This window comes from Dermacentor albipictus, chromosome 9 (assembly GCF_038994185.2).
Source record: "Dermacentor albipictus isolate Rhodes 1998 colony chromosome 9, USDA_Dalb.pri_finalv2, whole genome shotgun sequence".
Lineage (NCBI taxonomy): Eukaryota > Metazoa > Arthropoda > Arachnida > Ixodida > Ixodidae > Dermacentor > Dermacentor albipictus.
The window spans coordinates 124,944,270-125,016,358 of record NC_091829.1 but is presented as its reverse complement, the minus strand read 5'-3'; the positions used below and the strand labels follow the sequence as shown (position 1 = coordinate 125,016,358).

General features: G+C 45.9%; 1 protein-coding gene across 2 annotated transcripts; it reads left to right on the top strand.

The window, feature by feature from the left end:
- The first annotated feature begins 17,574 nt into the window (after positions 1 to 17,574).
- LOC139050120 (uncharacterized) lies at positions 17,575 to 70,934 on the top strand. Of its 2 annotated transcripts, XM_070526335.1 has the most exons (9): positions 17,575 to 17,935; positions 18,037 to 18,095; positions 58,910 to 59,200; positions 63,743 to 64,087; positions 65,076 to 65,197; positions 65,919 to 65,987; positions 67,058 to 67,129; positions 68,309 to 68,489; positions 70,629 to 70,934. In XM_070526335.1, the coding sequence occupies exons 4-7, from the start codon at positions 64,051 to 64,053 to the stop codon at positions 67,118 to 67,120; spliced, it is 291 nt and encodes a 96-aa protein (XP_070382436.1). In that variant the 5' UTR covers positions 17,575 to 17,935; positions 18,037 to 18,095; positions 58,910 to 59,200; positions 63,743 to 64,050; the 3' UTR covers positions 67,121 to 67,129; positions 68,309 to 68,489; positions 70,629 to 70,934. The 2 variants fall into 2 exon arrangements, with proteins under 2 accessions (XP_070382436.1, XP_070382435.1); XM_070526334.1 differs by lacking the exon at positions 67,058 to 67,129.
- The last annotated feature ends 1,155 nt before the right edge of the window (positions 70,935 to 72,089 follow it).

Sequence of the window (72,089 nt, the reverse complement as noted above, 5' to 3'; positions counted from 1 at the left end):
TTGAGACGGTGCAGCAGCCTGAGAGCGTAGGGGTTTCGCATAGGGTTTCCTGTAATAGTATTACCTGCAGCCTTTGGGGTTGAATTTTGAGGTACTGTTGCAGCGAATATTTGCGTTTCGCGTAGCTAGCGCAATTACACTGCCAAATTTCTAAAGTGTCCCGTGTCGTGTTAGCCATGATGGTTTTGGCAGGAATTTACTGGCGCTGAAGGGTGCGCAGTCGTGTCCATTTGTTGTGGCTGACTAGCTTTGGTTTTAATTTTTATGGCGACTTTGTTTTCGACAACCTCTACACGATTCACTAGGGTATGAATACTTTGTAGGTTCTCTCGCGTGAGGCGCAGAATTTCATCTAGGGTGTCTTGCGGTACATTACACTCTTCTTCCGTCTCTGGGAGCACAGGGGGTTTGCGATTCGCTGTGCTTTGTCTCCTGGGGTGGTGCTTGTTTGGGAGCTTTAAGGTTTTGAATCTCCTGTTTCGCGTCATTAAGCTGCGCTGTAAGCACTTGTATGGTCGCTCGGAGAACCGCTAGTTCCTGTCGTAGGGCTGTGACTATCTCGCTCTCATGCTCGGGCAATGAAGACTGCGTTACCTGTTTGATAGATGAGACATCCTGTTGCTGCTGCTGGTGGTGTTTCCCTCGCACTCGGTCGGCCCACGTCAGTTCGGTGTGGCCGGATGTAGCGCTCCCCCTGGAGCGGGAGCGGCTGCTGCGGAGGGCGCTGCGGCACTTGGGGGTCGGCGTGACTGAGCGACTCCATGTGGTCGCTACGGGAATTCCCGAGGTGGCACTCGAATCGCGGTGACTGGTGCCGTTCGGTCCTCGGGAAGCCTGTTTCACATGATGCGATTTTCGTCGCACCGGAAGTGCGATTTCCGTCGTTTGCGATGAAAATAGCAGTCGCAGTGCCGACCCCCCGATTTTCGGCTGCGACCAACCGGTTGGTCGCACAGTCGCACCCTCGCACCAATCGCTGCAATTTTCCGTCGAAATTGCGCGCAGAGCTGTAAACGGAGCTATTTCGCCGGTTTGTTTTCGAAAATGGCGTCTCGCACGAGAAGTGCAATGCGCGGAGACGTGGATCGTCGAATTCGGTACGTACGTGAAGGGAGAATAAAAACTTGTACCGCATATTCGATTCTCCCATTTATGTACGTTTGTTGACACGCTACGCAGCAAATAAAGCGCATTTTCACGTTTGCTTCGTGCGCCTTTGCGAGTTGTAAGTGCTAGGAGGTGTTCGATCCCCAGCAGACGACGAGGTCGTCGCAATTTTCTTTTGTTGAGTAGCATGCAACAATCGCGCTTACGGTGCAGCTTGAATTATTGCAACCTCGGCAATGGAAAATGACAAGACAGCAAAGTACCCGAAGTTTCAACATTGCGCTGAACGCGGTGCCATTCAGTTGCATTTTCTTGTCGGTTTTCAAGCGTGAATTTCCAGATGCATATTGAAAGCTTATCTTACCTCTTATTAAATTTGACAGAGCAAAAGTGTAGGCTATAGCAATGAATTTGCTGCGATAGCATTAAATCCGTGGCTTGAATAAAATATTACATGCACGTTAAGTTGCAGCTCTTCTCTGGTGAATTTTTTTGTCTTGCACAGAAACCAATAAACATTGACTATGTTGCGGACTTTGTATCCTTACTGCATCTGTATTAACACTTTCTTTGAAAGGTAATTAACTCTAGAGCTAGCAGATTAAGTAAATTTCTTCCTATAGTGGCACAGTGACAACGTACCCTGCGGCACAATCATGTAGAACTCCTGCAACAATGCGAAAAGTAGGCAAACGGCCTGTTCTTGTGGGGATAAAACAGCGTAAAACGACACGCTGAAGAAAAGTAAATCAAAACTGTGTAGTGAAGTCAGCCAGTTCAGCCGGTACAAGCAGTTCTTGCACGTTCACAGGTGATCAAGTGTGCAGAAACATTCAGGCCTTACATGTTTCTAGTAAGTTTCTAATACGTTTGTGATCACATATATTAGTGCATAAACCCATATAACAATATCCACTGCGATTACTATCTTTATAAGTAATGAAATACCATGCTACTTGCAAGAACATATATCACCCGAGGATTTTAGAACAAATTTTTGCATTTCAACTATACACAATATGTGGTTTATTCAATAAAGAACCACAAACTGGGCTTTTTTGCAATGACAAAATTATTCCAAACTTTACTTACACACAGGCAAGAAAAAAAATTATAGACAGAAATATTGTTTTCCTCAATTTGTTCACCTGCCACTATGGCTATAGCATTATGCTGCTAACACAAGGCGAGGAGTTGATTTGCCAGCCATGGAAGTCGCATTTCGATGGGAGTCATAGGTAAAAAAAAAAGCTCTTGCACTTAAATTTAGTTCATCACCTTCTATTGAACCCTTAAACTTCAAAATACTATTGCATAGGGGGGGCATGCTTACGCAAAATCTAACACCAATAGAAAGCAAAGGGCAGAATTGTAAAACAACCATCTTTCGTGATAATTCGAGTGTGTAAATATTCATTGCATCAATAAGTATTGTTCAACAGCACTACACAAATAAGCATGATCAGGTATAGCAAGTACTCTGTCAGGAAGCTGGTTCTGCAGATGTATAAATGTCAAAGCATGAATGCTCCTTCCACGTCACACACATAGCACAAAGAAAACCTTTTTCAAGAGTTCCACCTTCTGGCCGATATGAAGGGGCCATAAGAAGCAGAAAGTTTATTGCAGAAAATTGTGTAATACCGCTTATGAAAGAATGAACAGAGTGAAGAGGCTTTTAACAGCAGTACCTCATGCTACTCTAATAAGAGGAACGATAAGCAAAACATTTCTGGTAGAGCACTTAAACAGTAACTTTCGGAAAGACAGAAAATTCCAGGTGAGAGTGGGAGGTACATTTGGCCCACACACACTAACAACACGGGCATACTACAAGAAACACTACAGCCTAAGGTGTATTACAGTCTATGGGAAAGCTATCTTATACAGAAATCAAGAATGATGCAACAAGCCCTCGACAACACTGCAGACTTTATTGGCCAGTCTGGCCTCTCGCTTTCTGATAAATCAGCTCATATCGACGTCGAAAAAAAAAGACAGACTAGAATCAAGAACTACCCCCGATTGCACATTGTGATCCACATAGCTGGACAAATATGCCCGCATGTCAATATCCGCAAATCCACAGCTAGTGTAAGCCCATGACGGCAGAGCCAGCACGTGGGTGAAACAATTATACAATGCCTGGACGCAATTTCCACATTTGGTGAAAAGAATCATCTTAAAATCATGGGGGTGGACGAGTGGATACTATGGAAAATCGCAGATGCTCTGCTTGTGTCCAAGGTATGGTACGGTATGAATTACCAGCAGCACACAAAAAAGACAACTCATCGAATACAGGCATCGGGTAGTTATAACAGGCCTTTCCAACTTTACCATGCTTGAAGACCTCTATGAGAAAGAGCTAACGAACAAGTAAAGTTGCAGCCTGCAGCACAAATTCTTTGTCTAAAAAGCTCAGAACCTCTTCCCAAGATACTATGCCAGCTAGCATATGAGATGAAAAGATGACTACCCCTCCCTTCAAAAACCCAACGTCGGGAGTACCTGAACTTGAAACGCAACAGGCCCATACCAGGAAATTTGGGGGCAGACAATTAGGCCAGGAGACTATATGCTACTGCCAAACACCCAGACGAGGTTGCTAATCATGAAGATGCAAGCACACATAAGGCACATATAGTACACTGATCTGGCAATAGCAGTGTAACAGTAGTATGACACTACATAAAACTAAACCCCATATAAGTGAGTACTATTCAGGTCATCCTACACCTAGAAAAGCTAAACTGAAAGCAATCAAAGCAGCACTTGTAGTGTAGATTACACCCTGCACAACACCCTGCATGGATTCACCAGAAACTGTCTGGGCCTGCACATGGCACAAGATTGTCAGGAAAATCAGAAGATTGACACGTGACTTGTAAGGACGTGGCCAGAAATTAAATTACAGGATACATAGCCATGCACATATTCCAGGACACAAGCGGGCTTATAAGCCCAACATAATAACTGAAAACTAGATGAGTTTGTGAGTATTCATTATTAACTAAAGTGAAACAGATAGACAACAGACAAGAACGAAGCGCTCTGTGTGTTCACTTTGTTCTTGTCCATCGTATTTCTGTTGCAATATATTTAATGAATTCACAAGGCTGCACAGGAGAAGAATGATACCTCTGTCCAAGGGCCCGATTTGACATCTAAATCCACACGTGTGCACACACACACACAAATGTTGCAAGAGTGCATAGCATGAAGCAGTATCAACAAGAAGACACTAGATATGGATGAGGACTAACTTTCAACTGAGGTTCATTTGTAAAAATATGGCGAATCATTACAATTGCCAATCCTGCATGCCAGCACCTTTCAAGAAACACTGTTGCTATTCCAATAGACAGACTGACAGCTTGCTTATTTAAGCACATTCTTCCAGTTCCATATGCCATTGGGAAAAAAATGAGTTTTCTGGAAGGTAATCACATGCACACTTGCTCATCACAATGTTTTTTTTCCCTGGACTTGTATATCTATATGTATTTTCTCCCTTTCCTGCTTTTATGTTTGGTTTCATCAAGCACTAGTCTTTATCAGGTTTTATTGCTGTACTACTTTCTTGTAACCTTTATAGATCACAGCATTTTCACAATAAACCTTTTAATTAGAAGTTAGCGTACCCTGTTCTTACTGCTTCAAACTACACATTCTTGCTACATTGGCCAAATAAAAGATTTTATAAGGTACACAAAAGCATCATAAGGGCTATTAAAGTGACTTGTTGCAGACTAAAAAAAATGAATACCCTTGCTGAAAATGGCACCAGAGAACACAGAGGACGAACAAGAAAACCGAGATGATCTAACAACCAAAAGTTTAATGTACACACTGAGTAAATGCTCGCTGACAAGCAATAAACTGAACACACACAAAAAGGAGAAGCAAAAATTCATGTGCGTTTCCTGACAGGAAATTCATCCATTTCTAATTAAGGCTGTGCTGACAAGATTAACCCAGCATTTTTAGATCTACAGCTTCCGTAATTTCTCTAGGCAGTCGATCTGCACGGAATGCTAGCTTCTTCCTCTACAATGCACGCTCAGATGTGGAGAGTGCCTCTGTTACACTTTCAGAGATGGATGCGTTTCTTGTTGGGATCTGTATGGACACACATCAGATCTTGCTTCTGCTTTTTGTGTAAATTCGATTTATTGCTTGTCGACCAGCATTTACTCGCCATGTTCAATAAACTTTCATTTGTTAATACACCTCATAATTGTCTTGGTCTCTAGCAGAAAGGTGTTAATTCTTTTTACTGTGAAGCTGTATATGCCTAGGCGAAATACTCGTGGTCGGATCACAAAAACCCTAGTGTGGGGGTGTGAGCCATTGTTTAAGGGGGTGCGAGCCATTGCATTCGTCTTGAATGATGGACGGAGAAATTTCTTGTTGGGTAGACATATAAATGCTTATGCATTTCAAACATACATTTATCTACGCATTATTGCAGGGAAGAGACACAGAGGGGGACGGGGTTAATACAAGATCATGATGTCATTATTATCTCGCAGCTAAGGTGTGGTGGGCCATTCACTAGACCGATAGTGACGTTGTTTCTCTCTAGCAGCAGAGCGCGGGCGCAGCAGTCTCTCTCCGACTTCCCTATAGGTTCAAACATGTGTCCCTGTATTGAATTAAATGAAATGTGCAGCTCGGGTGTGTCACTTGGTAACTACTGTGCACAACTGAGTCATAAACATTATGATTAACGCATTACAAAACACAAGCGCGTAACATAATTCAGAGACTTTGATGGACCCGCTGGATTAACACAATGAACCACTCATTGCACTTTCCATGATGGTGACCTTGCAAAGTGCGATGTGTGGCATTCCAAATAAACAATGTGATAAACCTAAACCAAACATGTGCATAACCTCATTAAGAAACACAGACATAACCAATAGTATAGAAAGACTTTAATAAACCATTGGAATTAACCCAGTGATAAACACCCGGGCCGCAAGTTTCAGCTTCGCTGGTTTACCTATCTGTACAGGGTGCATGGGCAGTAAGTTTTCTGTTATTGTTTGTTAGGTATTCTATAATGTTGTGGCAGTAAAACATGTTGGGCTAGTTGATTCAATCTATTGGTACTGCTTTTTTTGCTGGTTTCTTTCTTAATGTGGTGCCCTTCTTCCGTTTGTAAAAACTTTTTTATTCCCCCTGGCATAATACTCCAACCTTGCAGCCTGCGAGGTATATAAATAAATAGGTACATAAGCACGTCATTCATTCATCTGCATACACCTCGCACCATTCCTTGCTCAACAAACGTCACTGTGTTGATGTCTCGCAGCGTGCATCTACATTAACTGCCATTTGCCTTTCGGTATGGTTTGTGAATAGTGTAATGCATAAGGATTACATGACATTATGGTTGTGACCTAAGCGGTGCATAAGCAAACCTTGCAAAAGACGACATGTTGGATTGTTGAAAATAAGACAAATTGTATATATCGCAGTTACTTTACCAGCATTTAATTGACCACTTGACAAAACTTCACTGCGCATAGATTCCAACATGTACACTGAATCTGCAGTTTTTTTCCAAATTAATGTAGTTGTTACTGCGTCGCCACATTGTAGATTTGAAAACAAAGTTAAATAAATTTGTTTGTTGCAATATAACAGTATGTGTAGACCACTGTGATTGTAACACCAGAACTTGATACAAACATGCACACTATAGGATGTAGGCAAATGCTCAGGACAAACTCCAGAATGTTTGCATCCTGATACTTATGAAAGTGAACGGTTTCATTCCATGGCTGTCAATGAGAGGGAGAGAGAAAACCTAATTGTGTTCGTGGAACAAAAACGCATTGATAAGCTTAGACATATAGTCATTGCTTAACACTTTCGAAATTAATAATTATAGCTTGCTATCGACATTGAAGCAGCCTTTCGACAGCAATAAAAGGAATCAGTTTTTCCAGCTCTGAACATTGAATTGCAGGAAATGCAAGCAGGCATGAAATTCTGCCAATATAATCGGTTTAGGAATACCAAATTCGAATAAACACTGAGACTTGCATTTGTACTTTCTCTGGCTGAGCAATCTAGTTTTGAAATGACTCCCATAAGCATGTCGTAACAATGTTTATCTAATACAGGTTGAATGCATGACTAGCTTAAGAATGATTGCTATAAATTACAGTGAAGAAACTATAATATCTAATAACATTATTTGATGCGTCGGCTTTTGCGCCTATAGAAATATTTAGAGAGGGCTCCCATACATATATTCGCAGCGCAAGCACGGCGATGGACGAACCAGGCTAGCGCTAAGGTTGAATTTCACAACACAATTTTCATTCCACGTCGTAATCATACAGATCATTTGAGGCTTCGTTCAGTGGCACACGCGGGCTTTCGGGTTGGTAGTTGTTGTTGCGTTTGGCGCAAGAATATGGCTAGTAGCAGGCACCACGTATGCGCACGCATGATTCCTCCAGAAGCTGACGCCGTGCACGGGTAGCGCGATGATCTTGTTGGGCTGACAGGACAACTTCGTGGCAGCCGAATTCCGAATACTGCATATGCGGTGAGGGTAGCAATATGAACTGGTCGATAGGTCATCTTGTAGATTGCTGTAGCGCAGGCAGAACGAAACGGTCACAGAAGGCAGATGAGACAACACACGGCGCGGAACCACCTGCGAACAGCTGTTTACGTGCGCCATGTCGCACTGCACTACAGAAACCGCCGTCGCGCACTCCACGACAAATCTTAACGAACGTTTTTAAATTAGTAAACGCACATATTATTTGCTTCTAATCAAGAAAAGTCAATAATATTATACTGTAAACGTTTTATTCATTACAATAAAGGAATTCTGCAGCGTGTGCCACGAAACCTGGCAGTAAGCAACCCTGGGCGTCGCACCAGTCGCACTGTTGAAATCGCAATCATGTGAAATGAGCCCTAAAAAATGGCCAGGCTTAGCTTGGTTAAGCCAAGAATGCGTTGCATATTGCGCCACCGCGCAATATGCGGCCGCGCGCGACCGCGCCAGTTGGGGCCCAGCTTTTCCTCCGTGACGTCACGCGCCGGCGCAGCGCCCCTAGCGGGAGGAGCGGGAGTCAGGTGGTGGCTGCGGCCGCGCGCGACCGCGCGAGTTGGGGCCCAGCTTTTGCTCCTTGACGTCACGCGCCGGCGCAGCGCCCCTAGCGGGAGGAGCGGGATTCAGGTGGTGGCTGCGGCCGCGCGCGACCGCGCGAGTTGGGGCCCAGCTTTTGCTCCTTGACGTCACGCGCCGGCGCAGCGCCCCTAGCGGGAGGAGCGGGAGTCAGGTGGTGGCTGCTGCCACGCGCGACCGCGCGAGTTGGGGCGCAGCTTATCCTCCGGCTGTCGTGACGTCACGTCACGTGGTTGCGCTAAAGGTCAATGGTGGCTGCCCGGCCGCGTTCAAGGGCTGAACTGAGTGATTGCAATATGCAACGCATAAAATCGCATTGCGACGCGTGCGACAGCACCAATTTTCGTAGTTGCAGTCGTAGCATGTGAAACAGCCTGGAGCGGTTGCGGCCGCGTTGGTTGCGTCTGCGACGGCGTCTCTGTCGCACGATGTAAGGGACTTCAAACTTGCGTTTGCCGTCCTTCTTGGCGGTGGGGTGCGGTCCGCCGCACAGGGTGCAGTGAGGAGTACACTGGTGATCTTCTGGTGATGTTTTGAGGCCATACTTCCGGCACCACGTGGTGCTGGGGTTAGGACAGACACCCGCGCAGTGCCCGATGTTGCCACAGTTGTAGCAAATTTCCGTGTGTCTGCGAAAGAGCGTGCATCGAACAATGCTTGCTCCGCAGTAGATGTAACTTGGTACTTGCATTCCTTGGAAAAGGATTACGACGGCTGTGGTGGTCTTGATTATCTTCACCTCCAAGGCGTTGGGGTTGCGTTTCGTGACGATCAGTTCTCGGAGTTGGGAGCCGTTGAGCTCGAGGTCAATGCCTCGGACTACGCCTTTGCAGGTATTATCGGGTGGGGCCACGTATACCGCGACCCGATACGTAGTGTCTTTCATGCGAATCTGTTGCGTTACGTTCGCTGGGGGTGCAGATGTTGAAGATATCCTGAGTTGATGATGATATGTAGTGTTTATTGACGCAAGGGCCAAGTGTGACCGCAGAGAGCCAAGACAATGGTGATGGGCACTGAAAGGACTAATGGCTGATGTGACGTGGCTGTAGCGAGGCCTAAAACTGAGAGCTATAAGTTGAATAAAATACACAAGGAGTAAAAATGTGAAAATGGATAAAGTAGGGTATGTTATAAGTATAGGATGTACAACAACGGTTTAATAGCGTTAGATGAATAAAAATGAACAGGTTATTGTTGTTGACGAATAGCAGAACAGCCTCAGCGAGTCCCTCGAGTACAAGGGCCTGGAGGCATCTGCTATAACATAGGTTCACATCGCAACCATGGCCTCTCGCAAGAGGCCGTGTTACGAATTTCTTGGACAGAAAACGTGGAGCGTGTCAACGTCGTTTAGAAAGGCTAAGCTAGGCTGCATGTGAAATAGCGGTTCTCTGCCTAGAAACAGTGCCAGGTGAAGTGGTAGACACTGATTGTATGCTAAAGGGAAGTGTTTTTCCCTCTCGACTTGTATTTCTCGGCATTCTAGGAAGACATGTTGAACACTGAGTGTCTCCCCACATCTACTACACATTAGACGTTCACCGTCGCTCAACAAAAAGCTATGTGTACCGTAAGTGTGCCCTATTCTGAGACGACAGAATAGGACATCACTTCGTCTGGACTTGGTCAGTGATGGCCAGTATCCTAAATGTGGCTTAACTATGTGGAGTTTATTAAGGGTTTCAGCATCCCATGTATGCTGCCAGTAGGTTCTGAGCTTTTTCCGTAAGTATGGCTTTAGGTCTGAGACCGGAACGGCTACGGACATGTTGCAAGCTTTTGTGTCTAAGGAGGTAGCAATTCGGTCTGCCAGGACGTTACCTTCAATACCTCTGTGTCCAGGCACCCAGCATATCGTTAATGTTGGCCACATGCATAAATAATACAGAGGAGAGAGAAAAGATCTGCAATTACTGGATTTGTGTGGTTGAAGCACGACATCAGTGTTTTCACAACGCTTAATGAGTCTGTGTATATGACTGCCTTATGTAGTTTTAACTGTTTGATGTGTTTCGCAGCCGACCACAGTGCATACGCCTCTGCTGTAAAGATGCTTGTTTGAGGGTGCAGAAGATGGGACTCGGAAAAGGATGGGCCGACGGCTGCATATGACACGCCAGCATGTGATTTAGACGCATCTGTGTAATACTCTGGACACGGGTATTTAAAGTGTAATTCCAGAAAATGCATATGAATGTGCGCCTCTGGAGCATGCTTCGTTACCTCCACAAATGACGTGTCACAGTCAATAATTCGCCACAACCACGGTGGAAACGGCTTGGCAGAAGCCATTAGACTATTTTCATGAATAGGAATATCCATCTCCTCACTCAGCTTTGTCACACGGATCGAGAATGGCTCTCTGGCTGAAGGTTTGTTACGAAAGAGTGTTGCAGAGGTCATATTGTTTATGGTGGGATAGCAAGGATGGTTTTTGTTAGCATGTACTTTCAGGAAATAGTTAAATGTAGAATATGACCGCTGCAGATCGAGCGACCATTCATTCGATTCGACATAGATGCTTTGAATCGGACTCATCCTAAAGGCGCCGGTGGCGAGGCGGATACCAAGATGATGCACAGGGTCCAGCATCTTGAGAGCACTGGGTGTAGCTGAGTGATACACAACGGCACCATAGTCTAACCGCGATCGTACAAGGCTCCTGTAGAGGTTCATGAGGCATTTCCTGTCGCTTCCCCATGTTGTATGTGACAGTATTTTCAGGATGTTCATTGTTTTAAGGCATTTAGCTTTCAAATACTTGATATGAGGAATGAAGGTTAGTTTCGAGTCGAGTATTATGCCTAAAAATTGATGTTCAGTGTTGAGTGGTATGTGTTGTCCATGCAGCATAATATCAGGATCTTGTATCAAACCTCTCTTTCTAGAAAAAAGTACACAGGAGCTTTTGAGGGGGTTTAGCTTGAAGCCATTTTCATTTGCCCATTGTGAGACCTTGTTCAGTCCGAGTTCGACTTGGCGCTCGCAGACAGCAAGATTACAAGACTTAAATCCTAATTGCACATCGTCAACATATATTGAATAAAACATTGAGGATGGAATGACTTTGTGGAGGGAATTCATTTTCACAATGAAGAGGGTGCAGCTAAGCACGCCTCCTTGCGGTACACCAGTCTCTTGAGTGAATAGCCTGGACAGGGCATTCCCCACTCTAACACCGAACGTGCGGTTAGTCAAGTAGTTTTCTATCATATTTAGCATGTTGCCGCGTATGCCCATCGCAGAGAGGTCTCGGAGAATTCCAAATCGCCATGTTGTGTCATAGGCTTTCTCCAAGTCCAGAAATACAGAGAGAAAAAATTGTTTGTGTATATAAGCCTCCCTAATATTTGCCTCAATGCGAACAAGGCGGTCTATTGTTGACCTACCCTCCCTGAAACCACCCTGAAGGGGATCAAGTAGACGGTTGCTTTTCAGGAAACAGATTAGACGCCGATTTACCATTTTTTCATATAACTTACACATGCAGCTTGTTAGTGCTATTGGCCTATAACTACTGGCTAATGCGGGGTCTTTGCCTTGCTTATGAATTGGGATGACAATCGCTTCTTTCCATGAGGATGGAATATGGCCAGATACCCACATGGTGTTGTAAAGGGACAGAAGTGTGTTCAATGTTTCTGGATGCATATTCTTGATCATTGCATACATTATGCGGTCACTACCTGGTGCTGAGTTGCTGCAGGAAATGAGAGCAGCCTTCAGTTCAGCGAGACTAAAGGGACAGTTGTAAGGTTCATCTGCTGCGCATTTTCGTTCAAGGCGCTCTCGCTCTATGCGTTCCTAGATCTTTAGGAAAGTTGGCGCATAGTGTGATGCACTAGAAATATTTTCAAAATGCTTACCCAGGAAGTATGCCTGATCTTTCATGGTGTTGCCTTGAGCGTTTACTAAAGGAAGCGGTTGTGCTTCCCTGCCCTTTAATCTGTTCACCCTGTTCCATACCTTACCCTCATCTTTGTAAGAATTGATACTACATATGTACCTTTCCCAGCTTTCTCGCTTAGCACCTCGTCGTATTCTTCTGCCCTGTGATTTGGCCTTCTTGAAATTAATGAGGTTCTCCGCAGTTGGAGAGTCACGAAGCAGGCTCCAAGCTTTATTTTGTTTTTTCCGTGCCTCTTTGCATGCGTCATTCCACCAAGGCAAACGACGCTTATTGGCAAGTCCGTTAGTTTGTTTTACGCATTTTTCAGCGGCGTCTAAAATAAAACCTGTTAAATATGCCACAGCATCATCTATGTTTAAAGAACTCAAATCATCGTACTGTAAATATGTGATCTCTTGAAACATTTTCCAATCCGACGAGTCGATTTTCCATCGGGGAATCTGTGGAGCGGGATCAGCTCGTTTTGTTAAAGTTAAGAGAATAGGGAAGACTTCCGTAAGGGTTTTTTAGGACCTTCCAATCAAGGTACGTCATTATAGATGGAGAGGCTATGGTTAGGTCTATTGATGAATATGACCTATGTGTGGTGCTATAAAAGGTGGGTTCTTTTTTATTGAGAAGAACTGCACCGGTACATAAAAGAAAGTCTTCTATAGTACGCCCTCTTGCATCACAGCGCGAGTCGCCCCATAGCGTATTATGGGCGTTCGCATCACCTGTTAAAATGAATGGTTCCGGAAGCTGATTGACTAGTGTTTCAAGATACCTTAGTTGCAAGCGATGTTCGGGTGGTATGTAGAGGAAACAGACCGTAACCAACCTGTCGAAAAGAATCGCCCTAACCGCTACTGCTTCAAAATTAGTTTGAAGGTGGAGGTGTTGGCAAGCAACTGACCTCTGGGCTATAATAGCCACGCCACAAGACGCGGCATGGCCATCATCGCGATCTTTCCGGAATAATGTGTATTGTGTTAAGAAATTTGTATTTGATGTTTTCAAGTGTGTTTCCTGAACGCAGAACAGCCTAGGATTAAATTCTTGTATTATTTCTTTGATATCATCTAAGTTGTTTAGAATGCCACGGGCATTCCAATCAATAATTTGTACATCCATTTTATGAGGATGAGAAATGTTCCGTGTTCAGGTGTGTAGTGGTGTACTTTAGGTAACAGGATCGTCGTCTGGCCCGGTTATGGGTTTTTTGTTTGTTTTGGCGAGCTCGAGAGAGCCATGCCGGTGTTTCGGCACCGGCATGGCTTAGGATATTTGAAGAGAAATTTTTCGCTTGCGCTAGTTTCATTAAAACGGCTGTTGTACACGACATACGTCCGCCCCCAATTAGAATATGCTTCATCCGTTTGGGATCCTCATCAGATCACATTAATTAACGAAATTGAATCGGTGCAAAATCGCTCGGTTCGTTTCATTTTAGCTAACTACCATCGCACTGCTAGTGTTACATTAATGAAGAGAACCCTTCAAATTCCATTATTATCTCTTCGAAGAAAAGAATCACGCATTTCCCTTTTTCATAAAATCTACTACCACAACACATCTCTTCGTCCTCTTTGGATCCAACCTGCACCTTATTATTCGGCTCGTCGTGACCACTTACATAAAGTTAACGTACCCCGTCATAACACCGTTGCGTGCTCACAATCATTCCTTCCTAGGACTTCAGTCGACTGGAATAACCTACCAACATCATTAGTAAGCATCAGTGACCCCACTCGTTTTAAGAATGCACTAACCAACACAAAATAATGTATGGTAGCAAACGGCATGATTATGTACTTATCCGTCAACATTGTCTGCTTGTTAAAGTGTATTCTTTGTGTATTTTCATGTTATGTAAGCCTCTGAGATTTGTTATGAATGTGTTGCTACTTTTTTCATATTGCTTTTGTTCGTTGGAAATTCCTTGAACTAATCCTGCATTTTTTACTCTTCGAATGTATTCGCGCCCCTCCCCTCTGCAATGTACAATTATGTACCTTGAGGGTATCACAAATAAATAAATAAAAATAGACGTGCCGGTGTTGTGTCCATTGCCTCCTGGGAAGCACTGGACGCCCGCGCGTGCGGGCTTCTCGTTTGTTTGTCAGACCTCGCCTGGCGAGGCGTGGTCTTGAGGCCCGACATACCCGGGGTAGCCGGCCTCTGTGTCTTGGTAGGTGGCGCAGGTTTAACTGCTTCCCCCTCGGGGGCGGGGGATGCCACAGCCAACGACTCGCTGTGCGCGGGCCGGGCAGGTGGCTCAGGCCGGTGCGGCACTGCCCCCTGACGCGTCGCATCGGCGTACGTTTTGGTGTGGAATGGGGAGAACCTTTTTCGTGCTTCCTTGAAAGAAATGTTTTCGTGTACTCTTAAGGTGATTATTTCCTTTTCTTTTTTCCAGTTGGGACAAGATCAGGAGTATGCTGGATGTTCACCTTCGCAGTTTACACAGTGAGGTGTTGCATCACATTTATCTGAGGCGTGGCCTTGGGCTCCACATTTCGCACATGTAAGTTTGCCACGGCAGCTCTGTGATCCGTGGCCCAATCTTTGACATTGGAAGCATCTTCTTGGATTAGGGATGTATGGTCTGACAGCTATCTTCGTGTATCCAGTTTCTATTGTTTGTGGCAGATCGCGAGTGGCAAAGGTGAGGATCAGGTGCTTTGTAGGAATTTCTTTATTTTCTCTTCGGATAACGATCCTTTGTACGTTAATTACATTTTGCTCTTTCCAGCCTTCTAACAGCTCTATTTCGGACAGGTCAATGAGATCTGCATCGATACTACACCGTGTGCTGTGTTCATAGACCGATGGGGTGAAACGGTAACAGGTATATCTCCAAATGCCACAAGTTCGTTTAGTTTGCTGTGCTGTTCTTTATCATGAATTTCAAGGAGGAGATCCCCGCTCGACATTTTGGTGACCTTATAGCCTGGGCCAAGTGCATCAGTCAAGCCTTTAGCAACGAGGAAAGGAGATACGGTTCAAGCTGGTTTTTCTGTTTTTTCGCTGTGAACGACTTGGAATCGGAGAAAAATTTCTTTTGGTTTGAAGAGGCTTAGAATTTCATCGGTGCGTCCCCTCTTTTGAGGGTGACGATCAAGCAGACGTGGAAAAGCAAGTGTTCCCATAATATTTCGGACATTTTCGGCGGCAATGGCGGCCACCCAGCATGGAGCCCAACAGAGGGACGCTGTAGCACTTAACGTGTAAGGCTGCAGACGCCAGCCGTGCATTGCTGCTATAACCTAATATAACATACCCAAGGGAGGGCACATACACAAGGTTAACCCTAGCCGCCTAGAAAAATTAGGAAGTGACGGAAGAGAAGAGATGATAGGACAGTAAAAGAAAGAAGATAGGAAAGAAAAAGATTGAAGAGGGGAACAAGAAAAGGTGACTGCCGATTTCCCCGGGTGGGTCAGTCCGGGGGTGCCGTCTACGTGAAGCAGAGGCCAAAGAGGTGTGTTGCCTCCGCCGGGGGGCCTTAAAGGTCCGATCACCCGGCATCGGCTCAACCCCCAGGATCCCCCTTTCCCCGGACACGGCTAAGCCACGCAAGGCTTCACGCGGGAGGGTCCAACCCTCGTGTGCTCGGGTACGTGGTGTCGCAACACACCAAAGGCCTGCTGACGCAGACGCCCCTGCGGGGATATCCTGAGTTACGTTGGGGCATATGGAGTCTTCCGTGAGGTCTTGAGGAACCAGGGCTGCCGCCATTGCCAGGGCTTGCTCAACCTGCACTGGTGTGGATTTGGCCACGTCGAGACCGTCTCGGGGTCTCGCGATGATACGGAACGTGTCCCTCGGTAGCTGAGGGAGTCTCGAGGTGACGACGAGGCACTGGTATGCGCTGTTCGATCCGGTGGTGCGATCGCCGTCCCTTCGTCTGCCACGTGTACATGACGAACTTGCTCCTTGGGGTTGACTGGCCTTGGCCTTGCGTGGTTTGCGGTGATATGCCGCAATCCAGCCCGGGTCATTCGCGTCTTCCGGCGATATCGCCTCACCGGTGACGATTTCCATGGCGGTAGTGAGTGACTTGCGTTGGTCGCCCTAGGCCTACCTGCCTTTGCACGCCGGGCTTCAATATTTGAACGCAGAAAATGTTGAGAAAGGGTCTACCCACCGAAATAAATCCGGTATCCACGGAATCTGTGTAACATGATGCTTTCGTTCGTGCGTGATTCACTTCAATTTGGAGTGAATAACCTCGTGAAATCATTCATTAAATCGGGAGCCGATGTTTGCTTGTCCGCACTAGTCGGCGCCCCACGGCTCATCCCAACAACAGATAAGGAAATATTTTTCTTTGGGGCGCAAGGGCGGTTATTAACTGCACGAATTTCGTGCAATGATTGATACTGAGCATTTTTAACCAATTTCGTCAAATCGTCATATTCATAGCGCTGGGAACCCATAACGAGCGTTTTCAAACGCATGGAAAGAGGCATCGATTGAGTTTTAGCGTAGGCGATAAGATGTTTGTGGGCGTTCCGAACTGCGGGTGAAAAATGTTAGCTCACGCTATAATTTGTGCCTCTCAGTTGTCGGCCGTTAGACAGGACTGATTCTTTCGTTTTATATGGCGTGAATTTGATAATGATGGGACGCTGCCGGTTAGGTGAATAGCGCCCAAGGTGATGAGCACATTCGATATCTTTGGACTCAAGGTTTACCTTCATGATATCCGCGATTTCATCAATGATCAGCTTTTGTGATTGTGCAAAGGTTTCTTTTGGGGTAGTATCAAGAAGGCCATAGAAAATTAGATTATTCCTTCGGGGCCGGTTGTCTGCATCGTCTAGGTGATTTTCGAGGCCGGATACCACGCTGGCAGTTTGAGCAGCGGCATACTTGACAGCTTCTAATTCGTTTTGAAGTGGTATCATGGCCTGGTAATGATGTTTCTGTTCGGTCATTCGTTTGTTCAAGTCCATTAGAATCTTATCAGTGTTTAAAATCTGACTTTTTAAGCCTTGAACTTAATTAGTGTATTCTGACTGGCTGAAATCTTTTGCAATTCTTTTAACACAACGTTGGTCCCGGGTTAGTTTCAACGTTGCCAGAGAGTATTAGTAAGCGGCGAATCCCTTCCACACATTAACCCATAAGAGCAAGGCAGCAATGGGAGCTCGGAAGCTGCACCAGACAATAGTCGCTACACCTCTTAGCAAAAAGGCTGTGCCTTGTACCAACCTGCATGTCGAAAACCAGTGAGTTAGACGACAGTGTCGTGGTGCAGCCACCGAGCCCACAGAGTGGCCGGAGTGGTAGGCTGTCTTTATAGTCGATGAGCTGGAGAGCGTCTATGTCGATGCAGGAGCCCACGATGAATCGAGCATCCATTGCTGTGCTGGCAGTACATCGGTAACCGGAAAGGCGCAGTCCTGTGCGACGCCCCGCTGATCCGGAAACCGGTGGCAAAAGGGCGCATGCTCCGAGGGAGTCCTAGAACAAGCAGCCGCCAGTGCGGGCAGCAGCACGTGCGAAAGGGCAGCGGCGATCATCTGCATGGCGAAAACCAGTGTGTTAGACGACAGTGTCGTGGCGCAGCCACTGAGCCCACACTGTACACTTCTAAAATTATCGCTATGCCATTGCGCGAATGCCCGAAAAAAAATATTACGCCGAAAGACTTGTTGTGAACCGCAACGCGTGTCATCGCGCTAGAAATACAGCAACGAATCATTTCATCGTTTCGCGAAATAAGCAAACGCCGCGCTTCGGAGAGGGACATGGCGAAAAAAGTGAGTGACATAAGCGCGGTTTGTGCGAAGCACTTCACTCGCGACGAATTCTTTGTCCCCGGTGAGCTGACTACCATTTTTTATTGTGTATGTGTGTTTAGTACACGCAGGCTTCAAGCAGCGGATTTTACTCGATCTCGTTTGGGCAGGCATCCTAAAAGTGAGTGATGTACGCGAAATTTGGTTTCTTTGTTTACGCACGACCCTTAGTGTAGCTGATGCTCAACTTAAGCTGCTGAAAGATTCTCTCTGCCGTACTTTTGCCTGCTAGCACGGTAGCAGTGAAGCTGAAGTAGAATATACAGGATACCCATTAATACGTTATGGCTCGATCCGACATATCGTTTTCATAACCTGCTTTAGTTCTGAAGTGTAATGCAGGTGATGCTGTTTTCTCGTGAAACGCGGTGCGTTGTCAATTTATCTGCTGCCAAGAAAAGCAGCAGCAGCAGGAGCAGCAAACAGCGCTTGTTCCACCTTTTGAATTTGAGACCCATGTACAGCCGGGTCATGCGTCGCTATGGTCCCAAGCATTGGCCCTGCTGCAAACACTACGAACACCAACAAGTGGTAGGTCATCAGACGCACACGATCTTATTAAAAAAAATAATGGGGTTTTACGTGCCAAAAGCGCGATTTGATTATGAGGCATGCCATAGTGGAATAAATTGATCCACCTGGAATTCTTTAACGTGCATCTAAGTGCACTGTTGTTTTCGCATATCGCCCCCGTCGAAATGCGGCCGCCGTGGTCGGGATTCGATCTCGCGATGTCGTGCTTAGCAGTCCAAGACCATAGCCATTCAGCAACCGCGGCGGGTAAAACATAACGAGTATCGGCGAACGAAAGAGAAAAGTGCACTCCAACTCGTAAACTGAACTTTGCTTTATTCCTCACACCAAAACTTATCAGTTTACAAAGCAATGTCTAGCCTCCCTTTAAAAGTAAGGGATATGAGTGCTTCGACAGACATTACTATGCAATTTACCGCAACACGAACCGCAGCGCACACTTACCGCAAAAGCAGTGAGCAGTACGGCAATGCGGCGCGCATTTCGGAGATGCCTGCTGCATTTGCTTTCTTCAACTTCCGACACGCTTGAGAGGCATTCTTTCTGATGCGGCTCGCCGCAAGGACGCGCATAGCGCAACACTGCGATTCGACACCACAATCCAGAAACTTGAGAGCGGCATAAAGCAAGACTGCCGCGGTGGTAGCCATGTTTTTGTTAATATGAAGACTTCCAAATATGTATACATATAAAGAAACCAACCGGGAGTACTAAAACATACGGCGCGCTCTGACGTTTCCGTCAGGTGTTGGGCTGCCACAACGGATTCAATGGCGTTGCGCCATGGGCTCTCCTATTAAATCCTTCCTCCATGGCGCGCGGCGACGCGCGTGACCCTTCCAAAACGTTTCGCGACTAATCTGCTAGTGCAGGGCGCGTGCGCCGCCGCGCCATCAAAAAGGCGGATTACTAGAGGGAACTCTGGCACTTCCATACAACTATGGGCAACAACGCAGAAATTCTAAGATAAAAATAGTTAAGCGTCCTTCATATTCTTTAAACAAACACTTCGAACGCGAAGTCTGACATGCATATGCCTGAAATTGCGTTGCTGAAATGTTTGCCAGTAATGGAAAATGATAAAAAAATTGGGTGTGGTTTAGCTCTGGTTAAACCTAGTAGAGTAGCGATAACTACAGACGCTCGGCTGCGCTTAGGCTTCGCTTGTAGTTAAACATGTTGTTATTAAACTAAGTGGTTTCCCAGTAAACTAGCAAAGGCAGGAAGGAGCTTGGCTGCAACGCTGGGAACGGCGGCCGCGCGGCGACCGCGACAAGGCGATTTGCCGGAGGATCGAGACCCGTGGTCTGACGTCACACAGAGGGGGCGGCGAGCGCGCCAGCTGTGGCGGTTACCAGGCAACGGTGGACGCGCGCCTGCAGGAGCGGTGGCCGCGTCGCGACCAGCCGACTCGCCGGAGAACCGAGCCCCGTAGTGTGACGTCACACAGAAGGCGCGGCGACCGCGACGAGCCGAGTTGCTGAAGAATCGAGGGCCATGGTGGGACGTCACAGTGTGGCCATGGCTCAAATTGCGGCAATGGCGAAGAGGCGAAAACCTGGCGTAATGCAGCTATCACTACAAATATGTGACGAACCAACTGCGCCTTTTATTCAAGAATACGTTGAGCATGCATCGGGAGGTCGTTATCAATAGCGTCTGTTGGCGCTAGCTATCACGAGTTAACAATGCAAGAACGCTCCCCTTACCTCCGTGCTACGACGCGGTACTGAACGGTACTACCCTGCCATCAGTACCAGCATACTGTGACTGCTGCGTGGTTGCGCGCGGTCACGCTGGCTTTACCTTCAAACTACGTGGGCCGACGTCTCGTAGCTTTGCGCGCGCTGTGTTCTCACCGCAAAGTTTGCGTTAAAGCGATAGAAAGCACGAAAGTCACTTCGGTCGCTGTTACTGCCGCGGTTCCTAACGCCAGCGTTCTGACAGCGAGTGTCCGCGGCCATCGAGACTTGTGTCGCCAGCGTGTACGTGCAACCCGTACGACGGTGGGATACGACCTTCATCGAGAGCCTCATCGCGCGCATCGGTGGTGACTGTGTCGTGTGCGGTGATTTCAACTCCCACCACACAACGTGGGGCAGCGCCCACAGTGAGCCGAACGGCAGGGACCTGCTGAGTTCCAGCCATGCTTCGGGCCTGCTAATCATCAACACCGGAAGTCCCACTTTTGTGCGTCGGAGGGTACACGGGAGTGCGAGAGACTTGTCGCTCGCGAGTGAGCGATGCCACTACGAGTGGGTTCGCAGCCCTGACACGCAGGGGTCGGATCACTATCCGATCTCTCTCGACCTGCTCGGCCTGAACCGCACGCGGACATGTACGTACCGCGTCACGGACTGGTCCCATTTTCGGTCCCTCTGTGCAATACCCCCTCCGGCAAATACACATTTTCTTACGCATCTTACGAGGTGTTTGGATGCCGCTACAAAATCGTACGCGGTGCCTGCTGGAACGCCGGTCCCCGATATCAAGCTTCTCAATCTGCGCACTGTCCGTCGTCGCGCCGAACGCCGTGCCATCAAGAGCGACAAGGTGGAGCACTGGACTTTATACAACCGCTTGGACGCTGCGTGCCACCGTCACGCCAGGCAGCGCCGCAATCAGAGCTGGCAAAGTCACTGCGTGTCATTGGAAGACACTCGCGACAAGTCGCGCCCTTGGCGCATTCTCGCTTCCCTCCTCCGTCCCAAGACCCCTCGCCATACTGCACTCTCCATCGCGGTGGCTACGGGCTTGAGCACAGAGCAACTGGCCGAACTCTTCGCCCATGCCTTCTCTCCACCGCCACCGCCTGTGCGCCCCGTCAGTGCACCCTGCGAACTACCGCCGCACAACAAGGCTCAACTCCTCGCTCCCTTGCGCTACTTTCCTACGAGGGCAATCTTGGAGCACGTAGAGGTGCTTTGCGCGGCCGAGTTTACCCTCAGTGAGTTGCGCATTGTTTTGAACACGCGTAAACGACGCTCAGCGCCTGGTGCCGACGGACTAACTCATCAGGTCCTCAGGAACGTCGATGCAGCGCAGCTCCCATCCCTGCTCGAGGCCTTCAATGGCGTCCGGCGCAAAGTTGGCGCCGGACGTCAGCTCCACCGCCCAGTGTCGCGGTGGAGCTGACACTGGGCGTTAGGAGCTGCCACGAGCGTCAGCTCCTAATGCCCAGTGTCGCTTACTTCGGTAGCCGGCAAAACTCTGGAGGCCATGGCTTTGCGCCGCCTTGAGTGGATTTCCTCCGCCCTCGACGCTTTCGCCCCTGAACAGAGTGGTCTCCGGCGACTGCGCTCAGCAGCTGACTCGCTCGCGGACGTAGTGGCTACGCTCGCGCACGCAGCAAGACGCCAAGAAGCCGGATATCTCGTGCTGCTCGATGTGCAACGCGCATTTGATGGTCTCCCTCACACCACCATCATTCAAGCCCTCCGTGAGCTACGTGTCACCGGCCGCCTCTTTGACTACATCGCGGCCTTTTTAAGTGACCGCACGCTCAGAGGGCGAGTTGGCGACACGCTCAGTGCCCCTCGCAGCGTGACCTCCGGGGTTCCCCAGGGCAGCGTGATCAGCCCATTTCTTTTTAACTTGGCTCTGGCAAGACTACCTGACTACGTCCCCAAGATGACAGCCCACGAAGTCCGCGTGGCGATCTACGCCGATGACATTGCACTGTTCGCGTGGGGGCCATGGCCCTCGGCTTCCAAGTGCGAGAATCCCTGCAGTCAGCGATCAACGCCGTCGATGAATATCTCACCAGCATAGGGCTCCAGCTCTCGGCGTCAAAAACTGAGGCGTTGTTAGTACACCCCCGTGCTCGTGCGCGCTTCGAAATGCCTTGTCTCACGCTGCGCGGAAGCCCCCTCCCGTGGCAGAGAAAAGTGCGCTATCTCGGACTTGACATCGACTGCCGGGTCAACTTTAACGCCGCCGTCTCCCAGCTCTGCAAGAATTCTAAGAAGGTGGCTGGCGCCGCACGCTCCCTGCTCGCCCGTGGTCGTGGTTGAAGACCGCAACTTGCGCTTGGAGTTTACAACTCTGTCGCAACAACGCGAGCGCTCCATGCGCTTCCCCTCACGAACGCCAGAGCCACCAACTGGAACGGCATCGACATGGAGCACCGCACCGTAATTCGCCAACTTTACGGGCTTCCTCGCAACTAGCAAGTAGGAGCAACTCTCGCCGAAGCGGGAGACTGGCCGCCCTCACTTCGCGCACGGAAGCAAGCGATGAACCACATCGAGCGCCTTCAACGTTCGCCACAGTGACAGCGCCTCGTTTGTCGCCTCCACACCCTCGAGGGCTCGGGCATGGGCCAGCGTGCCACCGAGTTGAGCGCACTTGTCGCGTCGACGCCGCAACTCCTACCTCTGCCGGTATCGCCGCACGCCTCCGCGCTACTCGATCTAAACACCACGGTGCCAGGCGTCAAGTCCAAGCGTCGAACAGCTGTTTGTGCTATGCAGCAGGAAATGGCCGCACTGCTACACGAGCGCCTAGGGGCCGGCTGCTCGTTTACACCGACGGCTCCGTGGCGAGTGATGGTTCTGGTGCTGCAGCGTGCACAGCGCCGGATATTTGCGCTACACGGCAGTGCCGCCTTCGTGTTGTGTGGTCGTCGACGGTGGCAGAGCTTGCTGCGATCGACCTAGCAGCTGATCTCCTGCTTCAACAGCGCAGTGTTGTTTCTGCCGCGATCCTTTCGGACTCGCGCGCGGCAATGTGTATGCTGCACTGTAAACGAAAATAAACCCACCTGGGAGTTTTTAACAGGTGATGTACCCTAATACCTCCCCTCCTCAAGTATTTACTCCGATGTATGGGAGCAAAACAGCGCCATTCCCTCGTTTCACTCCGCTGGCTGGCTACGGGAGTATTAGGGCGACATGACGCGATTTTACTCCGCTTAAAAATCTTGTTCTCCCGTGAAACTCCGACAGGGAGTTTTAAAAACTCCCCTCCGCCGAAAGAGCTTGGTCACGTGGCGCTTCCCATGAGGCTGTGCGCCTCGCCAGCGACCGGGCGCATTCGGCGGAGTCGGCAGTGCTCATGGCTGACGGTTTGTTTACATTTGTGAAGTGTCGTTCCGTGACAGCGTTTTGTCAATTTGTTTCCCGTATTTCCTTCCAGAAAGTGTTATAGGCATACCTGAAGCTCGCTGTTTCTCAGCTTCATGTACGTTTGCTCTGATCACTTTGCTGACAACGATGAATGCAAGAGCAACGTTTTCAAGTGCGGAAAAAGGCTTAGGTATACCTCGAAGCTGCTCACTGGCTCGTGATATCGGCTCAGGTTCTGACTGTGTTTTCGTGCTGCGTGACACTTGCTTGTGTTCTTCAGTACGTGAAATGCGACTTCTATGTCCTTTTGGGTGCATGCTGACAACGTCCAGTGTAGTGTTTGAAAGGACCGCGTATCAATGGCAACAGCAGCCACTGTTCGAGCGACGACATCCGTGCTAGTCGCGTATGAATGGCGTACCCCAAATTCGTTGCGGTACTGTGTTGCCAGTGAGAAAGACCGGAGTGCAAGCAACTGTTTTTATGTATCTGTGAACGGATATCCTCGTCCGAAGAAAAACGGTAGGACATAAGTATGCGTACTGAAAATAAAGCTTCTTATTGAGCGATGTGAATCGAATTGTTATCGCGCATATAGGTTTTGGTCCCGTCGTTGCTTCCGATATTGCATTAACATTACGCTCTATCCGAGACACTGATTCAGACGCATGCCTGGTGGCTCCGAGTTTAAGGATTCACTCGACAGATCAGCGATGTAGCTCCTTTTCACAACCGAGAGAGATTGCTTGGACACAGAGCAAGTAGTGCGGTGTATAAAATGTATGACTGCGCATTTTTCGGTGTTGCGTCGGCTGCTGCGGGTCATGCTCACAAGTAATCATTTCTTGCGATGCTACCACTATATCGCAAAAATTCAATTTTACTATGTAGCACATGCACTTACATTTTTCTTGCTTTCTGTAACTAACGCACTACTTTTTGGCCGCGAACGCCGGCAGTGTGCGAAGTCGCTTCAGCACTCACAGAATGGCATGATAATTTTGAAACATTACGTCATTAACTTTTTTTATCACTATTCTGAATTAACAGTCTTGTGTTGATTAAGGTGTTCTGTTAATTTCGGAGAGGTAGATCTTGTATGAACGAGCATGTGAGTCGTAATTCTGAAAACAGCACAGCTGCTCCCTAGGCGGTTTCGAGGCACACAGTATCGTGGCTATATATACTGGCACCGTTGCTGATAAAGTATCGCGTGTACGTGGGATGTCTTCCAAATGTCTGCATTGGGTGTTTCTGAAATGTTTATGTATGTCATGATATATGTGCTTTCATTGACTTGTTTCGTCGAATTTGACGCGGTCTCGTGTGAATATCTCGAAATTTGACCAGCAGCCTCTGCATGTAAACATGTGCGCGCATACTCACGCGATGCCTCTTTTTATACTCCCGTTGCACCCCGAAAAAACTCCGTCAATTGCAAAGCAAAAAATAAAGAAAAGACAGAAAAAAATCTCCCATAATTCCAGGCAAAAAATTCCGCTCGCACGGAGTAAAAATTCTACTCCGATCATACGGAGCATAATAAACTCCGAACCGGGGGGTCGCTAGAGGACAAGCAGTATACTCCCACCTCGGAGTTATTTCCGTTTACAGTGTGGCGAAGGATTACCTTGGACCTCCGTTGGTGCAGCGCGTCGGCTCAAAGCTCCACCATCTCGTCAGCCAGGGCTGCGATTTGGCGTTGCAATGGGTTCGCTGCTAGGGAACGAAGCCGCGGACGCTCTCGCAAAGCAGGCTCACTCCCTGAGCTTCCCCCTCGCTACCTCGGTCAGCGGCTTCGACGTGGCCACAGCAACCATTCTGCGAACGCTCCGTGCACAGCACCCGGACCAGCGCGTCGCCGCGTGTGCGTCACTTCGACTCCTCCCCCGCGTGGGCTTCTCCCGGGCGGACCGCTCTTTCCTGCTTCGCCTGCGCGTCGGCTGCTACAGGACGGCTGCTGGAACACACAGGCTGCAGAGAATTGGCGACCCCGCGTGCAGCAACTGCGCTGATTTGGAGACGCTCGACCACTTGCTACTTCGCTGCCCTGCCTTCGAAGTGGAGCGCACGGACTTGTGTACAGTCTATCGGCGACTGGGACTGACTTACGATACGGCGACCGCGCTGCCATTCCCTGCAGCCCACTCGTCCATCGTGAAGCACGCTCTTTCGGCACTGCTAGACTACTGCAGTGCGACGCACTTGAGAGCGCGGCTCTGAGACCCGCACTTTTTTTCCCCTTGCCACGTTCGTCCTGTCTTTCTCTCCTTCATCTTTTTCTTCCCATTCCCCCTTCCCCGTGCAGTGCTGTTGAGGTGTCCTCCTGCGAGAGACAGTTACGGCGCTGCACTCATCTCTTCCGTTTCCTTTCCTAAAATCACTTCACCCACACACACACACCATTGAGTCTGAAGTGATCATGTATGCTTGCCCGCGCTGACACTTTGCTACGTAAATTTGCCAGTAAGCGAATGTTGACAAGGGGGCGTTCTACTCCAGCGGTCACTGCATATAGCACCGCCGGGCGAGCACTGCCTCGAATACGACCTGCGAAGCGCACAGTGCAGGCGTTTAGGCGAACCGATGGCGTCGTGTGCGCTATAGCACCCACACGCTTGTGCGTCATCTGCACTCGCGAAGTGAAGCATCACTGTATCTTTCTTTTTTCTATCTATAATAGCTTAGAAAACATTATACACTACAATACAGCCATACAACATGCAATGTATTATAGGCGCTGAAAAATATGTAGAACGACAGACCAGCACCTGTACCATACTATCATAATATTGGCAGGCTATGCATGCACGCTTTTTTTTTTACGCATAGACGCAAAATGTTATAGCAAAAAAAAAACACGCAGTTACACGCCTGCATCAGAGTAATAAATTCAAAAGACAAGGCTTGGCCCAGTACCGCCAAAAAAAAATTTGACTCTTCGTTTTCACATACCAAAACCACAATTTGGTTACCAGGAACGTCGTAGTGAGGGACTCCACATCAATTTTGACCGCCTGGGGTTCTTTAACATGTACCAATTCCTGGTATATGGTCGATCTTGCAGTAAACCACCCATCTAAATGCGGCTGCCACGATCGGGGTTCGGTCCTGCGCCATCAGGCTTAGTAGCGCGACGTTATAGTCGCTAGGCAACACGGCGGGTGGCAACGCCAAACAGAGGCCTCCATTCTGTGTGATCTTCTTTCACCACGAATGTTGAGATTCCGTTAATACGGCTAATAAGAATATTCCTGCCCAAGAAGCATATTTCGCAACCACCAAGGTGGCCGGCGAAATTTGCATCTTTTATCTTCCTTTATTTTTATTGAGCATGGCGCCGTATTCTGTGGCGAACCTTACCGGAGAACATGAGTTCCAGAACTATTGATACATTGCCCTGGAGCAACCTAGCATAGGCAGCGAAGCAAAAAGAAAGTGTAGAAAACTAACAAGGAATAAAGGACGGGCACTAAGAAGTGCGAATAGAAATGAGGGGCACTTGAAACAATGGCCACTAAATGGCGGGCGCCATTTGCTTGCTCCGGGAGAGCTGTATGGGCGCCCGCCATCCGTCGCAGCCAGCAGCTGGGCTGCCCATTTCGGGGACCCTCCTTTTCTCCCAAAGCCTTTGCCCTACTTTCTGGTCTGCAGTGTCCCACCTACGCAGCTCCTCATTCTTTCCGAAACAATGGCTGCGTACTTGGCTGCTCTCATAAATATTGGGAGTGGCATTTCTCTTGCGTTTCTTTCTTATTTTCTCCTTTTTTAGGTGTTCGCATCTTTACTGCAGCAATTTACTGGAAACTTTATTTCTTCGTCCCTATATTTATTTGTTTATTTCATAACTGCCCTACAGGCCCTCGAAATTTCACTACACAAGGAAATCAGGGGCGAGACGACCGATATGATGTGAGCTTTATAAGGTCACCCACTAACGAGAGTGCGCACCCAAAACGCACTGACAAGTGATGATAGGTGACGAAAAGTACATGGTAAATTGCAAATGGGCCAAAAGTACATTAGCAATACAAAAGCAAACTGAACAGAAAATGAATCACGAAAATACCCATTCGTGGGTATGAGACTTAAGCGTAGTTAGATATCAATTCGAAAAGTTTCTCATTCGGTCACATTCTAGAAATCATTTCTGTTTTATTTTATCTAGCACATTTCTTATGTTGTTTCACCACTAACGACTCCAATAGCAGTTTTACAGCTATCGCCACTAAAGCTACAAATTTTGCCTCAAGCAATACTGAAGAAAAAATTCTGGTCATGTAATTTTTCACAGTACTAGGCATCAGAAAGAACCTTTTACGAACATGTGTATTGTTTCATCTCAAAAGTAATGGATTAGAGGATTACGAATATCAGCTTTCTGAAAGTGTGCAATTCCTCGTGTACCCTGAGTGACGACCGCACGCGCAGCAAGCATGGCGTCAGGCGCAAGCGACAGCAGCTTTGGTGAGAAGGGCAATCCTTTCTTTCGCGGGCGGTGCACGGGTTTCGCAAAGGCAAACGCTGTCAGTGCGACCGATCGTGTCTCGAGAAATCCATTCGACATAACTTGAGTGTTTTTGAAAACTATATACCGAAGTGCGGAAGGCTTGCCTCCGCGGCCGTTTTCTCACACTTGGTTAGCCAACCACGTTTCTTCCGTGGTAGTCGCCGCGGCAAGCGGTAGCCCAGCTGTTAAGTTTGAAGCCTCTTTTTACCTAGCGTCTTCGGAGGAGCCCTCAGTGATGTAAACCACTGCTAGCTGGCCTGCTCGCAGTGTTGCTCGAAATCCCAATAAACGGCTTCCGAGTGTACACATGATTGTCTGCCGTTGTTTCCTCGAACGGAATGGAACCATCTTCCCACGGCCATCGCTGCCATCACGGACGCTGCTAACTTCAAGAACGCCATTCAACATGCCTTTGCTTAAATCCACTCTTATTTGCAGAAATTGTTTGTTATGTTCCCCCATTCCTTCCTCTGCTACCTCCGGGCCCTGAAAGTAGAAGGCATGGGAAAGGGGAGAGAGTAGAGAGAAGGAGAAAGTCATAATACACCGTGCCAAATAGGCATCCCTACGCCCCGCACGTGCAAGAACCCACTCCACACCTGGAAGGCACCACCACACCGCCGGTCACTGTTCGTAGATTGCGCCCGCTAGTGATGCACGCAGTTTCAGGGGTGTCAAGTGTCCGGCGCCTCTCGGAGTACTCCTTGCCACATCGACGGCGGCCCCCTGCGCGGGGCGGGGTGAACGATATACAACAACCTCCCCCGGATGAGCGAACTATTATTGAGCTCATTGCTCCACAATCTCCAAGGGATATAGCAGCTGTATCCCTTTTACAGAACGTCGAGTCCATTTCTCTTGGCTGCAACGTTGCAACATCATCTTGAAGGCCTACCGGAACGGTATGCTGAAACTGCGAGTATTCTGCGCAAGCATCTTTACGTGGACGACCTTGTAACTGGGGTTGACAGCCTTGACAAGGGTAAAGTCTTGTGCCAGGAATCAAAATATATATTGTCTCAAGCAGAGATACGGCTAGACAAGTAGATGTCGAACGACCGCGATCTCGTCGACTTCTTAGAGAATGGCAATGTGGCAAGAATGAACGCTGATGCTGGACATGCTGCAGCCACAAATGTATTGGGAGTAGGTTGGAATGATCGGACTGACCACTTTGAATACAACCTGACTTCACTCATCGACTTCCCCTCCGCAAGAACCGACAACAAGAGATTTGTGCTGCAGGTCTCGGCAAGAATTTTTGACCCTTTTGTATTTATTGCTCCCACAACAATAAGCGTAAAGGTAATGCTCCAGAAGTTGTGGGAGTTAGGAATTGGTTGGGACGATCCCTTGCCTGAAACATTGCAGCCTCAGTGGGACTGCTGGTGTAAGGAGCTTCCATGCGTTGAAGGAGTGTCTATTCCAAGACTGATAGCGGCGGACTTTAAAAACGATGATACGGAAAAAGTGGTGCATGCTTTCTATAACGCAAGCCCGAAGGCCTATGGTGCTGTCGCATATATCGAAACCAAGTCCTCGTACGGGCTCCTTTGGGGGGGGGGGGGGGCAGTCCTCTTTGCCACATCGTCTACGGCCCCCAGCGCGGCGGGGGGGGAGGGGCTTTTGCTCCTGCGCTGAGGGTATACAACAACCTCCTCCGGATGAGCGAACTATTATTAAGCTCATTGCTCCACAATCTCCAAGGGATACAGCAGCTGTGTAGGTCGCTTCACCTCGGTTCGGCCACTTAATACCAGTTTGCAAGACCGCACCCTGCCTTCTCTACCCTTAAATGCTTCCTTAATTCAGGCGGTCTTCCCTCAGGAGCACCAAGGCGCCTTTCTTCAGATCCCTCGATGTCGTTGGTCGGCACATATGTGCCGATCTCAGGTCCAATAAGTGCTTTTTCAGCCACCGTCTCGAGAAACCATCGGCCATAGCAGTCTGGTGCTTCCAGCGTCGTGAGAGATGCATGCCACCGCCAGGAATTTCGTCGGGCAGCAGGTGTGGAGGAAGGGTCGTCAACTTTCTTCCGACAAGGAAGTGCGCCGGTGACAGTGGTTCTGGCTCTCGAGCATCATCATGTATTAATGTCAAAGGGCGTGAGTTGATCAAGGCCTCCTCCTCATCGGTGATCAGTTCTTTGAATCTCAAGCTGTTCCGACCTAACGCCTTTCGCAATGCTACTTTCACAGATCGCAGCGTCCGCTCCCAGAATCCGCCCCACCAAGCTGCCCGTTCAACAATAAACTTTCATCTGATCTTGTTTCCGCCTAGGTATGACTGCAATTCCTCGACTTGCAACAGCATGAATATGGCCTTTAGATCCCTGGCTACTCGCTTGAATGTGAGCATCTTGTCCGAATACACCATCGAACAAATTCCACGGCGTGCCACAAGACGTTTAAAGGCCAAGAGGAAGGCTGTAGCCGACAGGTTGCTGACGAGCTCAAGGTGGACAGCGCGTGTCACTGCACCGGGGAAAATAGCGATGTAGCATTTTTTGCTGTCGCGTGACCGTTGACAAATCAAGGGCCCTGCAGAACGGATTTCCCTTTGTCCCTTTGTCAGCTGGAAGTGGTGGTACGTGTTCCGTAGCTGGAGGGCAACTTTGTTTGTGACAGACGAGACACTACTTGATAACTTTCCTTACGGCCTTACGTCCTCGGATTATCCAGTACGATTCTCGCAGCTGTGTTAGAGTATCGCGTACGCCCATGTACAGCATTCCCAAATGTTCCTTCCAGGTGAGCAGTGACGTGAGGGGGTGATTGCCAGGGACAACGTTGGGATGCTTAGTCTCTTCGTTGTTATCACTGAATTGCAAGCGTCCACCAACTCGCATGAGGCCCTCTTTGGCGAAGTACCGGTTGAAAGGCAAAACAGGGGAGCTCTTGTGTAGGGGTCTTCGATTCTTCAGGTTTGAAATGACGTCGCTAAACGCATCTTCTTGAGCTTTAGCCAACCAGTATCTTTTGACGCCGATTACTTCTTCAGCTCGTAATGGGCCGATCGTCTTTTCTTCTTTCTTGTGGCAGTTGTCGACAAAGCGGTGGACGCACGCGGTTGCTCGCACGACTCTGCTGAATGAAGTATAATTTTCAACATTGAAAATTGCCATGGATGACGATGATACTATGGGCATCAACGTCATCTTTCGCTCTTCCATTTGGCACTCCCAACCCTTCGAGTTCGGCTCCCAGAAAGTCTTTAGCTGTGCTGATATTTCCTTGTCAATTTGTCCACTCACTCCTATCCGCATCACGCCAGCGGCCGAGGAGCAGACCCTTGTTGACTTCCTTGTGCGGACCTGGCCCTGGACTCTGCATCCGAATACAGTCTCCTCTGCCATCAATTTGGAACTGAGACGCTTAGTGGATCCCGTGACGATTTCGCAGTAATGATCAGCGCCTATGAAAAGGTCAATATTTTAACTTTCGCCACCCTGCGAGAAGTCTGTGACTTGGTAGTGAAATCTTGAAAGTTGAAACAGAACACAATTTGATGGAGTGGGCATATCTGCACAGATGCAAGGATCTTCCAGCGCTTCCACTCGCACCCCTTTTCCGTCGTACTGGCTTCTGAGCCACCGCACCACTCGACGCGTTTTTCTGCCTGTTATGTCTGATTGCTCACCCAAGTCAAATATTTATGCTACTTATGGCCCAGCACCTTTAACTGCCGCTTTTCGGATAGGTTGTGATGGATGAAGGTTCGCTGACTACCACCATCTAGGAGAAGCCTGACAAGTGTACCTTCATGTGGACCCTCTGTCCAAGCTCACGCTGTCTGCAGGAGAAAGTGCTGCTCTCGAGTGCACATAAAGTTATCTCGCGTGTATAATGAGGACTTCAACACCGTGGCTTGCTCAATCGCCGGTGACTAAGATGCATCCCCTTCATCAGTATTGCGGTGTCTTCTAAAGTCACGGTCTCACATTGTCGTTAAGTGTCTGCCCTTGCATTGCGCACACCTGAGCCACTTAGCTTTACGGCTTTCCCTTGCCGCGTGCTCCCTTGTTGTGTACCCCAAACACCGATTGTCACGCTTCAGTATCTCTGTCTTATCCGCCACAGACATCTTTGCGTTGCAGTTGCCGGTCTCATGACCGTTCGAATTGAAAAATAGACATCCTGTACTGCCCTTGATCGTGGTGTGTGATCGATTCGGCACTGTTGTCTCTCGGAGCTTCAACCCGCTGCAATTTCTCCCGCGTCGCGACTTCTTTTCTCAAAAAACGCTGGACCTCCTCCAGTTCATGTCCCTCGTTCGTAGCCTCGTCTTTTCGTTGGTATTCCAGACGAAGGTCGGCAGGCACCGCTTTCTTTATTACGGTCAGTAACAAAGTTTTCTAAGTGCCAACACTCACGCCTAAAGAAGTGAGGCTGCGTACACCTGTTTCTACTTCGTCGACGAGGCTGCGCTGTTGACCGAGCTTCCATGAGTCACGCACTCGATTGATGTTGAGTAGCCGTGACACATGGTCTTCTATAATTACTTCCTGTCTGACGAACCTCTCCTTTAATAGCGAGAGACCAACGTCGTAGTTGCCTTCCGACAAGTGAAGTCCTGCTACCGCAGCCGCCACCTTTCCTATCAAGTAGCTGTTGAGGTACTTGAATTCGTCTACGTTTGAGAGATTCTGGTTAGCGTTGATAGTCGACTCAAACTGACAACAGAACCCTTGCCCCTCTCGAAGCTCTCCGTCGAACTTGTTGATTCCGAGCTTTGGCAGCTTTACGGTGCAGCGTATTTGCGAATTCTTTGCCGTTGATTCTCATTGATCTGAGGAGTTTAGTGTGCGATATGATGAAGCATTTGCACAGCTAATGTCGCGTAGCATGCGTTGTACCTTTGTTTTCACCACGCTGATCTTTTCTCTGTACATTTCGGAGCATGCAACTTCCTCTTCGAAAGCTTCATCTTCAACGCCTTTTTCTGTCTTGCGATCTAGCTCTTTCAGTGAGTCCTCAATAAGAGAAAGAAGTTGGATGTTTTCTTCCACCTCACCGATTGACTCGCTGCCATCCGTGGTGGATACTTCGTTGAGCAGCTTGGCTGTAGATGTTCACACCATCACCCTTCTTCACTTGATTCTCTCGATATCCATCTTTTGACGTCCGTATTCTCGGTTTTCGCCCCGCAGGGGCGTCTGCGTCAGCAGGGGTTTGGTGTGTTGCGACACCACGGACCCGAGCACACGAGGGTTGGACCCTCCCGCGTGTAGTCGTGCGCGGCTTAGCCGTGTCCGGGGAAAGGGGGATCCTGGAGGTTGAGCCGATGCTGGGTGATCGGACCTTTAAGGCCCCCCGGCGGAGGCAACACACCTCTTTGGCCTCTGCTTCACGTAGACGGCACCCCCGGACTGACCCACCCGGGGAAAATCGGTAGTCGCCTCTTCCTATCTCTCTCTCCTCAAACCTTCGTCTTTATCTCTCACTTTTTTACCTTTCCTGTCTTCTTCTCTCTTCCATTTACTTCCTTTCTCCACGGCGGCAAGGGTTAACCTTGTGTGGATATCCTACCTTGGGTACACCATATTTGGTTATAGTGACGGCGTACGGCTGGCGTCGTGCAGGCTTGGACACAAGCCCTGCCACGTCCCCTCGTTGGGCTCCGTGGTGGGCGGTCGGCGCTGTTGCCGAACACACACATTTTCCGATGGCAGCTCAAATCTCTGTTGTCCATGATCGGCGTCTCAAAAGATGCCGCACCGAAGTACCGTTTCAATTCTCCTTTCGAAGCAACGCTCCATCATCATCATCATCATCATCAGCCTGGTTGTGCCCACTGCAGGGCAAAGGCCTCTCCCATGCTTCTCCAACAACCCCGGTCATGTACTAATTGTGGCCATGCCGTGCCTGCAAACTTCTTAATCTCATCCGCCCACCTAACTTTCTGCCGCCCCCTGTTACGCTTCCCTTCCCTTGGGATCCAGTCCGTAACCCTTAATGACCATCGGTTATCTTCCCTCCTCATTACATGTCCTGCCCATGCCCATTTCTTTTTCTTGATTTTAACTAAGATGTCATTAACTCGCGTTTGTTCCCTCACCCAATCTGCTCTTTTCTTATCCCTTAACGTTACACCTAACATTCTTCTTTCCATAGCTCGTTGTGTCGTCCTCAATTTGAGTAGAACCCTTTTCGTAAGCCTCCAGGTTTCTGCCCCGTAGGTGAGTACTGGTAAGACACAGCTATTATATACTTTTCTCTTGAGGGATAATGGCAACCTGCTGTTCATGATTTGGGAATGCCTGCCAAACGCACCCCAGCCCATTCTTATTCTTCTGATTATTTCCGTCTCATGATCCGGATCCGCCGTCACTACCTGCCCTAAGTAGATGTATTCCCTTACGACTTCCAGTGCCTCGCTGCCTATTGTAAATTGCTGTTCTCTCCCGAGACTGTTAAGCATTACCTTAGTTTTCTGCAGATTAATTTTTAAACCCACTCTTCTGCTTTGCCTCTCCATGTCAGTGAGCATGCATTGCAATTGGTCCCCTGAGTTACTAAGCAAGGCAATATCATCAGCGAATCGCAAGTTACTAAGGTATTCTCCATTAACTTTTATCCCCAATTCTTCCCAATCCAGGTCTCTGAATACCTCCTGTAAACACGCTGTGAATAGCATTGGAGATATGGTATCTCCCTGCCTGACGCCTTTCTTTATTGGGATTTTGTTGCTTGCTTTATGGAGGACTACGGTGGCTGTGGAGCCGCTATAGATATCTTCCAGTATTTTTACATATGGCTCATCTACACCCTGACTCCATGACTGCTGAGGTTTCGACTGAATCAAACGCTTTCTCGTAATCAATGAAAGCTATATATAAGGGTTGGTTATATTCTGCACATTTCTCTATCACTTGATTGATAGTGTGAATATGGTCTATTGTTGAGTAGCCTTTACGGAATCCTGCCTGGTCCTTTGGTTGACAGAAGTCTAAGGTGTTCCTGATTCTATTTGCAATTACCTTAGTAAATACTTTGTAGGCAACGGACAGTAAGCTGATCGGTCTATAATTTTTCAAGTCTTTGGCGTCCCCTTTCTTATGGATTAGGATTATGTTAGCGTTCTTCCATGATTCCGGTACGCTCGAGGTCATGAGGCATTGCGTATACAGGGTGGCCAGTTTCTCTAGAACAATCTGTCCACCATCCTTCAACAAATCTGCTGTTACCTGATCCTCCCCAGCTGCCTTCCCCCTTTGCATATCTCCTAAGGCTTTCTTTACTTCTTCCGGCGTTACCTTCGGTATTTCGAATTCCTCTAGACTATTTTCTCTTCCATTATCGTCGTGGGTGCCACTGGTACTGTATAAATCTCTATAGAACTCCTCAGCCACTTGAACTATCTCATCCATATTCGTAATGATATTGCCGGTTTTGTCTCTTAACGCATACATCTGATTATTGCCAATTCCTAGTTTCTTCTTCACTGTTTTTAGGCTTCCTCCATTCCTGAGAGCATGTTCAATTCTATCCATATTATACTTCCTTATATCAGCTGTCTTACGCTTGTTGATTAACTTCGAAAGTTCTGCCAGTTCTATTCTAGCTGTAGGGTTAGATACTTTCATACATTGGCGTTTCTTGATCAGATCTTTCGTCGCCTGCGATAGTTTGCTGGTATCCGGCCTAACGGAGTTACCACCGACTTCCATTGCACACTCCTTAATGATGCCCACAAGATTGTCGTTCATTGCTTCAACACTAAGGTCCTCTTCCTGAGTTAAAGCTGAATACCTGTTCTGTAGCTTGATCTCGAATTCCTCTATTTTCCCTCTTACCGCTAACTCATTGATCGGCTTCTTATGTACCAGTTTCTTCCGTTCCCTCCTCAGGTCTAGGCTAATTCGAGTTCTTACCATCCTGTGGTCACTGCAGCTCACCTTGCCGAGCACGTCCACATCTTGTATGATGCCAGGGTTAGCGCAGAGTATGAAGTCTATTTCATTTCTAGTCTCGCCGTTCGGGCTCCTCCACGTCCACTTTCGGCTATCCCGCTTGCGGAAGAAGGTATTCATTATCCTCATATTATTCTGTTCCGCAAACTCTACTAATAACTCTCCCCTGCTATTCCTAGTGCCTATGCCATATTCGCCCACTGCCTTGTCTCCAGCCTGCTTCTTGCCTACCTTGGCATTAAAGTCGCCCATTAGTATAGTGTATTTAGTTTTCACTCTACCCATCGCCTATTCCACGTCTTCATAGAAGCTTTCGACTTCCTGGTCATCATGATTGGATGTAGGGGCGTAGACCTGTACAATCTTCATTTTGTACCTCTTATTAAGTTTCACAACAAGACCTGCCACCCTCTCGTTAATGCTATAGAATACCTGTATGTTACCAGCTATATTCTTATTAATGAGGAATGCGACGCCTAGTTCTCTTCTCTCCGCTAAGCCCCGGTAGCACAGGACGTGCCCGCTTTTCAACACTGTATATGCTTCTTTTGGCCTCCTAACTTCACTGAGCCCTATTATATCCCATTTACTTCCATCAAATTCCTCCAATAGTACTGCTAGACTCGCCTCACTAGATAACGTTCTAGCGTTAAACGTTGCCAGGTTCATATTCCAATGGCGGCCTGTCCGGAGCCAGTGATTCTTAGCACCCTCTGCTGCGTCGCAGGTCTGACCGCCGCCGTGGTCAGTTGCTTTGCAGCTGCTGGGGACTGAGGGCCGGGGTTTGATTGTTGTGTTCATAGGAGGTTGTGGCCAAGTACTGCACCAGGGTGGCCAATCCTGCTCTGGTGAGGGAGTGCGTTACCGGTTCTGGTCACCGGGATCAGGCCACACTCCAGGCCTGTTTGTGCAATTTTATCAACACGCGGATTTTTTTTTTTTATCCGGTGGAAAATTGCCGGCACCGGGATTCGAACCACGGACCTCTTGCACGCGAGGCGGGTATTCTACCTCTACGCCACCATCCTTCCCCAAATGCTATGTAGTCCACAGTGAAAGTAACACGCCTATTAGAAAGCTTTCTCCATTCCTGGTCGCCAAATGCCTGAAAGATAAAATCGGACAGACATACAAAGCCTCCAAAATGTCTAGCGGGGACCTCCTCCTAGAATTGAATAGCAAAGATAAAGCAGATAAGCAGTCTGAACTTACCAGTATTGGCGAGGCGACAGTGACTGTTTCAGCCCACAGGACACTCAATACAAGTAGGGGAGTAATATCTGAAGAAGATTTTATTGGATTAAGCGACGAGGAACTGCTGGAAGGTTTCCAGGAACAAAATGTTACCAAGGTACAGAGAATAGTAATCCGCAGAAACGATCAAGAAATCCCCACCAAACACGTTATACTTACCTTCGGAACAAGCGTAATGCCTACCTCGCTCGATGCAGGTTATGTTAAAGTCAATGTAATACCATATATTCCAAACCCCGGACGATGTTTCAAGTGCCAAAGGTTTGGACACGCTTCACATGCACGTCGAGGACAAACAACTTGTGCCAAATGCAGCTCCAACGAACACCAATCTGAGAATTGCACTTCTTCCCCACATTGTGTTAACTGCAAGGGAGATCACCCAGCTTATTCACGGTCCTGCCCTTGCTGGAAAAAAGAAAAAGAAGTCGTTGCTCTAACTGTAAAAGAAAAATTTCGTTCTTTGAAGCCCGAAAGCGGCTTTCCTATCTTCCGCGAAGTGACGCAGGCGGGGGCAGCGTCACAGAGGCTTCCGGAGTCCTCCGAGCCCACGCGCAATGGTGCCGCAGTGACTCCTCCCGCCCCCGTGGTGGAAGCAGTCAGTACTGCTCCACCCTCTTCGACGGCCCTGCAGACACCAGTCCCGCAGGGCCCTAAGATCAAGCGAACCCCAAGGCCCGAGACACGTGTCTCGGCGCCTAACTCTCGATCCTCCAGCGCCTCAGAGAGAGCGATGGAGGTCGACGCAAAAACCCCGGTGTCATTGACACCGAAGGACAAGCGCTCTCTTGAGTGCGGTAAGAGGGACAAGATCCCAATAACCACCCAAAATAAGAAAGCGATAACCTGAAGGTTATCGCTCATTTGTATTAGCCTTTTTATCCACGTCACCTATAACCCCACCTCTTAGTTTTTCATACTGCCATTTTTACCTTTCAATTTCAAGATGGCTTTTATTATTCATTGGAATTGTAGAGGGCTTTTACACAACTTAGGTGACATCAAAGACTTGTTAAGTAACTTCTCGCCTGTGGCCTTGTGCTTACAAGAAACAAACTTAGGCGAAAAGCACAAAAACATTTTAAAAGGCTTCACTGTTGTGCGGCGCGATCGTACTCAGGCGAACCGGCTTTCGGGTGGTGTAGCTATAGTCCTACAGAGTGGCATTGCAGCTGGAGATGTTGCCATTAATACTCACTTAGAAGCCGTTGCAGTCACGGTTTTAGCACATAAAACCATTACCATTTGTTCAATGTACATTCCACCACATTCCCATTTTACTGTAGGAGATTTGGAGTTAGTTTTAAACCAACTACCCAAACCTTTTTTAATAGCAGGTGATTTTAACGCTCATAACATATTATGGGGTAGGAAAACAACTGACACCAGGGGACAAACACTTGAAGATTTTATCCTGACTAACGAAATATGCCTTTTAAACACTGGTGCGCCAACCTACTGCTCACCAAGCACAGGAGCTATGAGCTGTCTTGATCTGGTGCTGTGCACTCCGTCTCTGTTGATCGATTTTAAATGGAGGGTTATTAACAATCCTTATGGCAGTGATCATATGCCCGGCATTATTAAAAACACATCTGCTTTCCCTACAGTACCATTAAGACCACACCGTTGGAAACTCCATCTAGCAGACTGGCCTCTCTTCAGCGAGAAGGCCAGTCTTGATCACATATCAGATCATCAAACAATAGACGAAATGAATGAAGAGATTATTGCCTCCATACTTGCTGCAGCAGAACAGACGATCCCGCAATCCTCCGGCTTCTTAAGGAAAAAACTAAAACCCTGGTGGATGAATGAATGCACTCAAACTAAAAAAGCACAAAACAAAGCATGGGGTATCTTTCGGCGATATCCAACACACGATAACCTCCTGTATTTCAAAAAAGCAAAGGCGAAAGCCAGGTACACGCCTAGGCAAGCCGAAAGACAGTCTTGGCAAGCGTATGTATCCTCCATCAATAGCTCAATAACATCCAAAAGAATGTGGGATCAACTTCGAAAGTTTAGAAGCGAGTACGCTCCTTATACAATCCCCATACTCTCACCTCCAGGTACACAGACGAATTTAAAAGAACAAGCAGACATATTAGGGCAGCATTTCCATAACATATCAAGCTCACTAAACTACTCCACTGAATTTCAAAAGTACAAACAATCAGCAGAAAAACAAAAGCTTCCGACAGCAGGAAGTTCCGAGAAATCATATAATGCCCCCCTAACACTTTCCGAAATTAACAGAGTACTCACTACTGGCAAAAAAACAGCGCCAGGTCCGGACAGAATACATTATACAATGCTCGCATACCTATCTTCAAAAGCAGCTAAGACATTGCTCCGCTTTTTTAACATTATCTGGGAAACAGGAAAAATGCCGAATGCGTGGAAAAAAGCCATTATAATCCCTTTCTTCAAAGCTGGAAAGCATCCTACAACAGCTACCAGCTACCGACCTATAGCACTCACAAGCTGTCTCGCCAAGTCATATGAATCCATTATAAACATCAGATTGACGTACGTCCTCGAAACTGAGAACCTGCTCGATAATCATCAGTGTGGGTACAAGAAAGGCTGCTCCGCAACAGATCATCTAGTTCGGTTAGAACACGAGATACGTGAGGCCTTTCTACAAAAACAATATTGTCTCACCGTTTTCTTTGATCTTGAAAAAGCGTACGACACAACATGGAGGTTCGGTATTTTAAGGTATTTAGCGGATTTAGGGATCCGCGGCAGAATGCTTAAATGTCTAGCTGATTTCATGTCCGATCGAACATTCCAGGTGCGTTTAGGAACGGTGCTGTCCAGCGTATTTATTCAGGAAAACGGAGTACCTCAGGGATGCGTATTGAGCAAAACATTGTTTGTGGTAAAAATGAACTCGCTCAGTAATGTAATTCCATCTTCTATAATGCATTCACTATATGTGGATGATCTTCAAATTGCATGTCGTGCATCGAACATGGCAACCTGCGAACGACAAATTCAAATTACACTAAATAAACTAACGCAGTGGGCATCTGAAAACGGCTTTCGCTTCTCAAGTGAAAAAACGATTAGTGTTGTCTTTACACAAAAAAGAGGCCTACAACCAGATCCCATCCTTAAACTACAGGATGCCACACTACCCGTGAAACAAGAACACAAGTTTCTGGGTGTTCTGTTTGATCAAAAGTTGAACTTTCTCGCACACATCAATAGTATTAAAATCAAAGCGAACAATGCGCTTAACATTCTAAAAATCCTCTCCCGGAAACGGTGGGGCTCTGACCATAAATGCCTGCTACACATCTACCGCACTTTGGTGCGCAGCATATTGGACTACGATAGCATTACATATGGTTCAGCCAGACTATCTTATGTCCGACGACTTGACCCAGTCCACAACTTAGGACTACGACTAGCATGCGGTGCTTACAGAACATCACCTATACAGAGCTTACATGTTGAATGTAATGAACCTCCTTTACAGCATCGCAGAGTGCTACTAACTTTTTCCTACATACTCAGAATCCGATCCTCACCACAACACATATGCTACAACATCGTCACAAAGTGCAGCTCACGCTTACATTACACAAATAAACCAAACATGATTAGGCCGCTTATCTTGCGATACGAGGAATACTGTCGGGATTATGACATCCCCCGGGAAGTCCTCCAGGTTGCCAGAAAGCCAGAACGTTTACCCCCGTGGTGTGATTTCACAGCGTTATGTGATTGGACACTAACACATCTAAAGAAAAGAGACACACCACATCAACACATTATACAGGAATTCCGTTCTCTTCAAGACAAGTACATAACCTGCATAGAATTTTATACTGATGGCTCTAAAACGGAAAAACACGTGGGTGTAGGGGCTGTAACAGAAAATTGGGAAACATGTATTCGATTACCTCAGCATGCCTCTGTCTACACAGCCGAAGTGTACGCGATATGGACGGTAGTTCAAAAGATCATTGCTGACAAACTTGAAAACACTGTCATATACACAGATTCATTAAGTTTACTGAAGGCTCTACACATGAAATCCCAAAGTGAACCCTTGTTAGGTGATATTTTGAATGCATTAACGTCAAACAAATATGGCAGATCAATTAAGTTATGCTGGGTACCAAGCCATGTTGGAATATTGGGTAACGAAGCGGCGGATAGATGCGCATCAATGGCAGCGTACAAAAACATTCAAAATACAGCACTTCCATATAAAGACAGTGTCAATGCGATTAGGAAGGCCTTGACGTCAAAATGGCAACGTGATTGGGACACTTGTTTAAGCAACAAGCTTCATCTAATTAAACCTGTCATTGGAGAGTGGAAATCATGCAGTCACCAGCAACGATTCTACGAGGTGATCTTGTGTCGAATTCGCATTGGACAAACACATCTGACCCACAATTTCCTCCTCCGAAAAGAAAACCCGCCAACTTGCGAAAAATGTAATGAAGCTCTTACAGTCATTCACATCTTAATAACATGTCCACACATCGATGCACTGAGACGGAAGTTTTTACACAGCCTGTATAATTTGCACATTCCATTACACCCTGCCCTATTACTAGCAGATGACCCCCTAGTGCCATTTCCTAACCTCTTCGACTTTTTAGAAAAAACAGGTTATTTACACCAACTATAATGTCATGCAGGTTTACCTGCCCTAACGGTCCTTTTTATTTTGTCTTGTGACTGACGCAGCATGGCCTTAGTTGCCTTTGTGCCACTAAACCCAAACTAACTAACATTCTCGGTTTTCGGCGCAGAAATGTTGTGGAATAAGAGACGAAGAACTTTAACTTATGGAAGAATGACAGACGTCCGTTCGCTTCGAGCGCATCAAGACTCATTTATTTTTGACTAGAAGGTATGAAAAAGGGCAGAGAGTAGAGAGACGTGGAAAGCCATAAAACGCCGTGCCAAACAGGCATTCCTGCACCCCGCACGTGCAAGAACCCGCTACACACCTTGAAGGCACCACCGCACCGCTGTTCGCTGTTCGTAGATCGCGCCCGCCAGTAATGCACGCAGTTTGAGGGGTATCAAGTGTCCGGTGACTTTGGGGGGGGGGGGATTTGGCTCCTGAATGGAGGATATACAACAGAGCACGCAGGAAGCGAGTGAGTGTAGCATCCGATGCAGAGCCGAATTCGCCTGTACGTATCATGGGCGTAGCCAGGGGGGGGGGAGGGCTTATGGGGCTTCAGCCCCCCCCCGAAATTTTTTCGTGCTGTCCATGCACCGCCGACCAAAGTGACCTCCGGCGCCGGAAATCACTCTGGATTTTGTCTAGAATGTCTTTTTGACGCTCGAAAAGACATTTAACCGCGAAGATTGCAAACTCGTGCTGGATTTCGTGGCAACGCCCATACACCGGGAGTCACCTAACGCCAAGCAGTCCCATCCAAACACAAAGTTTCAAGGGCGCTTTGATGGTGAGCGGGCTCGCCGCGGCATCTCACTGAGGCCACGGAATCTATGGAGCGCATGGATATCAATTGCGAAACTTTATGGGTATAAATCTCATAAGCTCTTGATGTGAAAGGTGCACTGACATTTCCAAAGTTGTGCTTTAGATTTTCAATTGCGGAACTTTGTGGGTTTAATGTTGTTATAAACATTTGACGCCAAATGTCTATTGACTTTTCTAAAGTCTTACATCGGAACATACAACGAGACAAGCCAAATCAACACACTAGCAGACGAGTTGACAAACAGGCAGCGAGGTCCAATGAGACGAAGCGTTCGGGTGGTTCATTTGTGCCGTCATGTCACATAAAAAAATATAAACATTTTTTTTAACCTACGCCAGAGCATCCATGTCGAGACACTCAAGCCAGCCAAAGTAAATACGTTCTTACTTATTTTTTCTACTTTGACTTTTATTCGCGAGGACACATTGAGCCTCTTCGATTTTTTTTTTTTTTTGTTCTCGCTACCCTAACCGCGGGCTGCCAGAGCCAACCAGAGCGCATACGTTTTTCTCGTATGGCCCCGACCACCGTGCGGTACACTTCGGTGCGCGTTCGGTTTGCTCTGACCGAGTGGATTTTCACCGGACAGAGTTTTGGACGTTTTCTGGCTAGCAGACGAGAAAAAAAAAACAATGGTCGCTCGCCGCCATCACTGTGGGGACTCGAAGGATTGCACCGCATTCCTTGAGCGGAACCTTTCCGGAAAGTGTTCTTTCGCCGCTGTAGGATACTGAGCAGTATGCGTATGATTCTCAGTGGACCAAGCGTCTCATGTTTTCTTCGGTATTCCTTCCGTAGCCCCATTAGGTGCCCGAAGTAGGCATTAGATTCTGGCCAAGATACTTTCCTATGCGTTTCTTTTTCCTTTCGGTGCCTCCGCCTCACAGAAAAATAAATACATTGTTGCGTCGCAGCGAATTGTCGCATGGTGAAAGTTCGATATTGATACTTCTTTTGCGGAAAGTAATGGGCGACGGGACGCTTCAGTTGCCGGATACGTTTATTATATTATTGCGAAAGCAATTATATGGACACTCCAGGCGCATTCCTGCCATCGCCCTCATGTTTCGTATAAAGTCCAAGGGTGATAACATCGTGACCACGCGCTGCATGCTGTATGTGCGAGTGAAAGCGTAGGAGGGGAGGTGGAATGGGTGAGCCGACGATGGTGGCTCAGTCTTGTGTGCGCAAAGGAGAAAAGCGGGGAGCAAGCGCACCGCCTTCCGTCGCGCGCAATACATCGGGGGGAGTGGATGGAATGGAGGCGGAATCTAGGATTCTGTGAATCTATGATTGTGCAACATGTTTATTTGCCTTGTTTGACGCATTATATACAGTTACTTCTTTATTACAGTATTATATACGCATTATACAGTTATTACAGTTATACAGTTATTAGACGCATTATATACAGTTAACTTATACAGTTACATACATAGACTCATTGGAGACTTATACGTATACTTAAGTATCTTGTTGCGAGGTTTTGTGTATACATGCAGTGAACTTTGTTTCCAGTGACACTTTTTTGTCCTTTATCAAGCAGTATTTTCGCATTTGCATATCCCATTGTATCTTTGCATTTCTAATGTACGAGGGCGAGTCAAATGAAAGTGAGCCTTCCCTCACCGCGCAATAATGGTTCGGTTCATTATCTGCGAGGCATGCGCGCAGGATAACGGCATGTCTCATTTACAAAAGTGACACGCAGGTGTGAAGATAAATGTTCTTTAATGCTCTCATACACTGCGTTGAATACGGTTGCGTCACATAATGGACACTTCAAAAGTTGAACAACTCGGTGTTGCGAAGTTTTTGACAGCTGAAGGTGTTTCCAAAACAGAAATTAATCACCACATGACTGCCGTGTACGTTGAACACTGCATTTCACTGACCACTGTGAATCGTTGGAGCAAACGGTTCAAAGGACGTTGCAAAGACATTCCAAGACCGGGCCAAAACCATCGTGCAATCACCCCCCACACAATTTCAAAGGTTCATGAGCTGCTGAAACAAGAACGGAGGATAAGCATCGATGAACTGGCAGACCGTCTGAACATCAGTCACGGTTCGGTTCACGCCATAATTCATGAGCTTCTCGGTTATCGGCTCTTTGGTGCGCAATGGATCCCGAAGATTTTTATCCATCGTGAGAAGACGAAGAAGTTTCGCGCTGCCTTGACTCATCTGATCGGGTATCACAATGAGCATGGCGACTTCTTGTTTGCAACTCTGATCGGGGACGAACCTTGGTGCCACTACTACGAGCCTGAAACACGACGGCAAAGCTTACAGCGGAAACATTCGAATTTACCACGCCCAAAGAACGTAAAGGCCATCATTTCCGCTGGAAAGGTGTTGTTGACTTTTTTTTTCGATCGACAGGGTCCATTACTGATAGAATTTGCTAAATCTTGAGAGGCTATCAATTGTTTCCGCTATTGTGAAAAGCCAGAACGGCAGCGTGTCGCAATCAAGAACGAACAACGTGGAAAATTGACGAATGGGGTCATCTTGCTCCACGACAATGCCTGTCCTCACGTCGCTTATGTGGTTAATACAAAACCGGCCAAGTTCAAGTGGGAAACGCTGCAACATCCGCCATACAGCTCAGACCTGTCACCTTGCGACTAATACATTTTGGGGCAACCGAAAAAACAGCTCAAGGGAACCAGATACAGACTTTTTGAAGCAGCAACCCAAGGAGTTTTATAAGACGGGAATCACGCAACTCGTTAGTCAATAGAACAAATGTCTAAATTCTCATGAAGACTACTTTCAAATAAAGTACCCCGTTGTTGGCTCATTCATTTGACTTGCCCTCATATATCTTGCAGAACTCCTGCTTTTTATACGTGCTCTCTGTCGCGACTATAACTTCGGTGCAATTACTCACGATACACGACAAGGGACAGCTACTCCTGCGTAATACAATGGAACAAACGACAGCGTCATTGAGATTTTTCACTGGCCATTGCATATATACAAGAATGTGAGCACGGTTCTTGAATGACAAAGTTTCATTAAGATATTTGTCCTCAACTTGTTCAGTTCATTGCCTTTTAATTTTTCATATCAGCGGCATGCACTGCTTTCCTGGTTTCGAACTGATATAGTTGTAAAGTTCGTGTGATATTTTCTTTACTTAATAAATAGACAAAAAACATGGAAGCATTGACGTCAGTTATGTTGGGCACAATTTTTGGCACATACGAGTATAATGTTTTATGAAAAAAAAAACATATTTTATTTGTATTTACAGAGCGTAGCTTTCAAGAATTCGTTTGCAGCATCTTTGGCAATGACAATGCAGTTATTATTCATGTATTTGATCCCTCGATAAATTGTTTAAGAGGAAGCTTTAGCTCGGGCCCAATCCGACGCGGCCTATTCAAATACTTGTAAAACGCAGAAATGCTTTTCTGAGATAATCCTGCTAATCGCTTTTATTGAAATTGGTTGCATTTGAGAGAGAAAGTTAAATCCTAGTGTCTGTTGCAAACAGAACTACGATTTAGGGCCTGAATTTTGTTTAAAATATTTTGGAAAATTCGAAAGTTTGAAAAAATAGAAGTGTTGTATCTCATGTCAGCGGGTGACCAGGCAAGGGATCAACAGGAAAACGGTGTTTATTGCCCGCAGCTTACGGGCTCCTGGTTACATCTAGAATCAACGGTTCACGCACATAGCAAGACATTATAAGTACTTGTGCGCACATGCGCACTAACAGCAGTCTGCTTATCAGGCGCGCTATCGCCAACACAACAAGAAGCACGGCGTTTACAAACTAATAGCTATGCATGAAGAACAGATATTGTGGTTCTGTAAACGGCATTTATTATAACGGTCAAAGCGGACAAGTTTGCTGTGTCAATTTGTATCTTACGTTAATTGGTTACGTTGTGTACAAGGGTTCTGCAAAAGCCGTATTTCCACAATACTAAATTTTTTTGAGATTCATGTGTAACATATTTATTTTGTCCGCTGTAGATGTACTATTAGATGGAACTCACAGAATTGTGATATCATTTTTCATTGTTGAGTCACGGAGTTTTAAACTTGATAGTTTCGTTTGCCGAAAATTTTCCATTTTGGCCAATTTTTAATAAATAATTGACCTCCTAAATGAAAAATTCGAAGCCAGTAGTCACTAGAATCAAATGTTTTCTTTTATATGCCACAAACCTCCTCAAATTTGCTGAAGTGGTTGCAGGGAAAAACGTGCAGCTACATATATATATATATATATATATATATATATATATATATATATTGGGCCAGTGGCTTAGCCCCCCCCCCCCCGAACAAAATTTCTGGCTACGCCACTGGTACGTATATGTAAATAGCCTCTCTTGTTTATGCGTGCTTCTGGGAATCGCGTGCTATAAACGCTCGCTGGCAAGGCACCGGAGCGCAGTTGCACAAGTCCGCTAAAAATCTGCGTGTCACTGAACGAGCGCGGACCAATTGGCGAGACCTGTATCCCCTCGCAGCGGTCTGTTGAATCTCTTTGAACGCTTTAACTCAAAAGGGCCCGTCTCCGTTTCTTCAGGAGGAATTGGACGCCCCCCCCCCCCCTTCGACAGATCAACTTCAGCGCTCCGACACTCATTCGGCAAGTTGGGCCTCGTGCGGGGCAATTCTACGTTTCTAGTTTTTCGCTTCAGGATATAATCGCGATCATCCGTTTTATGTGGCATAAGCAAAAACACGAAAGCAGGCGTTGTAGTACTGCTGCATGCACTTCCCTGACACATTGCACATGATGGTCACCACACCTGTTCACATAACATTCTTGGAACAGCATACTGTTTCATGAGTCACCTGAGCGTGAAGCTACTGCTCCTGAAGTAGTGACGCTTTCTACGTGCTCCTATTCTTTGACCTGTTTCACTGCCGAATCCTCAGATGCAATGCTTCATTTATATATATATTATAAAGGAAGTTTCTTAGACGACGACCGATGACGGGTAGTGCGCTTCACCGAGCACAGTCTCTAAACTCTAACATCTGCGGCTTGCGATGCTGTTCGCAATCCTGCGTCGGCGTCCATGCGTTCTTCTTCATTACAATGACCCCATCGGAAAAACGAGCCATCCTGGTTACTTAGTCTGAAGAAAAGGCTGCAGAATCATAATAGGACTTGAGCCGCTAGACGTGGATGACTTCGCGGTTACGACGACGCATGTCAGACGGCGCTGCGAGTGGCTCTGTAAGGTAGTTGACGGGAGAAGTTCGCTGCAAAACGCGGTATGGTCCATCGTGTTTAAGTAGAAGTTTGGAAGCGACTCCTGGTGTTCTGGTCAGTATGGACAACAAAACTAGGGTTCCCGGTAAAAAAGTTAGAGGCGAGTTGCGAGCGTCGTGTTTTGATTTTTGGCTATTCTGATCGTCCGAAGTGAAGCGGTGGGTGAACTGACGACATTCTTCAGCTTGTCGTGGGGTGTCCAAGATTGGCAGGCATTCTCGTGGGCCTTGGTGGTAGGGCAAAATGGTATCGATGGTATGAGAAGGATGACCGCCATAAAGAAAATAGAAGGGGGAGAAACTGGTGGCGGCTTGCCTTGCGGTATTGTAGGCGTAGGTCACAAACAGAAGAACTAGGTCCCAATTGGAGTGGTCGGATGCGGTGTACATAGCGAGCATATCACCAAGGGTGCGATTAAAGCGTTCCGTGGCACCATTGGTGTGCGGGTGATGTGCGATGAACAATAGCGCATTCAGCAAGCAATGTTTCCACGACTTCAGACAGGAAGGTGCATTCTTGGTTGCTCAGGAGTTCACGAGGTCCTCCGAGACGAAGCACAAAATGGCTAAGAATAAATGTGGCGATGGCCTACGCTGTAGCAGTTGGGAGCGCATCAGTCTCTGCGTAGTGTGGTAAGTGGTCGACGGCAATTATAATCCACCGGTTGCCGGACGTACACAAAGGAAATGGACCATATAAATCGACACCGCCACGATCAAAAGGCGGAGATGTGCATGGCAAAGGTTGGAATTCACCGGCTAGGAGGGGCCGCGGAGCTTTTCTTTGCTGACTGTCCCGGCAAGAGCGGACGAAGTTCCGAACGAAGGTGTTCATCCTCCGCCAGTAGTAGCGGTGTCGAAGTCGCTCATATCCCTTGAAAACGCCGGCGTGGTCACACTGGGGTTCGAGTGGAAAGCGAAACAGATCTCTGATCTCAAGGCTCTCGCGAAGACGAGCAACCACGTACATCCCTCTGTGCATAGTTGCGTCGGTACAGGAGCTGATCAAGTGTCGCAAACTGAGAAACGTGGCGCCGAAGTGTTCAAGAGGCTGTAACGGTTGCGTTATTCGTGAGAAATTCGAAAAGGGATACAATCCTGGGGTCATTGTGCCGTTCGGCAGTAATAGAGTCGAAATCAAGAGACGTGGGACAAGGCGAGCTCACAGGGGGACTGACGAGGGGCCTCTAGCGAGAGTGGTGAGCCAGAAAGAGCGTCAGCATCGGAATGCTTCCGTCCGGAACGATACACCATGCAATGTCGTAGTCCTGGATTCACAGGGCCCAGCAAGCGAATTAGATTCGAAAGCCAACACATGGTGGTCGGTCACTACGTCAAAAGAGCGGCCACATATATAAGGGTGAAACTTGCCAAGCGCTCAGACGATGGCCAAGCACTCCTTTTCCGTGACACTTTAACTGCCGTCCTCCTTGGTCAGCGTGCGGCTCGCATAAGCCACGACGTATTCTGCCTGACCCGGATGACGCAGTGCCGAAGCAGCACCTAAGCCTACACCACTCGCCTCGGTATGTACTTCAGTAGGAGCTTGAGGGCCAAAGTGGCGGAGTACAGGTGGCGCCGTGAGGAGCTTTATTGGACGATAGACCGATGACGGGTGGAGCGCTTCACCGAGCAGTCTCTAAGTTGGAGCATCTGCTGCACGCGATGCTGTTGGCAATGTGTTCTTCTTCATTACAATATATATATATATATATATATATATATATATATATATATATATATATATATATATATATATATATATATATATATATATATATATGTGTAGGATGCGAGACATAGGAAGCTCGGGGGCCCCCTACCTAAGTACACCGGAAAGGAGAATTCGTTGCATTGCGATACCAATTACAGGGACACTCCAGGCGCATTTCTGCCGTCGCCGTCGCTATGAGGTTCCGTATAAAGTCCAAGGGTGCTAACGCTCGCGCCGCGCGTCGCAGGCTGTACGTGCGAGTGAAAGCACGCAGGGAAAGCCGGCTGTCGCGGCTCAGTGTGGCGCATAGGAAGGAACAAATCTATGAGCAAATGCGCCGTGAGGCGAGCGCAGGGAGGTAGGAGGCAATCTCGCGCGCTATATACGAAGGCGGGTTAGCAACACGGGTTGAGAGGGGCGGCTTTGACTTTGCCAACAAGTGCACATTAATTAATATAATTAATTAATTGACTAACTAAATAATTCATTCTTAATAACTAAGTAATTGATTAGTTAATTAGTTAATTATCTAATTTTATTTTCACCGTAGACAATACATTTTTACCGCGAAAATAGGGGGCCAGAGAAGAAAGCTGCATCTGGGCAGCTTGACTAAGCTCTAGCCACTCGTACAGCAGCAGTGACACGACGATTTGTAATATGGATTCAGTTATATAAACATCGGCAAATAAATAAACGCTCAGACACCTCCACCACAAGTGGCCTTTACAAGAACAATTTCACAGCATACATATTTCAATGAACCATTAGAAGCGTAAGCAGTTTCAATACGGTCAAACAAACAGGTCAAATAAGGTTATGTTAGTAAGGACTGGAACGTCCACATTTTCGCGGTCTGGTTCATTTAGCGTAGTTGCCAGTGCGTAGTCATGTATTTCTTTCCCAAAGTGGGTGCGCGAGAAGGGAACGTAGTATGGCAGTTTATATCGGAAAGGGTAGGAAATTGTACTTTTCCTGAGATTTGATAATTCTTGAAATAGTTCCGCCCTACCCAATGTGGCTTTTTTATAGTTTCTTAATAATTTGTATCTGTATATATTGTGGATTTTCATAATTTTATGTTTGTGAAAGGGTTGTTCGTGTGTGTTCTAAGAGCGAGAACTTTCTATTGATCTAAGTCTCTTTTTTTCTGAATGAGGAAGAGTTTTTGTAAGTTCGATGCTGTAGTGTTTCGCCATCTAGCATGCAGTAATGTAAGTGAGACTTAAGTATTGCAAAATATACCTTCTTTTTAATGCTGACTGGGAACGTCTGACGGCTCTGGCTTAATACACCTGCGGCTTTACTTAATTTTGGTAATAAAGCTTTCACATGTTCATTCCAAAACATGTTTTCTGAGAAAAAGGACACTTAGAATTTTAACAGACTTTTCTGTTTTAAATTTGAATGACCCGAGAGCAATATGGTCGTCTATATTTTCTAAGGTGCCTGGGGTGCGAGACAACACACACTTAGTTTTTGACTCATTAAGAACTTGCCTATTCTTCTGGCACCAAATCTGCAAGTTGTGACAAAATGCACTTCCCTTTTGTCTTACAATATCAAATGCAAGTTTATTTAGCAGACAATATGCTGGAAGGTCATCTGGGCTAAAAGCCGTAAAAATGGCTTCACGGGGCCCAGGTAAACGTTACATGGCAGCGGCTATACAAGGTGCCGAGGAAAAGGACTAACATACGCCGTTACAAAGGCAAAAATGAAAAAAATGCAGATTACAATGCATAATATAACATTCACAAATCACACAAATACACTTGAAATACGATGCACATGAAAATGCATATGCAAATTTCGACACATAGTACCGCATATTTACCACTCACACAAACACACTAAAAATGCTGCGAAAATAAATTTAATGTTTTTAATAACCGATTTGCAAGCAGCATATATATTATATATAGTAGATATTTACAGATACTGAATCATTTACTAGCAAACAATAGAACAAAAGAAAGATCGCAACGGTTTTTTCTGCAACTGGTTGTGTTTTCATATGTGTTTAGTGTTGTTGGGACGTTGTATGCCAAAGTTTGATACCTAAAAGTTGTACGAAATCGAGGTATAGACCATATATGGGTGTTTCTTGTAGGTACTGTAATAACACGACGCTCTAGACATGACAAGGCTGTAATAAAGTCCGAGAGTTCTCTGTTTGAAAAGTAGAGTGTGTTCAACAAGAGGTATGAGTAAATGTTGTCAACCCGAACTACACTCAACCTTTCAAATGATTTGCATGTGGTTCCCAGACGTTCAATGCTTCCAACGTAGCAAATTATCCTTTTTTGTAGAACAAGTATTTTATTTATGTTTCTTTTTGTTGTTGTTGTTGCTGTTGTTCAGTGCTCTATTCCCTTAATAGAGCACTGAACAATCATTGGCATAAAAAATAATGTATGCAAATAATGTATCTACAATCCTCATAGATTTTTACAATATCATTAATATAGAAAATAAAGAGAACTGGCCCCAGTATGCTACCCTGTGGAGCTCCAAATTCAATAGACCATAGGTGAGATTTATGCTTATTCCAGGTATTGATCGCACGCACTCAAGTAAGATTTAATAAGTTGTAGCGTTGTGCCACGAAACCCATAATGCTCTAAGTTATCCAACAATATTGGATGGTTGACTCGATCGAAGGCTTTGCTAAAGTTCAAGAGTATACCCAATGTCATTAACTTATTTTCAAAGTCGTTTAATATTTCTTGCTTCTGAGCTAGAAGTGCTGTCTCGGTGCAGCGTACCAGTTCGAAATTTCCAATTGGATCCAATTGGAATGAATGGAACGTTTGCAATTATGGGACTCCCATAGAAAAAAATCTAGTGGGTCCAGTTGATCACCCGGATTGTTTTCAATGTATCAAAAGTGAGAAATGGGCGAGTTGGTATAGAAGCATAGCTAAATTCATAGTGCGAACTATGGTACACAATTAAGACACAAGAAAAGACACTACAAGTACCATGTACCGTGTTTTCTTGTGCTTTAGGATGTGTCCCACTAGTTAGCGCTCTGAATTGAGGCATGTTTTATGGGCCTTACCAACATAACCAATTAATAACAATCAGAACCCAAGTAGTTTGACCAGTTAGACTAGTCGGTGAAACCAGTTTACTCATTGGGAAAACAATATAGTTCCAACTCGACTTCCCAGTCTTGTTCAGTGCGTCTAACCAACTGACACAATCGGTAGGGCAAACAAAATCCAAATGTTTACTAGCTAGGTTCAGTGGTCAGGCCCATCTGTGCCATTGGCATTACCAGCAGCTTTGAAGGGTTTGACGTGCTCCATTAAGTGGTCAGGGCTGTTAATCTAATTGGAGGTACATTAACAAGCTTTGAAATGTTTCACCATCTCAGACATATGCCCTAAAGTGTTTGCCCGGCTTGTTTACTTTACCTGAACCATAAACGGAAACTATATTTTGCGAAGTGTCCTATAGCTGCTCAAACCATTATGAACACGGAGGCAAGCTTAAGCAAAATGCATTTTAACAAGGTGATATACAGTACTTGGAGTGGCATTCTCCGGAGTGAACTTCTTATGGCAAGGAATCCGAAGTCTCTGCCCATTCATTCCTGTGATAGAGACTAAGCATCATAGAAATGTAGAAATTTCACTGTAGAACAAGTGCGAAAACCAGTATTGGCGCCATTGATGGCCAGCAAAGCTAACCACGGCATTAACAAGCAATGCATGCATTTAGAAGCATGCCTTACCACTTACCTCTATTCAGTTGCAACTCAATATTATAATCTACGAAGCAATTATATGTAATGGTCAAAAGCTGCATGTGATAACAAAAAATATGACAATAGTTCGGTATGAATATAGGTAAATTACAGCCCATTGAGAGCCAAAACGAGACATTCGGTGCCCTGTGTGTCTCAATTCTGCTGTTGTCCCTTTCCGCTATGCACTAATGTAACTTATTTAAACAACGCACTTTCCACTTACATTATCATCATTATCATCATCATCATCAGCCTGGTTACGCCCACTGCAGGGCAAAGGCCTCTCCCATACTTCTCCATCTACCCCGGTCATGTACTAATTGTGGCCATGTTGTCCCTGCAAACTTCTTAATCTCATCCGCCCACCTAACTTTCTGCCCCCCTCTGCTACGTTTCCCTTCCCTTGGAATCCGTTCCTTAACTCTTAATGACCATCGGTTATCTTCCCTCCTTACTACGTGGACTGCCCATGCCCATTTCTTTTTCTTGATTTCAACTAAGATGTCCTTAACTCGCGTTTGTTCCCTCACCCAATCTGCTCTTTTCCTATCCCTCAACGTTACCGCTATCATTCTTCTTTCCATAGCTCGTTGCGTCGTCCTCAATTTAGGTAGAAGCTCGTTCGAATAATCGTTTGGTCATAAAATCAAGAAGAAAGTCGGGCAAGCGCTACCAACATGCATGACATGCAGTGATAAATTCAATGAATAGGTGCAGCTTTTGGTCAGTTTTTCAATGTCAGAAACCTTTTCGACTCCTCCTCCTCCTCATGATCATCAGCCTTTTTTATGTCCACTGTAGGACGAAGGCCTCTACCTGCAATCTCCAATTACCCCTGTCCTGCGCCAACCGATTCCAACTAATTTCATCGCTCTACCTAGTCTCCTGTCCTCCTCAATTGCGTTTCTCTTCTCTTGGTACCCATTCTGTAACCCTAATGGTCCAACGGTTATCTAACCAGTCCATTACATTACCTGCCCAGCTCCATTTTTTCCTCTTGATTTCAATTAGAATATCGTCTATACCCGTTTGCTTTCTCATCCAAACCGCCCTATGTCTGTCTCTTAACGTTATGCCTAGCAATCTTTGTTCCATCGCGACTTGCGCGGTCCTTAACTTGTTCTCAAACTTCTTTGTCAGTCTCCAAGTCTCTGCCTCATACGTCAGCACTGGTAAAATGCACTGATTGTACACCTTACTTTTCAATTATAATTGTAAGCTTCCAGTCAGGAGCTGGCAATGTCTGCAGTACGCGATCCAACCGATTTTTTTTCTTCTGTGAATTTCCTTCTTATAAATCTGAATTTCCTTCTTATGATGAGTGTTCCCTGTGATTAATTGACCTAGGTAAACGTACTCCTTCACAGACTCTAGAGGCCGACTGGCGATCCTGAACTCTTGTTCCTTTGCATTTGATATTTATTATTATCTTTGCCTTGTGCATATTAATCTTCAACCCCACTCTTACACTCTCTCTGTTAAGGTCCTCAATCTTGTGTTGTAACTCGTCTCCATTGTTGCCGAACAGAACAAAGTCATTGGCTATCCGAAGGTTACTGAGATATTCGCCGTCGATCTTTACTCCTAATCATTCTCCAGTTTAATAGCTTGAATACTTCTTCTAAGCACGCAGTGAATGGCATTGGAGAGATTGTGTCTCCCTGTCTGACCCCTTTCTTTATAGGTATTTTCCTTTTTTTTTTCTTCTGTAGAATTAAGGTAGCTGTACAACTCCTGTAGAAATTTTCCAAGGTATTTAAGTAAGCGTTCTGTACTCCTTGAATACGTAATGCCTCTATGACTGCCGATATATACCTACTGAATAAAATTCCTTTTCGGAATCTGTGAAAGCCATATAGAGAGGCTTAATGTACTCTGCGGATTTCTCGATAACCTGATTGATGGCATCGATGTGATTCGTTGTAGAGCATCCCTTCCTGAAGCCAGCATGTTCCCGTGATTAACTAAAGTCCAGTGTTGCCCTTATTCTATTGGAGACCATTTTGGTAACTGTAATATTTCATATACAGTAAAAGCTCGTTAATTCGAACCGCAAGGGGAAGCCGCTTCAGTTCGAGTTAACGAAAGTTCGAACTAACGAAAGTGAAGGAGAGCGACAGTACACTGCGATTTAGAAGCAGTAGGGCATGTCAGAAAGTGAAGGAAACAGGCTTGGCCGATATCTGCGATATGTTGCGTATATATTACTATGGAGGCCAAGCACTTTTCTGTAACATAAACATGGGTGCTGGACAATGTCCTGGGAATCTGCTTGGCCACCAAGCACAATCTGCGCTGCTGTAGTTTCCATGAGAATTTGTTGCGCAAGAACACGTAGAAATGTAAAAAGGGAGAGAAGAAAAAGTGACAGAGCGGCTGCACGTTTTGCGCTTCGATTTGTCATGCAGTTGTACTAACAAGCCCAAACAGCCGCAGTTCTGTACGTTCCCGGTCACTAATTTAGTTCGTGCCGGTTGCTATACGGAATGCTTCATTTTTTTATCCAAACGATCAAAACTGTACGTGCGCGCGCACACGTACAGCGCTACATTAGCGAGGTTTGAATTTCGCACATTCTCCCGCGCTACGTACGCGCCGGCCGGTGCACTGCCATACTGCGTTAAAAAAAAATAGTTCGTCAAAGGAGGCAATCAGAAAAATATGACACACGCGAAAACAGCAGCGATCGCTAAGCTATAACGCAATTTTACACAAGTCGTCAATAAATGTACAGTTCATATTGAGTTAAGCGTGTATTTGTATGTGCGTGTTTGTATGTATGTGCTCTTGCGCTGTGTTACTTCGTTGGCGCATTCGGACGTGCGGCGGCGTGCGTTTTGTTTCCCTCGTTTGTGCGCTCGTTGTTCTACCACTGTGGATTTTTCGTGCTTGTTCTCCCCGGATATCACCCTGCTAATCGCCCCCGACTCAGCCATATAGAAGGTGAGTGAGATTTGAGCAGTGTTTCGAATTGCCCTTGTACGTTCATTGCAATGCGATTTGATAATGTACGGAAACAGAGGCACCATTCAGGAAAAAAGGCGGGAAAGTGAGCACAACGCCTGTGCGTCTCTGCTCGTTTTCATTGCTCGTATATACTTCCGTTGGGAGAATCGGTTGTATATACCACTAGATTTGCGTTATAGAACTAGTTTTCTCGCGGTTTAATATCGCTGTGCATTTGCGGCGACCCTATCAGATCTGGCTGCGGTACGTGCCACCTAAAAACGGACATGTGCGAAGCGCTTTTTCGTACATGGTTCGAGCACCGATTTAATTAGCCTTTTTATGAGCGCTCGCGCTACGCTGTTTTGGAGGAAAACAAAAATGCGACGTGAAATCATCATTCACGCCACGCCGTCTAGTGACTACGGTGGATGGATGGATGTTATGAGCGTCCCCATTGGAACGGGGCGGTGGGTTGCGCCACCAAGCTCTTGCTATTATACTGCCTAATGTCCTACCAAAGTTAAACAATAAAAAATAAAAAAATAAACACTATAAACTCCCACACCCAAATTTTCTGATCCCCTATTGCTAACTGTGCTTTTGTACGTCTCCGTTTTTTTGTCGTTTCCCTACCTTTCGTCCACCAATCCTCCAATCGCCTCTTACTAATGCCTATTGCGGACATGTTTACTTTTCCACTGCTCCCTCTGAACCCAAGGGCTTCAAGGAGGCCAGTGGTGCCTAAATCGCCCGCTGGGTAGACGTCTTCACATACTAATAAAACATGCTCCATAGTTTCCCTAGCTTCACCGCAGCAAGCACATGCTTCTTGTTCCTTCTTATATCTCGCTCTATGGGTGCGTGTTCTAAGGCATCCCGATCTCACTTCGAAAAGTAATGAGCTTCCCTTTGAGTTATCATAAACTGTTTCTTTCCTGATTTCGTTTTTTCCTCTTAAGTAGATACTTATGGCAGGTTTCCTTTCCATTGCCGCCACCCATGATATTATTTCAGCCTCTCTGACTTTCCGCTTCACCGTCTTTGTTGCTGTGTTGCCCACCCTACGGGCCGCATATTTGCTGGTAAGCTTCCTAGTTCTTTTCCTCCACTGTGAATCAATGTTTTTCCCGTGCATATACCGAAACACTCTCCCAGCCCATTGACTTTCTTCCATTTTCCTCAGGCGTTCTTCATACTCAATTTTACTGCGAGCTTCCCTCACTTCAAACTAGTCCAGCCCATATCACCCTGCACAGCTTCATTTGTAGTCTTCCCGTGAGCGCCCAATGCGAGGCGACCCGCTGACCTTTGGTTCCCATCGAGCCCTGATTGTACCCCTGATTTAAAGCAAACAACGCATTTCCAAAAGTCCTTGAACATACGCGTAGTACATACGCCTGGTGTCAGCGCGCTCCTAGTAGCGCGGGATCTGCGACCGATGCACGCGTGGCGTGCGAGGCAAATGGAAGGTACTCTGCTGCGTTGTCGCTCCAGGAGTGCCCCGCATTGCTATAAGGCCGTTGACGCGCCGCGCTGTCGCCGCCCGCGCTATATTAATATAAAATTGCAAGGGTGCATGTGCGATCATATATGAGATAAAAGCGGGTGGTGCACTCGAATGCTACGAAATCATGGTGGATATATATGTGCATGCCTTGCCAATTTAACCACGTGTGTTTTGTTGTCCACCATTTCGAGCCGCGTTCGGTTCTTTTTGTCCTGTTCTACGTTCGACGTACGCCGTCGCGTGCAAAGGGCTTCGCGCAAGCGCCTTACAATCACGGAAAAGGCAGATTTTTGGCCATTCTAGGTTTGACAATTAGGAGAAAGCTTTCGCTCGGCGGCTCCTATCAAAATACACGGGAAATGAGAAATAGTCTTTCTCAGCAACCAGTGCTCCAAATTTCATGAGGCTTGTTGCATTTAAAAGACAACGTTAAAATCCAGTGACTGTTGGTTGCGATTTTTTTATGTCGTCAATTTGTTAATAAAGATTTCTAAAAATCGTAAATTCTCAGAAAGCGACACTATCATGTTTACAAGTCTGTCACTCAGCAATGAAAAATGATACCACAGTTCTGTACGTTGCACCTAATAGTACCTCTAACGCGAACAATATTGGTATATTACACATGGCCTTAAAGAAACGACTAATATGTCAGTGGGCTTTGAACAACCCTTGAAAACAACGTATCAAATTCACTTAGGATATAAATTGACATATCAAATTTGTCCGCTTCAGACGATCTAATTGATGCAGTTTATAAAGAACTGCGCGATATCTGTTCATGGCACAGAGCTACGAATTTCTAAACTTCGTGCTTCTATTTTTCCAAACATAAATTTTGAAAATTTCTTAAACGAACTCTGCCACTAAATCAAAATTCCACTTGCAACAGACGCTAGAATTTAACTTTCTCTCTCAAGTGCAACAAGGGCAGATTTGGCTGTGGCGGTGGAGCGCAAAGGACACGGCACTTATCGCTCTTTCTGTGTTTCTCAGGTTGGCTGGGGACCCAACGCTACCACAACCGGACTGTAGTACAACTTTTCTTGGACCTGCCCAGCTGCTTCCATCTTCAGTAGCGTCCTACCTGCCAAAAGCATTTTCATCGCCTCTGCCAAACTGGACATTTGAACTTCGCGCCTTCTGTTCGCAAGCCGGACCACGTGTGCCGCCACCGTCGTCGACGAAGCGCAGCTTGTAACTGAGCTGGGGGCGTTTCCTATCACATTGGCTGTGGCGGTGGAGCGCAAAGGACACGGCACTTATCGCTCTTTCTGTGTTTCTCAGGTTGGTTTCTTTCTTTACGTTACTCATCTTGCAACGCGCTCTTTCCGCTACAGCCAATCTACAAATTTGTGTTCATTTGTTGCTCTCATTGCCCTATTTTGGAAAGTCATAGACCTGCACAGCTGCAAACTATGTCGCGTTGCTGTGAATGTCGCTCTGTGATAGATGAAAGCGAATTGTTTCTGACTTGTTCACAATGTGAATTTTCGTATCATAGCGGTACCTGCTCCGGCGTTGCTGAAAGTGCCATTAAGGGCAAACGAGATCAATTCAAAAAGAATTGGAAGTGCGAGTCTTGCAAACCTACAGGAAGTAAAAGCTCCTCCTCTGCTAAAGCATGTAAGAATGAAAGTGAGATAATCAAAAAACTTGCTGAAATGGACCAAAAACTAAACTTGCTTGTTAGTCTGCCAAACAAGGTAGACGGGATCGAACAGTCCATCCAAACACTTTCCGATCACTTTGATGAAATTCAACGAAGGCTTGAGATCCACGAAAAGGAATTAAACACTGTCAAACAGAAAGTAGAAAAAATAGAGAAGTACGCTTCTCCGAGGGAGCTCAATCAGATTCAGGCTGACATAGACGCACTTGAATGGCACAGCAGACGTCTTAACATTGAGATACACGGTGTACCTGATGCTGTCAATGAAAACCTACTCGAAAGGGTAAATGATCTTGCAAAGAAGCTTGAACTTCAACCTCTATGCGACGAAGATGTTGTGGCAGTTCACAGGCTCCCGGCAAAGCAAGGAAAAATGCGAGGAATTATTATCCGTCTTGCACGGCAGGAACTGAAGGATGCGTGAATTGCCAAAAGGCGAGCCTTAAGAGACAATCAGGGCAACATCTTCATTAACGAAAACCTAACCTCTCGCTCGAGGAAACTCCTCGCCACTGCCAAAGAATGGGCAAAGGAAGCGGGATACCAGTTCGTGTGGCACTCAAATGGAAAAGTTCTCGTACGTAGGGCAAACGGTGAATCGGCAGTTGTCGTTAAGGGTGAAAATGATCTTCGTGCTCTATTGCAATGAACGCCAATTTGTTGTTGCTATTATCTGACTCTTTGCCGAAATGAATCATCTGGGATGTATTGGCAAGCAGTATTGGTTCACATTATTGGCCACTCAAAAGAAGGGACTGTCTTTCATACATATGAACATTTAATCAGTCTCCAGCAAGCTACCAGAATTAGAAACCTTTTTTTCTGATATAAATAATCAGTGTAATGTAGTCATGCTAAGCGAAACATGGTATTGCTCTGATGATGTTTTTCGCCTGCCTTGCAAAAAAGTGTTTTATAAAAACCGAACCTCGCGTCGCGGTGGAGGAGTATCTGTTCTGATAGATGATTCTCTAACATGTGAACTGTTAGCCGAGTATTCTTGTATGACAGAAAATTGTGAAATGTTGTGTGTACAAACACCGGGTGTACTCTTTGCAGTATGTTACCGCCCGCCGGATGGTTTATTAGAACCTTTTTTCATTTTTTTAGAGCGCATGCTAGAATTTGCGTCAGAAAACAAATATAAAGTGGTCTTAGGAGGAGACTTCAACATTGATATGAGTTCCGATGGTGCTAGGAAAACGATCTTTCAAAGAATTTTTGTGGCAAGCGGATGTATAAATGCGGTTGAAACCTTCACGAGAGTAACAGAAACTACGAAAACCACTCTTGATCTCTTTATAACGAACAATAGTTCAAAGTTCAAATCAATCCTTCAAAGTTTTTTAGAAACAAATTAAATAAAGAGCTTAGAAATGCAAGAAATCGCTATTATTTACGTACTTTTTCTTCATGCAAGGGACAAACAGAGAAGATGAGGAACAAGTTAAGTGAACTAATGGGACGTAAACAGAACACTGAACCTATAAAGAAAGTTTCTGTAAACGGATGCATTTTAAGCGGAGATAATTTAGTTAACGCATTTAATGATTACTTTACAGACACTGATTCCCATTTATCACTAAGCCCACCATGTACATTTCAATTCCCTGCAACCATGGACACTATTTTTTTCCAACCGACAACACCTACCGAGGTTTGTTCAGTTTTTCTGAAACTGAAAAATTCATGCAGCTACGATGCTGATGGCCTCCAAATAAGACCTATCAAACACGTCATTTGTGACATTGCACCTGTGTTAGCTTATATTTATAACTTATGCATAACATCAGGTACTTTTCCCGAAAAAATGAAAATTGCAAAAGTAATTGTGTTATATAAGAAAGGTGACAAGCTTGATTTAAAAAATTACCGTCCGATATCTATTCTCCCGCAGTTTTCTAAAGGTCTTGAAAAAATCATTCTTAACCAATTAACATCTTTCAGCAATAAACATAAACTAATAACAGACGCTCAATACGGTTTTCAACAAGGTAAATCAACAGAATTGGCACTAGTAGCACAAAAAGAATATATACTGCAGAACCTCGAAAATAAGTCACTTGTAATTGGTCTATTCATAGATTTCACAAAAGTATTCGACTGCATAAACCATGACCTCCTAATACTTACGCTTGAAAGATATGGCATCAGAGGCCTTCCTCTTCAGTTACTGGCATCCTACCTTAGAAATCGACAGCAATATGTGGCTATAAACACTAACATATCATCTACACGAAAAATACAAACAGGTGTCCCTCAGGGAAGTATCCTTAGCCCATTTTTGTTTAACATCTACATAAACGACATAGTTCTTATCCACCGAGAAGCAAAATTCATAAACTACGCAGACGATACGAGTGTTTTTTTATCAAACAACTCTTTTACAGGCCTCATTAGTGCAGCGAACAACCTAATAACCCATCTCTCAAAATGGAGCCAGGACAACTTTTTAAAAGTAAACTCGAATAAAACACAAGCAGTCATCTTTAAAACAAGAGGTACATGTACTCCATTGACCAACAACATATTTTATAACTCTGAGAAAATAGAAGTTGTTGACACGGTAAAAGTACTTGGCGTATATTTTACCGACACATTGCAATGGGACGCTCACGTGGATTTTGTACTGCAGAAACTGAGCCACGTAACAGGTTTACTACGTCGAAATCGCTACCTTTTACCAATGTCAGTTAAATTGATCATTTATAATGCATTATTTGCCTCGCACGTAAATTATTGCCATCTTGTATGGGGCACGACATCAGCTTCCAATCACTCTAAAATACTATTGATGCAAAAAAAGATAATACGCGCTATCGCAAATGTGCCATACAACTCACACACTGAGAATCTTTTTACCAAGTATAACATAACAAAAAGTCATCATGTCTACAAACAAACCCTCCTACGCACCTATTACTTTCAGGTGAAAAATAGAAGCAACTTAATTACAAATACAGCAAACTTAAAAGAGAATACACCAACATATGAGGCGCGCAGCCATGAAAAATGGCTCATACCCTTCTCGAGGACAAATTACGGCCATCAAATGGTCGCAAATACCTTGCCACGGCTATTAAATTATTACCTAGAAGCCGGCATTGACATCCATGCCTTGACAGCATCGGAGCTCATCTGCCTGGTGAAAACTACCATTTAAATCGCCATGATTCCGTAAAACCACATGCATTCAATGAAAGAAATGTTTTTATTTTGATGTAACCCACTCTTCTTTATTTTTTTCATTTCTGAAAGTGTTCTTTGCCACCGTTCTGCCAATATGTAAAGGGGGCCAGGGACCACTCAAGCTGCCAATAAGCAGCTTTTACCTTGGCCCCCTCCATTTGCTTGTAAATGGGCCCAAATAAAATGAAATGAAATGAAGTGTCATTAAAATCGATCTAGGTGTAACCTTAGAAAAGCATTTTTGTGTTTCATGTATTTGAATTGGCGGCACTATAGTTGGGCCCGAGCTAAGCTTCCTCTTAAGGGGATCCAACTTTTAAAAAATGTCATTGATTGAAACGTCAACTCCTTGCCACTTTGGTGACTCATTGATTTGAGAGGGAACGAGAGGCGCGCGGCAAATCTGCCGTGTCATCCTACTGTGATTGCAGAATACATGTATGCATTATCGACAAGATGTCGTAGATGTCTAGAAGCAAATAGTTAAGTCAAACAGTTATTTTTGCTGTGAATTGGCACAGTATATATAAAGAGGGCACATCAAGGGGGAGCTCATTCTTGTGTAATAAATTATACTTTGGTACACGCTTGTAACAGTGCTTTCTCTGTGGAGCATTTCTGTGGACAACTTTCTTTGAAAGGAATCACACCTTAGTAGCAGCTAGCGGATAGACCAATAAAAATGTCTAAAACTGATTTTATAGGAAGGAACTGCCTTTAGATGTTGCCAAAACAATTGAATGGATGTCCAGAAGCAGTTTTTAAAATTAGGCAAGGGATTCAAAATAAAATAAGTATTTGCCCACCTCACACTGCCCGTGGCACAAACAGCCACATTTTAATACCTTCAATCATTTATTTATATCCATCCATTTATGTGAGCTTAAAGCCAGTCAATGTAACCCTTTGATTGTTGCTTTTGGTGCGTCACGACTTCACATTTTAATACTGGCATCTGTTTTTTTCAGCTTCAAAAGCCATGACCTCACGGAAGGTTATCGACGCTTCATGGACACTTGAGGAAGTGAAGATTACTGGTCATCGAGGCTTGTTGAATGGAGTTCACGTACCCTAAAATTTCACTGTGTGAAAATATGTCATTACAGTATGTGTTCTTTCTTAAGATACATTGAAGGCTGCTTTTTAAAAGCTGAATGAGTCACTGGACACATCAGATTTGAGGCATTCTGACCCGGATGAACAACGGAGAACAATAAAGCTGAGAAAGCGTAGAATAATTTACGACTCCTCGGACACAGATGATGTTGATGAGCTAATGGCCTTGGGAACACAGCCATCATGTCACACTAAAGGTATTTTTTTCTATTTACTTTTTGATAAAATATGCAACTTGTCTTTTGAAATATTGCAGCCCATTGCATTTCTTTTGAATGGGACTGCTGTTGTTTTATAATCACAAATACAGTATCTATAACATATCCATCGAATATATAGCGTCTTTATATTTTTGTGCAGGCATTTATTGACATTGTTTATGTTGAGTTAGCTTTGTTAACAGCTCCCATGTTGCCACCTGCACCGAAACCACAATCAATCGCCCCGTGCTCAAGTGCTGTAGTACTGACATGCCCAATTCAGAGTTCACCTAGCACACCGCCAGTGACCAGAGGACTATTCGAGCTGTCTACCTCCTCTTCAATGCATTGCATTCAGGTACAGCAATATGCAATTATTAAAAAGTACATGCAGGTGCAAGGTTTTAAAATTTTTTCACCCTGTGTTACTTGGAGCAGGTTTACTAACAGTAATTTTTGAATATGTTGCTGTTAGTAAGGTGACCAATGTAGATTAAAAAAGCAAATTTAATTCTCGTTAGAGAGAAAAGGAGCCTTCTTAAGGTATAGATTCATTTTATTCAGGACTGATACTTGGCCCAAACTTCACGAATCAGAACCTTTATCATCTGTATTCATATGTTATTGGTCTCTACTTTTTCACTACCGCGACTGCACGTTTGTAGTTCCTGCACCTGTGTGTACGGGAAACATATTCGTAGTATTGTCTAATTGCGAGCACAGCTGTTGCACTGAAATGCACTGGCCAGCAGAAACTGAGCAAACGTGTAATGAGGGGGGGAACCTTCTATCTTATTGAACTAGGTTAAGTTGCACAGCTGAGCTTGTAATTCTGAGCAACTTACATCTATGGAAAAATTTTGCAACACAACATTTTTTGCAAACATTCCAGGTTTTCAAAATAAAGAATGTCGTCTAGTGTGCAGTTGTCATCATACGCACAATTTTTTATTTTCTTGTGAGCAACTATATTTACTCATTCCAGATAGTGCGTGTTCATCTCCCGACATCATGTCACTGGGCCCAAGACCTGCCCAGCATCGTATGCCGACGCCATGTCAAACACCCAGGGATGGTCGCTGCAGGAAACACCATGTTCTGACACAGGTACTACGAACATGAATGACTATCTCTGCATTCTAAATTTGTTCAGCTGGTACAATGTGTCTTTCAACTCTGTTTGGCTGCTTGGAACTATCAACACTCACATAGTTGAAACTAATATTTGTGGTTTGCTCTGGTTTGCACAGCTGCAAACACTTGGGCTCTACGGTCAGGTTACGAGGGGTGTGCAAATATTCAATATTTATAATGCAATTCGAATAGCATCTGCTGTTTGATTCGAAACACACTATTCAGAATTGTTGAGTATTTGTTTCTCTTCGCATATCAGGGGACTAACAACACTTACCAGAAGCCTATAGGAATGCAGACAAATGCAAATGGAGACTTTCTAATGATTAGGCTGAGAGGGAGTGGGAGATGCTATGCCTAATTACCAAATTTTGCCACTGTAGTACTATTGAACTGGCTAAGTGACATATCTAAAATACTTATTTTACAAATGAGTTATTTTTATAACAAAAGTGATTAAGGCCTGTTTTGAGATTGCTTGCTTAAAACTCGTTGCCTAAAAATATAAACGGATGAAAGTTTTTATTTCTAGTGGTAGGAGCACTTCCTGCCACTATGTAAATGAGCTGTCATTTGCTTATTGCAATGGTTCTTGCATTTTCAAAACATGCGCTGCATTTCTTTCTAGTTGAAATTCATTATTGTTATACAATAATTTCATGTTGCTGTGGTCACTGCCTTTCCTTAATTGCAGGGAGCTTTTGCCCATCTCCTGTCACTCGGCATGCTTCTACCTCACGAGATCCAGTTCCCTCTAGCCAAGGTATGGCGAAAATAACATTTTTGTGCAGAGAGGTACTCATAATTGATAGTAAAGTGGCTAAGTCTCCTGTATTTGGCTGAACGTTGTGTCTCTGTCATGGGTCTGCTGCCTGTGCTTTAAATTAGGCTACAAGTGATACTAGCATAAGTATTGCCAAGCTCTATGATCTATAGGCTAAAAGTACGTTTAAACCAATCCAGTTAGCATTTTTTGTCAATTTGGCTAGTTGTCTAAAAGAGATATGAATTGGGCTAGTTGGTGTGCATTCATTTTTCTAGTGCTACGTACAGTAGGACACAACAGGACGACAAGATGACAGTCGTCGCTAAAGAAAAAGATACGATAATCAGGGAAATCCTAGAGGCTTTAGAAATAGAAGAAAAATGACAACTGCGTGAGCACCTTTAATCATGCTAACAAAAGCCGAAATCACTTACGCAAAGAATACATTCACACACAGAATGCGCTTATAGAATCATAACAACCAGAAACGTGAGAACGCGATCTGAGTGAAGCTGCTGTAATCATAGTTCACGCAGTCGCAATACTTCGTGGTGTGCTTTAAAATAATGTGGTATGATCTGACAATAAACTAGTCGGTAGTTTGCGCTCCCGTGTGTCACTTCGTGTCCGCTTCATATTCAGTGTCCGGTTTGTCCCTGTTGCATCCTACTGTACATAGCGCAAGAAAAAATAAATGTTGGCTAGTTGTAACCATGATTGTTGGTATAATTCGGGGAAAATATTTGGGGTCTGAGTCAAATTTTCTCTGCATATAATTTCATTATTATATGTACAATACCGAATTTTGTTCCTTTTCTAATTACTAGATGATCATATTCTGTTAACGTCTGATGAAACATATATTTAGTAATGTTTGTTTTAGGAGTGCTTGTAGCTTACTCTTGTTCAGAGTTTTCCCTTTCTGTTTGATCGATTAGACACGACATTTTTTGCCCTTCTGCTTGAATGAGGTTTTCACAGAGACCTAAATATTTTACATATACTTGCACATATTAAATATAAAACGATGATACCATTAGTCTAAAATGCTCTGATATTGTTTACAGAAGAAAGCAGCCGATGCCCCACACTTCAGGAAATATTTGATCTTGTACAACAGCTTCACATGAGACAGCTTGGTAAGAATCACAGTAAATGCAGTGCTTGATAGAGCAAACACTGATACTTTCGTGTGTTGTTAGAGGGACTAACACCAAATTTCATGCTTAGACCTTAGCCTTGCTAGGTCACCCTGATTACGTTGTTTCATGAACATGCATGCGTGTTGAATGAAAAAATTGCAAGGGGTTTGAAAATATTGCATTTTAGTCATGTGACATATCGCCTGCGTAGCCAAAACTTGCGTGATGTAGCTACACTGAAGCAGTACAAATATCGGTAAAAACTGTTTTCTTGGGGAATTAGGGATTTTGCGAGATGGAAAAGCTAAACTATAGACCTTCTTATCGCGCAAGGATGGCTTGTTCAAGCTGACACGGTGCTGCTTGAATGTGGTGCCGTTGCGTGCTGTGGAACGATTTGGACATATTTTAGATTGTTTTCCACGAACTTTAAGTAATGTCAATTCATACGACGTCATTGGGAAACCACTGTGTAGCCTTTACGTGCAGTCGTAACCACAGTGTTCGTAACCATGTGCTTGCGACGTGCATCAGCAACTTAGGTGTGCACGTGCTGTTAACTATTTTCGCAGTATCGGTTTCCGCTTGACGAGGAGTAGCGATGTCTGAATGGCCATGGTGAATTGGAAAATCTTCTCATTGTAGTCACTTGTTGTGGGAACTAAAACAGAAAAGAGTGCTCGTGTATGGCCCACCCAGTGCGACCCGGAAGCGCCAATCATGATAAAATATTTGCGTTAGTCACCGGCATAGTTCTCACGCATTTCAAGTCCAGTAGACTTGAAATCACCACGCTATATCTGCACGAGCCTCCTGTAAGGCGTTACTCAACACAGCGATCACTGCGGTTGGTAAACCAGCATGATGCATATAGCTTTGTGCGTCGGCATTGCCTTTTTGCCGTGTAAAGCAGTAATGTCCAAAGGGGATCGCACAGAAAGAATCTGGCGGCTATTTGCGAGGACGCAATTTCCGTAATACGAGTGAGCCGTCGCAGAGGGTGGGTTGAACAAAAAAAACGGTCTCTGCAGCAGCATAAAAATTATACTGTCTTTAAGGACGGGCGGGTATGCATTTTTTCGGTACCATTATCAGGTGCAGTGTAGCATTTTTGAGTATGTCAGTGCTTTTCCTCAGGATATCCTAACATTGACACATTCTATGGGATTCGTGAAGGAAGTCCTAAAGGCCCTTGGCGACATACTCTTCAACGTGAGAAGTGTGCGCAAGGAAAACCAGTGGAAGCCATGTTGTCATGAAGCTGCCCAGTGACTGTACACCACTCCCCGTCAACACTATAGAGCAACTTCTGGCATTTGACAACTATCTCTCGGATCGAGACCACATGGACTTAGTGGTAAGCCACTATACTATAGGAAATAAGCTTTGCTGCCACCTGCACAATTATCTTGCCTGCAGTTTTTTGCATTATGAACGTGCCAATTTTAGACCCGTATAAAGGAGGCAGTGCATGTCAGTTCGGAACTCTGTACTAATTGAGTGTCGTGGTTATTAAGTGCGTGAGTTTGTTAGATATGCTATCGCTGGCTATAATGCATTCTGAACTTGCAGTGATTTTTCTGCTGTTTCAACTGATGCATACTACGAATTTATTTTGAATTGAATTGGCAAATAAGTTATGCAAATGTGATATTAAACCTAGTGAACTAATCCTCCATGATATTTCTGTAAATTGCCAATTGACTTGTGCATACCTAGCGCTCCTATATGCTCAAATGTACAACCTCTGCATTTCGTTTTCTAGCATAGAGGCAGCCCAGCCCCAGTTATCGAGCTACTTATAGTCAAACCCGGATATATTGAACCCACATATAATGAATTATTGTGTTTATCAAACAGCTCTAAAATCCCCTTGAATATGCATGTATATATGTTTTTTTATCTAGTTCTTGTGATCCCCATCATATTCAATATATCTGGGTTCCACTGTATGGATTACATATGTACAGATAAACACATAGTACTTATAACAGTGGGAGATAAACTTCTGTGAATTTACAAAAATTGCATTTTACAAGAACTGAGGCATGAACACTTCCTGCTTTTGTAACGTTTGTTGACAGCTTTTCACTACAGAAGGTTAGCTTGTGTCAGTTCGCTGGAGTTTCTTTGCTAGTTTAAAGATATGGTAATTTAAGAGATAAAATGTTTTTTCCTATCATTGCAAGATTATCTTGCAATGACAAAATTCAAGGTGTAGTTTAGATGCTTGTCAGACCATTTAAACATAACACAACAGTTCTTCACTGAACGTTTACTTCGATAGTAATTATATGGACACTCAAAGTGCATTTATGCCGTCGGCGTCACCGTGAGGTTCTGTATAATATCCAACGGCGATAAAACCATCGCTGCGCCTTGTGTGTGCAAGTGAAAGCGTGCGAGGGTGAGCCGCCAACCGCAGCTTATTCTCGAGCATGCGAGAGAGGAAGGTGGCCGGACGCGCGTGGACTTAGTTCACTCGCGGTACACAAGGTGGAGGAGACGGTAGAAGTGGGGGGGGGGGGGGGGTGCGTTCTGCTTCTGTGGCTGCTGCTGACGGAGCTGCCACGCGGGCACCGTACCTTAAAAGCGATCTGCTGTGTGGCCGAAGTGTGCGCCCGCGGGGCCTCATTTTCAACGCAATCTGCGATGGGTACGAAATGCATACGCCGAGTGCTAGTAGCTTAGTATGCGCTGTGCTTTCTGCATTCGCGTTGAAGCGAGACAAGCAAGAGTGCGAAGGTCAATTTGCCTGCTGCTGCTGGCGTGCTTTCCAGGTTTTGACGAGTTTCCGCGGTCATCAAGCGAGATGTGTTCATGTTTACCTGTACGCGCGTGACACCGTGCTTGTTTACTTAGTTAGTAAGACTAACTTAGTTTACTTAGTTAGTTTATTTCAGAAGACAGATTTATGCACTTAAGTGTGGAATATTAAGGCGAAGCTTTAGGTGTCTATGTTGGCTGTGACATTGAAGAAAAATGGCCAGCAAATTTCTCGGGGACGTTGCTGTAAACAAAGTAAATTGGTGGCTTTGAAAAAAAAATTGGTACGTTACGGTCTGGTTGGGTATCAAACCCGGGCACACCGGGGTGCGAGACAAGCACGCTTCGCTGAAGCCGTTGCCGCTCCACTGTTCTAGCTTACTAAACGTATGCCTAGTGCGTGCCTGATTTCACACGTCCTGTTGCAGCCATCTTGCTGTCTAACGGTGTGGCCTAGTGCATGCAATAACATACAGCACTTTAGGCACTACGTTAAGTGTTCATATGTGGCGTTCAGGAGGTCGCCTTAATGCCGCACCTGTACTTCCCATTGCGGCTCGTTATGTCTTACAAAGAAGTCTAGCCCTGATTGTATAACTTGATGCATCGCCAATTGTCTTACAAAAAAGTTCAACCCCAACTGTATAACTTAATGTATTACCAAATGTGCAGCAGGCTTTCGCCTTCTTGTGTTACAAGAGCGTGACACCTGCCGAACTCTTTTTCACAGGTGCAACACGTGCCCTCTTCGGCACGACTGATGCAGCTGTTGCAGACGCCACCAAGAGGTGGCTGATGTTTGCTGCGGACCAGCAGGGAGGCCGGACACACAGACGGTGCGTCGCCTTGTTGAGGCAATCCGACACAAGCCAAGACAGCACCTCGTAATCTGTAGAGTTTTATGTAGACTTTTTTTTTAAAACAGTTCTGCTACATGTTATTCCACATATCAGGGGTGTAAAGCTTTCCCAGCGTGGCGCACAGCGTCTACAATGCACAAGCAACTTCAGTGCCTTTGCAACGATGTCCCGGTAGCACTCCCTGGCAAACAGTATTGCAAATTTTGCCAGAACTGGATGGACATGAAACCTATACTTCAAGTTGATAAAATGTTTATCAACAAAAGCTTCTCTGCTTCCCTGCATTCAAACTTCAAATTCTGATGTGACTGACAATGTAATATCATTGCTGGCACAGAATTCTTAAGGTTTGTCTTGAGGTCTTTCTGTGCCTCCAGCATCGTGATTGTAGGTGTTGTCGCGTCCTGCAAGAGATCAACATGCAGCGACCTTGCTTGGAGGGCTTTGATAGCCTCTCAGTCAATGCGTCATCATACATCATCAAAAGTGTGCCTACAAATCTGCCACTTTAGCTTTAGCAGCGCAGCTGCCTTATTGTCACCCCTCCCATATGCATCTCGTGAGAGACTTGCTGTGATGGCTTGCAGATTATTTTGGACAGCAGCACACGAGCGTCCAACACTAAGCCAGCGTGTGGCAGATGGCTCAGTAATCTTTGAGCCCACTGATTGAATGATGTGTTCAATATGCCTTCTTAAATTATGTAACAGCTTATTCGTTCACGTAATTCCACTCACTCTTTCTTTTTTTGTGTGACATTTCATTTTATGCGAAGCATATTACGAGAGCTCAACCCAGCTCCTCAGGCGCGGCGGTGTCGCCTTCAATGTCGCCTTCAATACCACGTGACACCGTGACGTCACGACATAGGAGAAACGGGGCTCCAACTCGCGCCGTCGCTCGCGGCGTCGCGGCGGTATATAAGCAGCTGCGCTTTTTTCTAGGTGGCTTTGGCTCAACTCTTGCAAAATGGGCTGGGTGGGAATCGAACCAGGGTCTCCGGTGTGTGAGACGGAAACGCTACCACTGAGCCATGAGTACGATGCTTCAAAACGGTACAAAAGCGCCTCTAGTGAATGCGGTGTTGCCTTAGAAACGAGCTGTTTCTAGGCGTGCGTCGCTTGCTCAGGCGCACATTTCGTTGCCGCGCCGAACGCTGCGTTGCTCGACGCTCACCGCGTCCAATGCGGGGCGCGTAGTCGCTGCGCCGTAGCCCATTTTAACGCGACAGCGTTAAGGAGCTCGTGTCTCAGAAAAGCCGGTGTCGTCGGCGTCGGTGTCGGCGTCGACGGCGTTGGCCGTGAGCGATAAATCCCAGCAGGCACTTCATG

What these genes read in the sequence shown, in the direction of transcription:
- LOC139050120 (XM_070526334.1), top strand. Translation starts at nt 64,051, where the DNA reads ATGGCCTTGGGAACACAGCCATCATGTCACACTAAAG. An exon ending in GCCATCATGTCACACTAAAG is followed by an intron (nt 64,088 to 65,075) that starts GTATTTTTTTCT and finishes TACTCATTCCAG; the next exon opens with ATAGTGCGTGTTCATCTCCC. An exon ending in AACACCATGTTCTGACACAG is followed by an intron (nt 65,198 to 65,918) that starts GTACTACGAACA and finishes CCTTAATTGCAG; the next exon opens with GGAGCTTTTGCCCATCTCCT.